Source organism: Pinus tabuliformis, chromosome 5_1 (genome assembly GCF_031772625.1).
Source record: "Pinus tabuliformis cultivar Carrire ecotype Pingquan chromosome 5_1, CPIR1, whole genome shotgun sequence".
In the NCBI taxonomy this organism is placed as follows: domain Eukaryota; kingdom Viridiplantae; phylum Streptophyta; class Pinopsida; order Pinales; family Pinaceae; genus Pinus; species Pinus tabuliformis.
In genome coordinates this window covers 942,053,394-942,125,482 of record NC_142305.1, presented here as the reverse complement: position 1 = coordinate 942,125,482, position 72,089 = coordinate 942,053,394, and the positions used below count along the sequence as shown (strand labels likewise).

General features: G+C 37.5%; 3 pseudogenes; all 3 read right to left on the bottom strand.

The window, feature by feature from the left end:
• Positions 1–22,481: 22,481 nt before the first annotated feature.
• Positions 22,482–24,398, bottom strand: LOC149167877 (monooxygenase 2-like; annotated as a pseudogene).
• Positions 24,399–24,423: 25 nt separating this feature from the next.
• Positions 24,424–26,233, bottom strand: LOC149167876 (monooxygenase 2-like; annotated as a pseudogene).
• A 156-nt stretch (positions 26,234–26,389) lies between these two features.
• LOC149167875 (monooxygenase 2-like) lies at positions 26,390–71,673 on the bottom strand (annotated as a pseudogene).
• Between the last annotated feature and the right edge of the window lie 416 nt (positions 71,674–72,089).

Genomic DNA, 72,089 nt, shown 5'->3' with positions numbered 1-72,089 from the left:
TTAGCTCAGTAGAGGCTGAATACATGGCTGCTAGTCAGGCTACATGTGAGGCCATTTGGATGCAGAAGATTCTAGTGGGATTGTTTGGTCAGATGATGGATCCTACAGTGATCTACTGTGATAACCAGATTTGTATCAAACTCTCTGAGAATCCAGTTTTTCATGACAGGTCCAAGCACATAGATATCTGGTATCACCATCTTTGAGACTGTGTGGTCAAGAGGATCATGTTGTTTTTGTATGTTTCAACTGAGGAACAGGATGTAGATATCTTGACTAAGGCATTGTTAAGATGCAAGTTCGAGTTCCACAGAGACAGGATTGGGGTTACTGATAATCCCTTTCTTGTTGAGAGGGAGTGTTGAAAATAGCAACAAGAAATGCTAAAAATAGCACTAGTATAAATAGCATTTCATCCAGTGTTGATCTTAGCAACAATAGATGGAAAAATGGAAGTGCTAAAAATATCATTCTATAAATAGAATTTCGGGATACCTTCCTATTTTATTAAGTCCCTAAAATAAAATAGTGAAGTAAAATTCGAATTTGATCTTAGCAGCAATATGTAAATTAATTAATTAATTCATCTTGAGTGAATTAGTTAAGGAAAATCAAACTTGAAGTCTATGTGGGGACATGCAACAGTTTCTCCATTAATTGAGAAATTTATCCATCAGTTAAAGAGATAAGGATGAGTTGTAATTAGTTGACTTAGTTAACTGAGTCAAGTCTAGTTAGATTAATTCAAACAGTTTGTTGAATTAATGTAAGTTCAGTTAGTTAATGTTTGCATGCATGTAACTACTGCACTTCAAATAACTGAATATTCTCGCATAAATAACTCATGCATGTCAGTTCAGACAGAGACCCAATTGAGATCAGATGGAGGGGCAGTGTACTATCAGTTGCTAGAATATTCCATTGTGAATATTCCTTGCACGCAGAAGGAATTATTTCCTTGAGGATTGCGCAGTTACTTCTTTAGGTTTAATGAGTGTGATGAGGCCAATTCACACATGTGACATCATTGGACCCCAAGAAAAATTGCGCAAGGAAATAGGAAGCTTGAAGGGCTTAAGGAGGACATATACTATGTCTATTCAGTCTATGAGTTGTATTATTTGATTGCAGAGAGAGCAGAATAGCTTGAGAGCTGATTCTTTTTGTAACTTGAACAAGATTTCCACTTGTATGATAATACAGAGTTGGGGTTTTAGGCTGAGGCTTTCCCCATGATATTTCTTCTGTGTTATGTGTGATTGATTTCTTATTCTCAGTTATATGTGTTCTCTTGATCTTGCTCAATTTGATTAAGCTTCCGCAAAGTGTTGTAGAAGTAGATATTGTATTATGTTTTAGTATATTGCATAATCTGTTGATCTACAGTGGGAAATTCTACACAAAGAAGGAGTTTCATGTGCTGAAGAAACAAATCAAGAAGAACATGAAGCTGCACAGATAGACGAATGAGTTGCAACAGGAATAGGAACAACAGTGGGCACAACATGCACCCACGGATGAAACTGCCCCTATACAAGTTAAGGATCCATCCCAGCAGCTGACACAGAGCAGACATGGTGAGCAGTTTTGTTGATTTCATGCAAGGGATTTAGCAGCATGCATGTCGTTGAGTGCAACATGCAATCCAACCCATTCAACACACTCACCAAGGCTAAGATAAGAAGCAAGCCCAATTGGGGCTGAACATGTACTTCGGCAAGTTGATGCGCATGACCACCAGCACACAACTGAAGATCGGCATAGGCATTATGCATGAGTGTGTTTTCAGTTCAACCGTACCTAAGAAGACCATGCACATGTTAGCAGACGATTTGGATGAAGGGGCCGAACCAATACACAGGTTGCAACGGAGGCAAGAGTTCGCTTCAGCAAGATGTCACCACAAGGTGCATGCACACCATCATGGACGACCAAGCTTGGCATCAGCTCACCACCTTCACCATCATAAGCATGTCAAAGAGTTGGTCTCATCACAGCGGACCGGGTGTCAGTGATGTATATTTTTTGTCTTAGAATGGAAGTTTGAGTTCTTTGCAAGATTAATGGAACTTTGGCCATCATTTTACAACCTACCATTCTTGTGTTCCTTTCCTGATTCCTCCATACTTGTCTATAACCAAATCATCTCTTTACTAGCCTCTGTAGCATCATTATACTCTGCTTCCATTGTTGAAAGTGCAACAAACTTTTTGCAATTTTGAAATCCAACTTTTTGTTTTTCCACCTACAGTAAAACATAATATGTGGTTTTTTTCCTAGATTGTCCCTCTATGACTAGAGAGTATTTCCAACAAATCTACTCATTGATATATGATAGAAAAAGACTATCCACTTGTCTTCCCCTGATGATCTAGACATAAACACACATGAAAAAATGAAAAATATTTAGGGATAGATGCATACATTTTCATTAAAGGAAGATCCCAGCTTAGCATGGTTGATTTTATCTCTAAGTGTCCTTTTCCTAGCTTTTAACACCAATCTCCTGTAAACATATATCACAAAACATGCAAACTTTATCTTCATATGTCAATTTTAGTTATAGTAGTGATATATATTTACATAAAGAAGTAGAGACACATTCATTCATGTGGCAAAACATAAATGAAATAGGGTAAAACATTGGCCTTATATTAAAAAATAGTACTTACAACAAATGCAAGTCCTTTGAGCTCCTTGATAAGACGCTCCTCCTATAACCTACACACATAGTCAAGGTTAACTATAAGTAGGCCTATCATAAGGTGGAATCCTTTAGTCACTTTGGTAGCATGACACTATTTCATTCTCTCTATATATTTTTGCTACGTGGTGGAGGCTTATCTTATAGTTGATTTGAGAAGGTGGAGGGGATGAATATACAAAAAAATTACTTTTCTTATCATGGTCTTTTCAACTTTATCCTCCTTTTGATCACTATTGTGACCTTTTCAAACCTTATCCTCTCGCTCTAGAAAGCATAGCCACATCAACAATCTCTACTTAAGGGACATGAGCATTCAACACCTCTTGTTTGTTCATTGGGAGTGTTACAACACTCTTTTCCAATGTATTAGGAATGTTGGAGGATTGACTTGGGGTAATTTTAGGGTTTTCCATGAGGTAGATGTAGTATTTTCTATCTCATTTTTCAATGCTTCTCAAGTGGTCTCAAGGATTTTCAAATTCATCTATAATAGTGGCACTCCTATTACTATCTATACCAACTACCATATATGAATCAACATATCCCTATAGAATAGATTTTAAATCTTGAAGGAATAATGCTATAATAGTGGCACCTCTCAAATACTTGACAATCGACTTCATTATCTGACAATATTGACTCGTGTTCACAGCATCTGTAATGAACCTCTTCTAACTTTTTTGTTTAGTAAAAGGAAATCAATTAACTAATTTTCTTTCTCATATACTCATAAATCTCTTTCTCATATACTCATTTACTTCAAAGAGATATTAACTTTGATAAGTTGTGTACATATTTTCTTTCTATAATAGATAGTATAAGCCTTTGTGATATTGAATTGTCCCTTGTTCATAATATGTTTTCTCTGCAATTCCTGTATTGTTATTTTGTTTATAAAACTTCCACTATTATTTTTGTTTGAATTCCTAGACTCTTATTCGTTGATAATCTCGTTTTAAGGTATTAATGTCCTATACCAAAACATTTTCCTTCTTTCAAAAATTTGAATATTAAATTCCATCCTGATATAATTATCTTACTATTCTGGTTGAATATAATCTACCAACTCTAAACCCATTTATCACTCACCTAATCTACCCTTTATTGTATTTCATAAATTATTAGGTCTATTAAACAAAAGTATGATTTTCACTTGCTAACATACTTGGGTTATATATAATACTACTCTCTTTTACTTTTACCAAGTTTATACTAATATAACCATCATTATTAGTATGAGCATATGTCATATGTCAACCACATTGAACATGCCATGTCATATACATATGTTTTGTTTATAATGTATTTTATTCAGCTATATCAATATTTACCATTCAAAATCACCATTTCAATGTCGTATTTTTATTCCATGGTTTCTATGCATCGAAATTGATATAATTTATAGATTTTATACGAGTCCTCTATAGACCCTTCCACGTGCATACATGTAATTCTTTTGAACTTCCAAAATTTTGTGTTTTGACCTACCAATCCAACGGTTGCGATGTTATCTTCTCGCATCAACAATGATGAGTTGGGCTAGGGTTTTTACTCAAATTAATGACTAAGATTGATCGAAAGAAACATGGATTTAACTTCATAAAGGTTTTTGTCCTAAGTCTACGAGTCGAAGTTTCCTTTGTTTGACCTTCGAGGAGTTTCCTAGGAGGTAATTAAGTCTTATGTCGGGGCTGTCACTTCTTTTAAATGCTTCTTACCTACAAAATTTCAGGGTTTGAGTTTCTCAAGCTAACATTTTCTCTGTGTTCTATTTGCAAGTATAATAGAGAGGCTTCCTTGTAACTAACTCTAATGAAGTTTTTCTGGTCGAATCCTTAAAATATTTTAAGCTTTTATCAACATATCAAAGGAAATTTTGCAACAGGTTGTTCGACCAGTTCGTAGTCGATTCCTAGTCATGAATTTTGCAACTTTGCAAGAGGTTGTTCGACCGGTTCGTAGTCGATTCCTAGTCATGAATTTTGCTTGAGTTCCTTCTCTTTTTGGATTTTGGACATGGGTTAGAAATGATGGAAAAATGGGCAACTTCAAAGCTCTAGCTATCTCGTAATTAAGAAAATATTGGGGTTATATTTTCTTGTGAAAATTTGTACAAAATAACCAGTTTCCTAGAGTTTTATAAGCATCAATTTCTTCTCTATAATTTCTGAGAATTACAATTATGCTCCTTACTTTAAAAATGTTTTTTTTTTTTTCTTTTCTTTTCTTTTCTTTTTAATTTGAAGCATTGGTTCATATTAAAATTTTCTTTTACTTCTAAGGTATGTATATTTTCATGGCTAGTTTTGTATTAGAAACCCTAACCCTAAATAGATTACCAACAAGATATAGAAGGGTTTTAACAGTGAAATTCCTATTTGGACCACTTTAATCAAATGTATACCATTACAACTAATTTTAATTACAATTTCATTGTTTGTTAAAAAGTATATCAGTTTGATTTGCTTTATGTAGGGTTTTTACTTCTTTTACCTTTTATTTATAGTAACAGAGGGTAAACTCCCTCTATATACATTGCTTCTCTTTTGTATGTTTGTAGCAATATTGAAGACATGTTGTTTACAATGTTTTCTGAAGCATCTATCTTCGTATATATAGATAGGCACACGTATACATTCTCTTTTTCTATTGAGTTTAACCATTTTCTTACATTTATGTTAACATATTTTCTTTTTGTCTAGTTGGTTTGGGGAATTTGCAGAGTCTAAATATTTTCAAAGGTAATTATGAAAAAACTCTTCCCCATTCTTTTCCTTTATATCATAGAATTTTTATATTACATACTAATTTTACTTCTTTCTGTATCTAAACTCCAATTTTTTTTATTCTGAAGTATTTATTGATTAATTTCCTTAATGTCTTCAAGAAATGTATTTCTTCCTAAACGAAAATAACTTATCAGAGGCTCTAAGCCTCTCTTGTAAGAAGATTTTTTTTCTTCCTTGTTGGAACGCTCAAGTTCTATATGTTTCGATTACTCATAAATTTATTTGAGATCATGTGTGCTTTTCATGATACTATCAACATAATGACTTAGATAATGACTTTAAGTCATTAGATTATTGTAATTTTCATATATATATATATATATAAGCACCAAGTCTTCCTTTGATTATGCACATAGCATCCTTTATATTAAATTGACATGTTTTCAATTTGATATATGTCTACAACTATTTAATATTATTCTAAATATTTTAAAAGAAAAAATATATATAGAATTTCTCTGTACACTAACTTTTGTCCAGAGTTTGAGTAATTTCTTTTTGAAAGAAAATTTATGGTCCAATCTGTCTTTTTTCTTGTACAATTATCTATATATTTTTCTTTCTAATATATATATATATATATATATATATATATATATATATATATATATATATATAACCTCTTCTAATCTAAGTAAATACCTAAATTTACTCTTATATATGTATATATTTATATACCTAATAATCACTGCAAAGACTTTCAAATATCCAAAGTTTAGAAATAAATACAACTAGAAATTAACAAAAAAAATTTCTTTTTTTTTTTTTTTTCTTCTTCTTCTTCTTCCTTTTTTTTTCACGCTAAAATCATACACAATTGAAAAGTTCAAAATACCGATTTGAAATACATGTCTAGAAAATTAATAATTAAGTACTTGGTTCCTTCCAGCGTTGATATTTCCTCTTAAAGATATCCCCCTGAGCACACGTTTGCAATTTATTTTGTCTTTTCCTTTTTTTGTCTTCTTCTTTTCTTGCTTCTCTTCAATCTCTCTTTAATAACGTGAGAGCCAAAAGCAAGAAGAGAAAAAGGTAATTATCCAATACTCATCTACCACTCATTTGGTGTTTGGTAACTACCTCACCTCTCCAACATGTGGGAGGTAGTTAATAGCTCATCAATGAGCTTTTGTTTCCTAGTCCCAAAGACAACATCTTGTCTTTTAGGGAAAGAATAAATTGGCCAATTCCATAAATTCACAATAAATATAATCATCTAGATTATATGCCCAGGACTTATTACTAGGTAATTAATATTCACCATCAATTTGCAGCCTCATCTCTTTCAACGAAATGTACTCCATTAATTTCTGGACTTATTTATTCATTATAAACATCTTAAATACATATTTATAATCATTCATTATTAGTAATAAAGTATTGGTAGTTAACTTATTCATATGTCTTTCAAACTTTAAACATTCAAAAAGGAAAACACATATATGCAATATTTACAGAAAAACCTCAAGTCAAGGGACATCATACCATCACATATCTCATGTTTCCAACTATCATGAGTAAATAACCATGGACATGTAGTTTATTTCATCTTGTGTCATGGGACACATCTCATAAGTCAAATTGAAATGGATGGCCAAAGGTGTACTAATTATTTTTTTATCCTACGTTTTAATTATTTCCAACACCTTCTCTATGTACTCACCCTCACACAATGTTAATTTACAACTTTTCGTGTTTCTTTTTATTATCGTAACAAGAATTTTCTTTGCAACAACCAAATCCTTCGTTGCAAATGAACTAGCTAATTTTATTTCAACACATTGTTTAATTTTGTAGCTATGGTCGGTCTTCATAAGTAACAATTTAGCCGTAGTAATATATGTAATGATAAACATAAGGCATCTTCTTCATGTCCTTTCAAAAGGCAAATTTTTTTTTTTAAATTTGAATTTTTGGCTCTAAACAAGTGAAGTCGACCCTCCTCTTAGTCAAGTCTACCCCAGTCAAAGAGGCACCCATTCGGCCAACCAAACTTCTATATATAAATGCAATTCGTCCTCCACTTTTGGTCATCCAATCCAATCACTTATGAGGAATAATTCAAATTATTTGATGCACTATTTTGATGAAGAGAAAGAATAATATCTAATGAAGAGAAGGAAGAATTTGTCATGAAGAGAAGGAAGAATTTCTAGTGAAGAGAAGGATGAATTTCTGATGAAGAGAAGGACAAATTTCTAATGAAGAGAAGGATAAATTTATGATGAAGAGAAGGGTGAATTTCTGAGGCAAAAAAAGGCCAAATTTCTGAGCATATCAGGGCAGTAGGACCAAGATTCTTGGATGTAGAAGCAGACCAGATTTTGGCCCTAGTAGATCAATGCAAATCAAACTTCTTAGGAAGTTGTTTGGCTTGACTAGGAGGTAGTTTGACTAGGTGTGACTAGGGCTAGGTTTCTAGTTAGTTTGACTTCATATTTGACTTGAAAAATTAGATGTATCTCTATTGAACCGAATTATTTCTTTAAGGAAAAGGTTGTTGGGTTTTTCCCCCATGTGGGTTTTCACAGGGTAAATTATTGTGTTCTTGTTTGGTAGTCTCTTTATGACCCTACTATCAAGTTTGTTCTAGTGTTGAATATATTTTGTGTAATTTCTTAATGATTAATGTGAATAAAAAGAGAAGTTAAAGTAAAATCATTAGAAGTAATTATCATCTAGAAGACCTATGGAAAATCAACATGGTTTCACAGCTTTTGGGTGAGAGAGTAGCCTTGACAAGTAAACCTGTTTTGAAGGAAAATAAATCATTTCATCTATATGTTAAAGGAGTATGCCAAGAATTCTTTGTTGGTGAAAAAATATTATAGAGACCCAAGGTTCTACCGCAGTGTGCCAACAAAAGAGTTCGTCATAGTCTAACATAACATTGACATATTTGATCCTCTACAAGGGAAGAAAGTCTCACCAAAGGCATGCCAAGACTTTAGAAAGTGTTGGGTTTTTCAAATAAAAGTGAATAGAATTAATATCTATAGATTCCATCATTCATCCATTAAAAAAAACAAAAAAAAAACAAAAAAACAAACAAAAGACAGAAAAACAAAAAACAAAAAAAACAAAAAAAAACAAAAAACAAAAAACAAAAAACAAAAAACAAAACAAAACAAAAAACAAAACAAAACAAAACAAAAAAAACAAAAAACAAAAAAACAAAAAACAAAAACAAAAAACAAAAACAAAAAACAAAAAACAAAAAACAAAAAACAAAAAACAAAAAACAAAAAACAAAAAACAAAAACAAAAACAAAAACAAAACAAAAAAAACAAACCTTCATACATTGCGCAACATTCAAAGAACAAAGTAATTTGAAAAAAAAAACACCTTCATACATGGTGCAACATTCAAAGAACAAAGTAATTTTTTTAAAATGGAGACACTCACATGCACAACACAAGAATTCCCTGTAACATATCTCTTTATTATATTGTTTGAGAGTGAAAGATCATATTACAATCTCTAGCATATGTTTATCAAGAAGCTACATGCTATTAAATTGGATCTTAACATATCAATACAATCAAACGCAATAGAATGGGAATTGCAGAGTGACACTAAATTTTGGCAGCATGGTGGCCCTTTTCTATTGTTTTCTTTGTTGCGCAGCTCTCCTTGCATATGCATATAAATTTTGGTCCATTGATCTTGTCCAGTTTAACTCGTGTTTACTTGATAGGGTTAAGTCTAAGCACTTTGACGAGATCCATCCTCTTCACGCTCGCTTGGTCCACATTCACTTTATTCTTTCAAATGTAATGGCTCGATCCTTTCTTTTGCAAACTTCGTGAATTCTAAAATAATCACTCAATCCTCTGCTTGACATTTCCTTCTTTTCTTTGTTGTCTTTCTCTTTTTCGCTCCCACTACCTATTTTTCGTAACTATATTCTAGCCAAAAATGTTAAAAAAATGAAGGTACCAACAAAACCCGACCACAACCTATTGACTCGCCCTCGAGTCAATATTTCTCTTGCTCACTTGGTCTTTCTTTTGCCTGATCATTTGTTTCTACTCCTTCATTTACCTTCCCAGATGTTTTGCCTTCAAATGAAGGACCCAACGCAAGAAAAAACTGCAAAACATTCCAGCAAAAGCAATCGTAAATATCCAAATAATCTTTGTAGGTCCTTATTAAGGTGGAACTGCGATTAACAAAATGTTGGGTCATATCAGTGTATGGTTTCTCGAAACGGGTTGTGAGCAATGCATTCCATTGAGTATCAACATTTAAATCAAACTGGTATAGTTGTAGGTACTTCTCTTAGAAAGTAGGCTTGAGATCTCGAATAGTCTGTTTTGCCTAATGTGATCTGTCCTCCAATGTAGTAATATGAGCGTCTTTTTGGGAAATTTAATTCAAATATCATTTTCTACTTCGTAGGATCAATAATGTAAATAACATCATCCATCAGTTGCTTGAATTCTTCTCACAACTTGTAGATTAGTTGATTTCATTTTGTAAGAAGGTCTGGCAATCTCGCACCTATCTAAAAATAATTTGAGAATATTATCTTTATTTTTGAAGCTTGGAGCGCCGAGAGTGAACCTTGCTTGATAACCCAATCAATTTTTTGGGTGAATGCTACTATGAGATCTATAAATTTCTCCCACAACTTAGAAATGGTGCGCTTAAGAGATTTGTGCTCAATTGCGAGAGTGTTCCAAGCACTCTCAAGAAATTATAAGAATTGGAGTGGCTCATATTTTAAGATATCTTCAAGAAACATGAAGCTTGTTTCTGAAAATGATGGCAACTTTTGAATAAGTTTGGCCTGAATGTATACCACCTCTCTCTCATTTTTATCCTTTTGCTACCGAAGTTGGTCTCTCTGATAGCTCGCAAGCTACTGTTGCAATGAGTCTTGAGCTTACATAAGGAGGGTGATTTCATGCTATTGTTGTTCATGAGTTTGAAGGAGTTCATACTATTTTTTATTTTCCATGGTCATCTTATGTTCCAAATATAGTGAAGAATCTTTAAGGAACTGAAATAAATGAATGAAAGAGCAATGTTATAAGTCTTCTACAGAAAGAGTATCAGTTGATGGAATCTTGGTCTAGAAGGGTTGGTCGCTTGCAATCAACCTATCTAAATGGCCTCGCTCGAGTGGTTTTGGAGTCTCCTTCTTCCCTTTTTGTATGGACTATTGGTATATTTTTGGCTCTTTGGTATAGGCTAACACTAGTTTTGGAAGAAAAATATTGGTAGTGGGAAGAGAAGTGGTGGTACCTAATTGAGGTTCAACAATGGGATCATCAACAGAATGCATGGAGGGTGCATTAGATTTATTATATGTAGGGTCGGTCTCTTGTGGAGAAGACACTATATGAGGTTGGCTTGTAGAGGGGATGTGGGTGGTAGTACTTTGTCCACGATTAATATAGGTGCAGTGGTCATAGGTGGTTCATCATCATCAACTTGAATGAGCTTTGAGAGGTCGTTACTAGCCATGTTTGCTAAAACAAGAAGTGAAGGAAGAGTGGTTGTTGGTTGTGTTGTAGTAGGAATGGCAACAATTACCTCAGGAAGAACATGGAGCCAAAAGGGGTTTGTATGTAAAGGGACTAGATAATGGATTGGAGTACTTGTGTGATCCAGGTGGATGTTGGTGGCCACCCACCTATCCCATTTGGACCCCCACAACTGTCTCTTTCATTTTTTTCAGTTTCCTTAATTATAGCACAGTTTACTATTTTTAGCAGTTTTTCGGGTCCTAAACTTCTGGAGCCGTTTTGAGGTCCTAAACTTCTGGAGCCGTTTTGAGGCCCTAAACGATGTTTTTTTGGGAAATCCACTACCAGCGATTTTTTTGATAAAAATCGTCTTTTCCGTCGTAGTCCTCGGAGAGATCTTTCCAACGGGCTATCATGCGCGTCAAAGTTGGCTGTCCAACTCACCCCAAAACGGGGCCCACAATTTGGTGTTTCATCTTCTAGGGTTAGGTTTTGGAATGTGAAGGGTTTTCCATTGTTTCTCAATAATAAATAGGCCTTCGAGCCTCATTGTAAAGACATTTCAGAGGCATGTAGCCGACACATCTCTTCTCAGAGATAAGCTACCATCGCCCTAGCTGGGTTATTTCTATTTGTAAGCATATTTCAGTATTCTCCATTAATGAAATGAAGTATTATTTTTGTTGCATCTCTGTTTTTATGGTTATCGCATCTCTGTATTTATGGTTATCTCTGTAATTTATTGCGTTCCTGCTTAAATCCGGATCAGTGGTATCAGAGCGGTCTGCTTTTTCTCTGTTTTTCTTTGCATGTCCCCAACAAGGTCGGGATATAAGGAGTTAGGGCTTGAATTGGTCGAACCTTTGCAAGACCAGCCTCGCAAATCTCGACGACCTCCCATGGCGGATGAGAAGAAAGATGAGGGGGCAGGAGATCCTATCAGAATCTTGCTCGAAGAAGCCCTCGAGCAACAAAGCAACGCGATGATGGATAGCTTTGCGCAGATCCTTCAGCGGCTACCCAGAGGCGACGCATCGGCTTCCAACAGCTACTCTGGAAACACCACACCGTTTAAGGTACAAGTTAATTTTGAAATCCCCATCTTCGAGGGTCAAATAGACGCAGATGTCGTAGATAAATGGTTAAATCTGCTAGATGGGTATTTTTCTGTTCACGAATTTTCAAGTCGGGAAAAGATTGTTTTCGCTCTTCTCAAAGCAACCCCCCACGTCAAGGACTGGTGGGAAACATACTGCGAGCAGAAGGATGAAAGTACAGGCTCACTGTTTTCAGCCGCCCCCACTTGGAATGACTTCCGGGATGCCATCAAGGAGCAGTACTACCCTATCAAAAGCTATGAGGACAAATACATCAAATGGACCACACTGCGGCAGGGACGAGACCAAGATGTACCAGAGTTCACAAATATTTTTCATACCCTTCGCACACAGTTGGGTATCAAAGATTCTGAGCTGCATCTGGTACTCAAATACCGCGGCTGCCTACACAGATACATCCAGGAAGAGATGGAGTTCTTGAACATCTCCTCACTCGGCACAACATACCGATACGCTGTCAAAATCGAGCAAAAGTTCAAACAGAAGAAGCGAGATTTTGGATCTGCGAATCCGAAGCCCAAAGGACAAAGCCAAGGCGGGGTGACCCAAGACAACCCCTCTAAGCTGCAAGAAAAGAACAACACCACGAAGCCGAAGAAGGACACAGGAAAGTGGTGTGAGTTCCACAAGAGTCCCACTCATAACACAAGTGAGTGTCGGACCAAGCAGTCGCTGGTGGCCAAGTTGAAGGCTTCCGAATCAGATGCATGTTCCGACTCTGAGCCAGAACCCGACAAGGGGGACGGCAAAGGGAAGCAAATCATTGATGCGGATCCTAGTGCCACTGTTGCCACTGCCAAGATCCAGAAGAATGAGCCCGAAGAGCCAGAGGAGGGGGAACGTCTTTTCCACTCACAGATGTGGGTGAAGGGTTCGCCGCTGCAATTCATTGTCGACAATGGCAGCCAAAAGAACCTCGTTTCAGCAGAGGTCGTGAAGCGGTTGGGCCTACCAACTACGCCACACCCACAACCGTACAGTATCGGGTGGCTTCACGAAGGACGAGATCTCAAAGTTCGCCAGCAGTGCCGCCTTCCCTACAGCATCAAGCCCTTCACAGATGAGGTATTGTGTGATGTTACACCTCTGGATGTTTGTGATGTACTATTAGGCCAGCCATACTTGTGGAGGCGACATGCTGTGTATGAGTCAAGGCCTCGTGTTGTCATCATTTCTTTGGATAATTCATTATACAGGATACCGGAGGTAGCCCCACCTACCGCCACCTCTTTGATCACTGCTAAGAAAAGCAGCAAGCTCATCTCGCAGACTAGGAAATTTATTTTCTGTTTGGTTCGCTCCCAAAGTAAGGGGAAGATCGTTGCTACATCCATGACCCCGGCAAAGGGTTCCTCCACGCAGCAGCAACAACATAGGGATACAGTCATGACAGAACACAGGAACAACTTCTCCTTACCCAGAGGGGTACCACACAAGTTTCAAGTGGGCGAAAAAGTTTGGTTACATCTGCAGAGAGAACGCCTTACCAGAACCCATCAGAAACTCAGACCGCTTCGACATGGTCCTTACACCAGTAACAAGGCTGTGGGCAACAATGCTTTGAAGCACAACATTCCTCCATTCCTTCGCTTGCACCGATTTTTCAATGTGGACCATCGCCGACCATGCTTCCCACCATTTCTGGACACATCAAAGATTGCAGAACAACTCACTAGAGACCCAGCTCAGCAGAAGCTTCCTCATCTCAGGGAGGAACTCAACACAATGGGGACCATTGCTTCCTAAGGGGGGAGGAATGATCCAGGTGGATGTTGGTGGCCACCCACCTATCCCATTTGGACCCCCACAACTGTCTCTTTCATTTTTTTCAGTTTCCTTAATTATAGCACAGTTTACTATTTTTAGCAGTTTTTAGGGTCCTAAACTTCCGGAGCCGTTTTGAGGCCCTAAACGACGTTTTTTGGGAAATCGACCGCCAGCGATTTTTCTTATAAAAATCGTTTTTTTCGTCGTAGTCCTCGGAGAGATCTTTCCAACGGGCTATCATGCGCGTCAAACGGAGATAATACGACCAATTCGCGACCCCGGGAAGTTGGTTGTCCAACTCACCCCAAAACGGGGCCCACAATTTGGCGTTTCATCTTCTAGGGTTAGGTTTTGGAATGTGAAGGGTTTTCCATTGTTTCTCAATAATAAATAGGCCTTCGAGCCTCATTGTAAAGACAGTTCGAAACAGTTCAGAGGCATGTAGCCGACACATCTCTTCTCAGAGATAAGTTGCCATCGCCCTAGTTGGGTTATTTCTATTTGTAAGCATATTTCAGTATTCTCCATTAATGAAATGAAGTATTATTTCTGCTGCATCTTTGTTTTTATGGTTATCGCATCTCTGTATTTATGGTTATCTCTGTAATCTATTGTTTTCCTGCTTAAATCCGGATCATTGTGGAAGGTGCAGTTATGATAGGGGTGTAAGTCAAACTAGGAGCCGAAATGATGCGAGAACGTAGTTTCTTAATAAGAGGTTAATGATATTTAGGATAAAACAATAGGAGATGGTGGTAAATGTTGGTGTTTGCAGGATGAGGATGACCCAACTATTGGTGGATTTCATTGTATAATACTAGTAAGGGCATAGTAAACTCCATTTGGTTGTTGGATTCGTTGAAATCTAGACCAAATCATAACCTCCTTATGGAAACTCCCTTGAAATAGGTAAAATGGAAGCGAATGGGTATGTAACTTATCTTTATCCACATCTTTAGGGTGCACATAGGAGTGGTTGTGGTCAATGTCGAACCAAATATGGTATGCAAGTCTGTCAAGCAAAAATTTAGAAACTCGCATAATTTGAGTGATTTTAATCAATTGATTGTACAACACACTAAAAATACTCTCATTAAAGGAAACACTTGCAGAGTTAGAGCGAGTTTTCTAGGGCTCAAAGGTTAGGGCTAAGGCCTTACATTCTGGAGGGGTATAGAGAATATGACCCATAGGAGGTTTCCACTTAAGCATGACAATGGAAACAATTAAATAACCATAAATAAAGTACCCCCCTTTCTGATAGGCTTCCTCACAAGAATGAAAGGACTTGTCCAGTAGATACTTACTCCAATTCAATTGAGTATGTTGAACACATCTATCAACCACAAAATAGTGTCTAGAGTTCATTCACCCTTCGTATAGTGTTGATTAATATTCCCAATGATCATATGGCATGAAAGTTGATCTGGGCATTATTGATTGGTTTGATAGCAGGCCCTCGTCCTTTACAAGTGGTGCCATATTTATGATATAAGTTTGTTGGGCTCATGTTTTTTTGTGCTTGTCCCCTCCGTGAAATGTTGTAGAGACATCTTATCCTTCCATAGATAATCTTGTCATGTTGTGGATGTCATGTACATGGATTGGGTATTCCTTGTTGAGCCATAGGGACCCACTGTGAATTCGGCTAATATGGAATTTCTTGCATCGAGCAACTTCACTGATAGTGTCGAACATAGGAAATTCCCATAACATAGGTAATATGGACTCATACAACTTCTCAAATGTTGGTTTCACCTAAGGGGCAATGTTACCAAACACAGTGCACCTAAAATCCATATAGGCTTTAGGTTTCAACGTAGGGAACATATCACCATCAGTAAAATCATTATGCACAAGGATGACCCTCTCATACTTGCCATATAGACTGCCTAAAGGCTAACCACATGGATTAGACAACTCAAACTAGATTGCAGTTTTGACAGAACGACCCATGGCTAGACATTTATGATAATAGACTTGACATATAGGGGGATAATGGTGGAAATGGGGAATGGAAGAAACAGACTTAGACGCCAGTGTTGAAGCTTGAGCAAGACTCAAAAATAGATAACTAAAAATGACGAGCTACCCAATTATTTATAGAATCGTATATCAAAGCCTAATAATAATTACCCATCTGAACACTGAATGAAGTGGGTGAAGACAAAAAACAAGATTGATTTTGATGTGAGAAATAAATTCAGCAAAAACACATATCCCAAGGCAAGATGTTGTTAATCAGAAAAGTGACGGGATAGACTAAAAAGGAAAATAAGACAGTAAGTAAAACCAAAAAGCGATAATCACCTCGACGATTTTGACCTTTGACACAGGGATGTCCTGACATTGGGACTAAACAATCAAAATAAAATCACCACTAATTACGTGACACATCAACTCTATCTCCCCGACCACAATCAATTGCAGTGTAACACAAGAAAGAAAAAGAAACACGATTGACACAATGAAAGTAAGCTGCTAGAAATAAAAACCAACTGACTCTAACCTAAACTTTACTTTACACTTTTGGATAGAGAGAAGTGAATAGTAAAAGAATTAGGGACCATAGTAGGGCTTCAGGAGAGCGCAATTCACCCATCCAGGTTGAATCATACCATCAAGTTGCACAAGTTGAACAACTCTAAATTCTTTTATTTCCACAAGTTGAACAATTTTCACGGTCTTGTCCTTCTACTTCAGAGCAACAAACAACATTCTCAATGTTATATTTACCAAAACCATATCATGAATTTATGATAGTTGGTTACAAATTATACATGCTCATGAAACCAATGATATATTTGTAAGTAATCCACTCTTTAGAATTCAAATTTGTAATTCATACATTCATAACACAAAAGCATAAGATATGCTAGTTGAATTGATAATTATATGTTAGATTCGTTACAATGTTCACTTCATGGAGCAACTACTTGCCCATCACGGTGTACATACTCACTACCCTGCACTGGCAGGATTCCAAACCTCATCAACCTCCAAACTACTACTTTTCAAGGGCTTTCAAGTACCCCTCGGGCCCTTGAGGAATTCACTTTACTATCTAACACTTAAGAGATTCAATGAAATCATGTCTTTCTTGTTATACTTTCCCTTCCAGACTGAGGCATCCCCTTCATTGATTAATAGTCCCTCCGATGATTCACCTTGCCAAGGCCTTCATACGAAAGAAACATACAATGTTATAAGGCATGATCCTACCTAAGTTTGTTGTCTTGTACAACTACATCATCAACAACACAACAACCATGATTAACTTCTCATATGATCTATTGCATAGATACTACAACATATTGTTAGAAATCAACATGCAATCATCACCTACATTGTCAAAAATCACATACATACATGCATATATAACACATAATCCTACACCACATATAATAATTCATCAGCAAGATAAGGTTTAGAAAATTTTCCTTCTCATGTCCTGCATATCACATGACTCAGTCAACATAGTTATCCTATCCTATGATATGTTTCATCCTTCATGCATGTCATATCAGTTACCTATATCTTACATTGCTATTGTCATTACTGCAATACCTACAGCCGAACAATGATTATCCACCCTGCTTAGTATTAGAATCTTAATACAATTATTTCATTAGGGCACTTTATATTATCCATTACTTGTTCCAGATAATTAGTGTACCCTACTCAAAGGGCCCTTTCTTTGAGTGATTATAATTTGGTTAAAACTCATCATGCCCCTATTGTAATCTTGTAGCTTGCCGAGAAATTTTTCTTCAAAGTTCCTACCCATATTTAAATGATGGTTTTACCAATATCTTCTGCAACCAACAGTTTTCTACTAACTGCTCATTATTTTCCATAATCACATATATTTCCTATGATATTTTATTCACAAATCTCATCTAATTTTAAATTCTAGGTTTTCTAAAATATTCTCCTCATTAATAGCTTTCTTTAGACTATTCACTTGCACAATTCCAATATGTGGGATGAAAGGTATTCCCTCTAGAATTTCTACAGCTTGTTAGACCATTTTCACCCTTACAAATTTTCTTTGAATTTTCATATAGATCCTAACCTCAAATCAAAATTTGGGTGGATGGTTTTATTCTACTCAAAATATCTTTCTTTGAGCCAAGAGGCTCATTCTATAGCCCAATATGATGTGTAACCATGTCCATTCATCATCAAAGTTGAAATTTTGCTCATGTCGGGAAAAACAAAATTTTTTAAAAATCTAGAAATTAAAAAAATAATAATAACTAAAAACATTTAAAGAATGTTTGCTCATAAAAAAATTTGCAAATGAAGAAATTGGATCCCTCACGGCTCATGTTAGATTCGTATTTAAGATGGATCTATACCGATTTAACTAGTTATGGGTCAAATTCCATCTTTTGGGGGCAAAGATATGCCCCTGCGAAGTTTTACTTCTCTTTATCCTAGCTCTCAACTATTCTGAGCCCTATTTCATTTGAAATTTGGTACCCATGCACCCTCAAATTCCTCATGTGAATCTGTTTATGTCACTCATGACAACATAAACCACATAACTAATTGTTCTGAACCCTATTTCATTTGAAATTTGGTGCCCATGCACCCTCAAATTTCTCATATAAATCTGTTTATGTCACTCATGACAACATAAGCCACATAGCTAATCATGGCCCTCCACCCCATTGATCACCTCAACATCTACGGATACATGTGTTGGTTTGGATCCGGGGAGTGTGATAGAACCCAAGGAGTCTAATGAGGGTTGAGGTGGCTAAGTCTATGTAGGCAACATATATATATATATATATATATATATATATATATATATATAATACCCCTCTAAAGTCCACCATTATCCACAACACAAGATTCATATTTCATAACAATAGATTTCTAGAATCTAAATATATATGAGTGTGGGCACTCCGCAAGTCCTCTTTGCCCCCATGTACTCCATGACATAGATATATAAACACATGGAACCCAACCAGCATGGCCCGCAATTCCATGTATATATATGTGAAAATATATGGTGGGCCCACCACACCATATTACCAGTTACAATGGTTTATATTACCATGTTTAAATTAAAATTAAATAAAACTGACATCACTAAACACATGTTGGGTCGATCGATTGTTGGAGATCAGACGGCCAAGATTTTGTTGGATCTCAAAATTGCACGGGGTTAATGAAGAGTTCACCTCGATGAATCGGATGGTCCAATTCATGTCCATCTAATGGCTATCATCACCATCAGATCTCAACATGCACGCCCTTTAACGGGCCTCCAACAATCTGATGGGATCTCGGGGTTCCATTTCATTGTCAAGGTTTCACCTCCAACCTCGATACCAGAAAAACTATTAAGCCAAAATCTGAGAGCACTGTTCAATGGATACCACCTGTGAACTGGCGGTCGTTACCAATAACTTCGTGGAACTGCAACTCCAACCAATTTTTTCCGACCACCCAACATGTTCAAATCGGAGCGTAGCTTGAGTAAGGTTTTCTCAACCAAAGATCAAGGATGAAATAATGGTAGCAACATTATTTTTGTTTTATAGACTATTTTTAAGCTCGTAGATCTTAAAATATCATCTCATTTCATTTGTTACATAACTAGCATTTGCACCAGATGCTGCAAAAGAAATGTCGTAGGGCATAAATTCGAGAAGCATTGTGACATATAAAGAATTATTGAAGATGAAAATTAGTAGGTGGAGGGTAAAGACCTATTACCCAATGCCCATTGCATTAAATAGGTCTTGTTTTTTTTTTAAACTTCCTGTTATATATGCTCCACTTATCAGCCCAAATGCTCTCCATCTCCTCTCCTCCACATATTTCTTCAGTTCTGCTTCAATTCTTTTGTCTTCTTCTAGACCATTCGTGATTGTCATTGCTTCTCCCAAGCACCTTCCTAGCACCACTGCATCCTCAAGTGTAGAACATCCACCTTGTCCTAAGTCTGGAGTCATAGGATGCATTTCATCCCCTGCAACACAGACATTTCTCTTACAAATTTTTCCGAATAACATTGCCCATGGCCACCTCAAGCTGAGTGTGTTAATGTTAAAGTGTATATTTGAGTTTTCTTTAATATATCCAGAATCTCCTTTGGATAGTCTCGAAGTCTTTCCAATGCATTTTCCAATATACTCTTTGGATCACGTCCAATATCTGAATCTGCAACACATCCAGTTAGGCATGCCTTATATTCTTGTTATTTTCTGTCAAATAGTTCACAGAGCTTGTGACTACTATATGAGGATTATAATATCAAGATAAAAAATTCAAACGCAACGCAGTTGTTCAAAATTATCTGAAAGGAATAAAATAGAAGGTTTCAATAATTTTTGAAGAATCTATTTTTAAGATTGATGATTTCCTGCACCTACACATGATCCACAGAACAATTATAACAAAGGGTGCTATAATATTATACCACAAGGAAGTGAACTCTAGGTTGTGAACTAGTAAACATCCTTCTCATTGCATGGAACAAAACCTACCCTCAAATGTTCTCCCCAAAATAGCTGCGCCTTTGGCCCAAACTTATGTCCTTCAGGGTACGTTGCCAATCCCCTAATAGTAGATCTCCCAGAAAGACTAGGGGCTAGAAGACCCAGCCATTCAGCGACTACGGAATTCCCTCCATAACAACCTATCAATACCTATGAGTAGAAACAAATTCCAAATGGTTGAGAGAAACATGATAACATAGAATATAGATTTAATGATCAAACTTGCATTCAACAGACCCCTATCGTTTTTTCTCAAATACAAAAGGACATCTAGTACTCGTGTATGAGAGAAAAGAATCTGTAGACTGTTGAATGGAAACAACTTTAGCATTGAATCAGATCGTTCCTAGAGCCAATTCTTTTGCAAGGGTATCCAGAAGCACACTCCTTTGCACCCATCAAACTTCATGATTTCCGCTGATAGACAGGAAAAGTACTTAGTATTACAAAGCATGTGAAAAAAAGATGACCAAAATAGTTAATGGGATAGAAAGTACATCATGTCATAGTGGCAATGAGGGAGTGCTGAAGCCATATCCTAGATGCAGAAATGACCAGGAACAGAAATAAAGAATACAAACACGTATACCCTAGACAAAGAAGTAGCAGGTGAAGCATTAAAGCTGAAACAGAGAAGCAGAAGCATTAATCTGAAAGAACCAACCAGACTAAAAAGTGACTTGCACCACAAATTTTAAGATCAAGCTTACCTTGATTCATGAAACAGTTGTTATGGAATATCTATCTAGCAGAATTCGACATCTCTAAAGATTGTAGAAGGTTCTGAATTGTAATGGGTCAGATCTAAGCATAGGGTCAAAATGGGAAAATCAAGAAAACATCCAATGTAAGTGAGATTTTTTTTCAAAATAGAAGTTTAAGGTACCCTATAGATGCGAAATAAAAAGCTACCTGATATCAATCTGGATAGCCATATTTTTTCTCCTCTATTTTATTATGTTGTTTTTGGATACCAGGTTTCATAAGTGCTGTGATTGCAAAGAATGTTAAGAATGTTGTGCCCAATAAGAATTGGCTTATATGATTTTGAATTTTTATTGGTTAAACTTAGGGTTCACACCTTTTAGGAGTCCATATTCTAGCATGGCATGGACTATCTGCCATGGAAGACCCCTCTAGTGAGCCCTACGATCATTGTAATCTTGAAAATATTCAAATGAATATGGACATTTTTCTAACTGTCCACTGGGTGCACCTATATCAACCCCCTGTAAACGGTAAAACTAAAAACCTATTACTCTAAACGCAATGATGCATGCCTTGAGATAAGTTGTGTGTTGGCCATTGTGGTCTTATTGTTTTGGCGATCAAATCCTGAATGCATGAGGGCAGAAACAATAATACAGTGAGCTTTTACAATTTCTACATCTATGTTTGCTATGGTCTTGCATGCTTTCTGAGACATTTATCAGCCAAGAGTTATGATGGCGTACTTACCATTTTCCAAAGCCAGTGTACGAGAGTTGTTTGGTAAATGTTGAAGGGAAGGAAGTCACCTGTGCCCTATAAATTGGCATACAAGAAGCTAAATTATAGTGGGAAGAGCAGCTGGAGGTAAAGTATAGAGGATCAAAAAACGACAGGGGTATGGAAGCAAATTTAGCATTGAATCTGATCGTTCCTGGAGCCAATTCTTTTGCAAGGGTATCCATAAGCACACTCCTTTGCACGCATTGAACATCATGATTTCCGCTGATAGACAGGAAAAGTACTTAGTATTACAAAGCATGTGAAAAAAAGATGACCAAAATATTTAATGGGATATAAAGTAGATCATGTCATAGTGGCAATGAGGGAGTGTTGAAGCCATCTCCTAGATGCAGAAATGACAAGGAACAGAAATAAACAATACAAACAGGTATACCCTAGACAAAGAAGCAACAGGTGAAGCATTAAAGCTGAAACAGAGAAGCAAAAGCATTAATCTGAAAGAACCAACCAGACTAAAAAGTGAGGGATTTGAGACGAGAAGCATTGGATAAAAAAATGGGCAAATCAAGAAAACATCCAATGTAAGTGAGATTTTTTTTTAAAATAGAAGTTTAAGGTACCCTCTAGATGCGAAATAAAAAGCTACCTGATATCAATCTGGATAGCCATATTTTTTCTCCTCTGTTTTATTATGTTGTTTTTGGATACCAGGTTTCATAGGTGTTGTGATTGCAAAGAATGTTAAGAATGTTGTGCCCAATAAGAATTGGATTAAGAATCTTGTCATAAAGCCCCCAGGTCCTTGTTGCACTATTCCTGTTATATATGCTCCACTTATCAGCCCAAATGCTCTCCATCTCCTCTCCTCCACATATTTCTTCAATTCTTTTGTCTTCTTCTAGACCATTGGTGATTGTCATTGCTTCTCCCAAGCACCTTCCTAGCACCACTGCATCCTCAAGTGTAGAACATCCACCTTGTCCTAAGTCTGGAGTCATAGGATGCATTGCATCCCCTGCAACACAGACATTTCCCTTACATAGTTTTTCGAATAACACTGCCCATGGCCACCTCAAGCTGAGTGCGTTAATGTTGAAGTGTCTATTTGAGTTTTCTTTACTATATCCAAAATCTCCTCTGGATAGTCTTGAAGTCTTTCCAATGCATTTTCCAGTATACTCTTTGGATCGCGTCTAATATATGAATCTGTAACACATCCAGTTAGGCATGCCTTATATTCTTGTTATTTTCTGTCAAATAGTTCACAGAGCTTGTGAATACTATACGAGGATTATAATATCAAGATAAAAAATTCAAACGCAACACAGTTGTTCAAAATTATCTGAAAGGAATATAATAGAAGGTTTCAATAATTTTTGAAGAATCTATTTTTAAGATTGATGATTTCTTGCACCTACACATGATCCACAGAACAATTATAACAAAGGGTGCTATAATATTATACCACAAGGAAGTGAACTCTGGGTTGTGAACCAGTAAACATCCTTCTCATTGCATGGAACAAAACCTGCCCTCAAATGTTCTCCCCAAAATAGCTACGCCTTTGGCCCAAACTTATGTCCTTCAGGGTATGTTGCCAATCCCCTAATAGCAGATCTCCCAGAAAGACTAGGGGCTGGAAGACCCAGCCATTCAGTGACTACGGAATTCCCTCCATCACAACCTATCAGTACCTGTGAGTAGAAACAAATTCCAAATGGTTGAGAGAAACATGATAACATAGAAGATAGATTTAATGATCAAACTTGCATTCAACAGACCCCTGTCATTTTTTCTCAAATACAAAAGCACATATAGTACTCGTGTATGAGAGAAACCACCACAGAAATTCCTGTCTGATAGAAACTAGCGCATATGGGCTATTAATATTACCTATGTTTAGCAAGAGGGGATTCAATTCATTACTAAATTTATGCCCAGGTTTTACTACTTCAAATGGGAGTCAAAAGTTTGGATTTAAGATGCTACATTAGCTTTGATAAGCGTTCCATCTCCCAGTTTTACTATAGTTAAAGAAGAATCTATAGACTGTTGAATGGAAACAACTTTAGCATTGAATCTGATCGTTCCTGGAGCCAATTCTTTTGCAGGGGTATCCAAAAGCACACTCCTTTGCACACATCGAACTTCATGATTTCCGCTGATAGATAGGAAAAGTACTTAGTATTACAAAGCATGTGAAAAAAAGATGACCAAAATAGTTAATGGGATAGAGAGTACATCATGTCATAGTGGCAATGAGGGAGTGCTGAAGCCATATCCTAGATGCAGAAATGACCAAGAACAAAAATAATCAATACAAATAGGTATACCCTAAACAAAGAAGCAGCGGGTGAAGCATTAAAGCTGAAACAGAGAAGCAGGAGCATTAATCTGAAAGAACCAACCAGACTAAAAAGTGAGGGATTTGAGACGAGAAGAATTGGATAACAAAATGGGCAAATCAAGAAAACATCCAATGTAAGTGAGATTTTTTTTTAAAATAGAATTTTAAGGTACCCTCTAGATGCGAAATAAAAAGCTACCTGATATCAATCTGGATAGCCATATTTTTTCTCATCTGTTTTATTATGCTATTTTTGGATACCAGGTTTCATAGGTGCTGTGATTGCAAAGAATGTTAAGAATGTTGTGCCCAATAAGAATTGGTGTAAGAATCTTGTCATAAAGCTCCCAGATCCTTGTTGCACTATTCTTGTTATATATGCTCCACTTATCAGCCCAAATGCTCTCCATCTCCTCTCCTCCACATATTTCTTTAGTGCTGCTTCAATTCTTTTGTCTTCTTCTAGATCATTTGTGATTGTCATTGCTTCTCCCAAGCACCTTCCTAGCACCACTACATCCTCAAGTGTAGAACATCCACCTTGTCCTAAGTCTGGAGTCATAGGATGCATTGCATCCCCTGCAACACAGACATTTCCCTTACATAGTTTTATGAATAACACTGCCCATGGCCACCTCAAGCTGAGTGCGTTAATGTTAAAGTGCCTATTTGAGTTTTCTTTACTATATCCAGAATCTCCTCTGTCTTTCCAATGCATTTTCCAATATACTCTTTGGATCACGTCAAATATCTGAATCTGCAACACATCCAGTTAGGCATGCCTTATATTCTTGTTATTTTCTGTCAAATAGTTCACAGAGCTTGTGACTACTATATGAGGATTATAATATCAAGATAAAAAATTCAAATGCAATGCAGTTGTTCAAAATTATCTGAAAGGAATATAATAGAAGGTTTCAATAATTTTTGAAGAAACTATTTTTAAGATTGATGATTTCCTGCACCTACACATGATCCACAAAACAATTATAACAAAGGGTGCTATAATATTATACCACAAGGAAGTGAACTTTGGGTTGTGAACCAGTAAACATCCTTCTCATTGCATGGAACAAAACCTGCCCTCAAATGTTCTCCCCAAAATAGCTCTGCCTTTGGCCCAAACTTATGTCCTTCAGGGTACGTTGCCAATCCCCTAATAGCAGATCTCCCAGAAAGACTAGGGGCTGGAAGACCCAACCATTCAGCGACTATGGAATTCCCTCCATCACAACCTAACAGTACTTGTGAGTAGAAACAAATGCTAAATGGTTGAGAGAAACATGATAACATAGAAGATAGATTTAATGATCAAAGTTGCATTCAACAGACCCCTGTCGTTTTTTCTCAAATACAAAAGGACATCTAGTACTTGTGTATGAGAGAAACCACCACAGAAATTCATGTCTGATAGAAACCAGCGCATATGGGTTATTAATATTACCTTTGTTTAGCAAGAGGGGATTCAATTCATTACTAAATTTACGCCCAAGTTTTACTACTTCAAATGGGAGTCAAAAGTTTGGATTTAAGATGCTACCTTAGCTTTGATAAGCGTTCCATCTCCCAGTTTTACTATAGTTAAAGAAGAATCTGTAGACTGTTGAATGGAAATGACTTTAGCATTAAATCTAATCGTTCCTGGAGCCAATTCTTTTGCAAGGGTATCCAGAAGCACACTTCTTTGCGTGCATCGAACTTCATGATTTCCACTGATAGACAGGAAAAGTACTTAGTATTACAAAGCATGTGAAAAAAACATGACTAAAATAGTTAATGGGATAGAAAGTACATCATGTCATAGTGGCAATAAGGGAGCGTTGCAGCCATCTCCTAGATGCAGAAATGACCAAGAACAGAAATAAAGAATACAAACAGGTATACCCTAGACAAAGAAGCAGCAGGTGAAGAATTAAAGCTGAAACAGAGAAGCATAAGCATTAATCTGAAAGAACCAACCAGAATAAAAAGTCACCTGCACCGCAAGTTTTAAGATCAAGATTACCTTGATTCATGAAATAGTTGTTATGGAATATCAATCTAGCAAAATTCGGCATGTCTAAAGATTGTAGAAGGTTTTGAATTGTAATGGGCCAGATCTAAGAATAGGATCAAAATGGGCAAATCAAGAAGACATCCAATGTAAGTGAGATTTGTTTTAAAAATAGAAGTTTAAGGTACCCTCTAGATGCGAAATAAAAAGCTACTTGATATCAATCTGGATAGCCATATTTTTTCTCCTCTGTTTTATTATGTTGTTTTTGGATACCAAGTTTCATAGGTGCTATGATTGCAAAGAATGTTAAGAATGTTGCGCCCAATAAGAATTGGTGTAAGAATATTGTCATAAAGTCCCCAAATCCTTGTTGCACTATTCCTGTTATATATGCTCCACTTATCAGCCCAAATGCTCTCCATCTCCTCTCCTACACATATTTCTTCAGTGCTGCTTCAATTCTTTTGTCTTCTTCTAGACCATTTGTGATTGTCGTTGCTTCTCCCAAGCACCTTCCTAGCACCACTGCATCCTCAAGTGTAGAACATCCACATTGTCCTAAGTCTGGAGTCATATGATGCATTGCTTCCCTGCAACACAGACATTTCCCTTACATAGTTTTCCGAATAATACTGCCCATGGCCACCTCAAGCTGAGTGCGTTAATGTTAAAGTGTCTATTTGAGTTTTCTTTACTACATCCAGAATCTCCTCTGGATAGTCTCGAATTCTTTCCAATGCATTTTCCAATATACTCTTTGGACCGCGTCCAATATCTTAATATGCAACACATCTAGTTAGGAATGCCTTATATTCTTGTTATTTTCTATCAAATAGTTCACAGAGCTTGTGACTACTATATGAGGATTATAATATCAAGATAAGAAATTCAAACACAACGCAGTTGTTCAAAATTATCTGAAAGGAATATAATAGAAGGTTTCAATAATTTTTGAAGAATCTATTTTTAAGATTGATGATTTCCTGCACCTACACATGATCCACAGAACAATTATAACAAAGGGTTCTATAATATTGTACCACAAGGAAGTGAACTTTGGGTTGTGAACCAGTAATCATCCTTCTCATTGCATGGAACAAAACCTACCCTCAAATTTTCTCCCCAAAATAGTTGCGCCTTTGGCCCAAACTTATGTCCTTCAGGGTACGTTGCCAATCCCCTAATAGCAGATCTCCCAGAAAGACTAGGGGCTGGAAGACCCAGCCATTCAGCCACTACGTAATTCCCTCCATCACAACCTATCAGTACCTGTGAGTAGAAACAAATTCCAAATGGTTGAGAGAAACATGATAACATAGAAGGTAGAGTTAATGATCAAACTTGCATTCAATAGACCCCTGTCATTTTTTCTCAAATACAAAAGCACATCTAGTACTCGTGTATGAGAGAAACCACCATAGAAATTCTTGTTTGATAGAAACCAGCGCATATGGGTTATTAATATTACCTTTGTTTAGCAAGAGGGGATTCAATTCATTAGTAAATTTACGCCCAAGTTTTACTGCTTCAAATGGGAGTCAGAAGTTTGGATTTAAGATGCTACCTTAGCTTTGATAAGCGTTCCATCTCCCAGTTTTGCTATAGTTAAAGAAGAATCTGTAGATTGTTGAATGGAAACGACTTTAGCATTGAATCTGATCGTTCCTGGAGCCAATTATTTTGCAAGGGTATCCAGAAGCACACTCCTTTGCACGCATCGAACTTCGTGATTTCCACTGATAGACAGGAAAAGTACTTAGTATTACAAAGCATGTGAAAAAAAGATGACCAAAATAGTTAATGGGATAGAAAGTACATCATGTAATAGTGGCAATGATGGAGTGCTGAAGCCATCTCCTAGATGCAGAAATGTGCTGGAACAGAAATAAAGAATACAAACAGGTATACCCTAGACAAAGAAGCAGCAGGTGAAGCATTAAAGCTGAAACAAAGAAGCAGAAGCATTAATCTGAAAGAACCAACCAGACTAAAAAGTGACGGATTTGAGATGAGAAGCATTGGATAACAAAATGGGCAAATCAAGAAATCAACCGTGCTGATCAACTACTGAAAATAGTTTTTGCTTCCTCTTCCTTCAGTTTTCCCTTTTCGACAACCTGATTGAAGAGCTCATTGCCTGAGTTCTCATATGGGTCTTTACCTATGCGAATCGAATACCTACCTACCTGTAACAAATTCGTCTTTACCAATACCTACCTACCTGCAACGAATTCATAACTATTTTTATGTGATCGAACGGTTCAGTGTTTCTCAATCGTCTAACATATGATCTAAGGGTATCTAACTGTGACAAGTAGACAAGAAGGGGAGTTCATTTTAGAGAGAAACGCCTTACGGTTTAATTAGTGCAATTCTAAAGAGTCTGTTACATCCCATCATTTTGTCAAAAAAAACTAACAGTCACTTCAAGTTTTTCCCTCACCCTTCAAAACTATTGAAGCTTGAAAATCCCATTTCAAGTAGATGCCCTTTAAATTTAAATTTGGATATACCCATCCATTTCTTCAAAACTATTGAAGCTTGAAAATCCCATTTCAGGTAGATGCCCTTTAAATTTAAATTTGGATATACCCTTCCATTTGGAATAAAATCCATCAACGTAGCATATCGAATGGACTCTCGATAGGTTGAATTTAAAAATATCTAATAGCCGCTCTAGTGTAGAGCCATTTCAAAAAGCAACAAACTATTTAAATTCATTCACGTACTTTGAACTCCTATGAGTTTTCCCTATTTTGTTTAAAAGTCTATTTCAAAGTCAATCACGACACCTTTGGCTACCTTTACTCAAAATCGGAAGCTGCATTCCACCGGAATTCAAGAATCACCCCAATTACTACTCCAAAAAATATTATAAACGAGTAATTAAGCAATTGAATACACATAGTTATCAGGTGTTCTAGCCACCTTTGAAATCTATTGGACCATCAAAAGATAACCCAAAGACTATTGTAACAACGACATTGCTTTAACATAGCCCACCTAAAATGTTAAGAACTAGAGAAAGATAAACCCAATTGAAGTACACTTTTGAATTTTTTTGAGTTAAAGGTATAATTGGTTGGGTACTTTGTATGCTTTGTTGATTTTAGAAAAGTGTTTGACTCGGTTCCTAGGGATAAGCTTTGGCACAGAATGGATGAACTTGGGGTTCCTAAACATTTGAGAGCAGTTGTGCATAGGTTGTATGAAGAGATGCAAGTCAAAATTAGAACTTCAGCAGGCATTTCTAAAAGTTTCAGAAGCGATATCGGGGTCAAGCAAGGTTGCCCATTGTCTCCTACCCTTTTTGGTTTATATATCGACAAGCTTGAGGAGTGGTTAAATTCGCAAGGGGGGTGATGGTATCTATTTGGGAAATTTTGTTATAAGGCTTCTTTTGTATGCAATTGACCTTATTCTTCTTGCTAAATCAGCTCTTGGTTTGCAAGAGCACTTACTATCCCTTAAGCATTTTTGTAGAAGTGTGGCTATGCAAGTCAATATCATCAAAACGAAAGTAGTGGTTTTCTCTAAGAAAAGAAAACATAACCAACATAAGTTCTACTTTGAAGGCAACATTCTGGAAGAAGTTGCGGGTTACAAATATCTCAAAATTGACTTCAACAAAAATCTAAGCTGGAATGGTTGTAGAAAGAAAAAAACTTTGGGGGGTTGGAAAGCATTTTATGCTTTTCAAAATAGGTGTAGAGAGGCAGAGTTATGGGACTGGAAAACAACTCAAACTCTTTTTGGGCTTCTAGTGATTCTGGTGATTCTCTATGGTTGTGAACTATGGACCAGTAGTACATCCAAAATGCTTGGAGACAAATTGAGAAAATTCAAAAGCGTTTGATTAAAAACAAATTCAAGATTAAAAGTGCACTTCCTTATGCTATATTGTTAAGTGAAACAGGGATTGCTCCTATTGAAGCAATTTCTATGGTGCAAGTCATAAGGTATTTAAAAAAAATTGAGCAAATGGAAGAGGGTAGATAGCCTAAGGTTGTCTTTAATGACAGATTGTGCAAGAGAAAAAATACTTGGATGCAGCAAAATAACAAATGGTTTAGTAAATGGAGTATTTGCTTGAACGCGTGTCCCATAAACAACGAAGAGATAAAAGCTTTTGTTATGGGAAATTTCCACAAGCGTACTTGGGATAAGGAGCTAGGAAGAAAGAAAAAGTACTATATTGAAGTGTTTAATCCCACTCATAGTCATCAACCAAAAGCATACATAGAGGCCAATATCTCTTGGAGAGCCAAAATTATTATTGCTCAGTTAAGGACTAATTCTCATCAACTCCATTGTGAAACAAGGCACTGGAAAAGGCCAAAAGAAATGTGGGAGGAAAGAGTATGCATTTTTTGTTCTTCCGGAAAAGTGGAAACAGAAAAACATTTCATTTTAGAATGTGAGGCCTTCAAAGACAACATGGAAAATTATGCAGATATGCTGGTAGCTAGCTCTTGGGATAATCTATTTAGCAAGGGGTTTGTCGAGAAGCTGGGAGCATTTATTTTGAAGCTTCACAGAAAAAGGGCCGAATACATCAAGCAGATGAAGAAGCAATCTGTCCCATATGCTATCTTTAGCCTCATGGACATTAAACTAATTTCTTTCTTTCTTTCTTTCTTTTGTCAAAAAAATTGATAAACAATCTCCAAATTTTATATCTATGTTTTAACTCTAGCCTATGCAGGCCCAAAACCATCAAATTTCTGATTGAAGTGCACTTCTCAATTTTTTTTGAGTTAAAGGTATAATTGGTTGGGTACTTTGTATTTCCTCTTAGTTATTTTGTCAAAAAAATTGATAGACAATCTCCAAATTTTATATCTATGTTTTAACTCTAGCCTATGCAGGCCCAAAACCATCAAATTTCTGACATGTTATTCCTTGTAGACCTCCCAGATACCCTTCTATGGCATAGGCTTTCCAATTTAGGGAGGTTTTTTTATTCCCACCATCATGACTTTCGTCAAACAAATGGTGGGAAACCTATAACCTGCAAAACAAAATTGTGTCTAGTTCCAAATTTGGTCCATTTCAGACCCAGTGCTATAAACTTGGGTTTGATACCACTTTGTTGACCGCCAGTTGGGAAATGCTATGTACCCAAACCCATGATTCACCAAATAATTTGTTGAAATTCTCATTGAAGCATACAATCTTTGACTTCCTTAAATATCCTACCCTATCTCACTACCAAATATGCACAAACCCAACAACAATTCTACTACTTATGTATTAACCTAGCTCGAAACCCATTAAAATGTGCATCAATAATTGACCATCATTATAATGCAAGCTATGTGCAACAATGATAATTACATACACAAAGAACCCCAAAAAGGGTTTGCATGCAAAATCATATAACTTAATTATGACAACACAAAAATCCATTTAACCACACATTAGCTAGAAATTATACTCATTACAGACAAAATATGCATAACATTATATATATACCCTAGCTAGGGTTCACCGCAAAAGAAGTCATATAAACAGCACAACACATAAGTACAACAAATCCCCATTTTAGGGTTTTATTAGTGGAACATATAATTACATAAAAATATGCACATAAAATATATCATTGCCCAGGGAATACTTATCTGCACAAAATGTCTGACTGGTTGTGGGCTCTCCACATTCCTCCCAGCTATAGACCTTCTGGTTCATAATCTCAACTATAGGTCACCCCCCAAGATGGGGTAGAAAATCCATAGGAAACATTTGTAAATTGAACAAATAAACCCTAACCAAGGCACCAACCTCAGCAACTACAATCTCCATCCACATGCTCATGTTCCCCTTACCGACACCCAAGTGGCATAGCTTGAATCCCGTAGTGGTACCCAACTTATAGGGTGACTTATGGTTAACCATAATGGTCTCATCCTACATCTCACTGGTGTCCAAGTGCCATCAGCTAAAACCAAATATTCCCAAAGTCGATTCCTAAGTCAAAACTAGGACTCACCGACTGACACCTTGTCGAGTTCACACTAGAACTCCATGGCCACCAAGCGGCAATCAGAGCCACCAAGCTCCTGGAGCCACCAAAGCTCACTAAAAACCATAACATCATTCTCTAAACCAGATGCTTCCATTCGGTGTGGTAACTAAATAACCACACCTTAGCCAATTCTAGAGTCCAACATGTTGTACTCTTCAACAATCCCCATTTTAATATATTATAAATTTCCTATGAAATTTATTATATTAAAAATAGGGACCCTTTAGTTTTAAAAATCCTTTGATTTTATTTCTTAAAAAACAAAAAATTAAAAAATAGAAAATCGACATAAAAAACTGTTAATAAAATCCCATAACCAAAGTTTAATACTTAGGCTTTTTAATTAAAACCCAAGTATTAAACCTTGATTATCAAAAACCAAATTTTAAATAGCCCCCGAGACCAAGATCACACTTAGGCTTTAAAAACCTTAAGTATTAAAACATGGGTTATTTAAATTAAAAAACAAAATAATCAGAGTTTTTTAAATTCCCAAAGGTTAAAATCTTTATAACTCTATGATACCCCCGCATCAAAAATCAACATAATAAACAACACCATGATAAAACACATGGCCTTAGCAAAATGCGATTGCGATTTGATAAGGTCAAACTCAACAGGGTCGTGAACTTCACTTGAATAAAAATATTGCATCCGTGGAGATCACAAAAGACCATAGCCCAAGTCCCATGACCTATACCTAATGTGATTATGATATAGCCCAGACCCGACGGAGTCATACACTCCATTTAATAAGATCCCCGCGTCCGGACAATCATAAAAAACCACAGGTTGACACCTCTCCGCCTCTCTATGATTGTGATTGCGATATTTAAACCAGACCTGATCACTGATTAAATCCATTGAATCAAAATATCACATCTGGGACATCGCAAGATCCAAAGGCTTAAGTCCATACCCCACTTCGCACCACGGATTGCAATATGCAATATAAGCCGGACCTGACGGGATTATACATGCTAGTCCATAAATTCCCCGCGTCCGCGGCTATTGCAGTTACCAAAGGGTCATGCCTCCTGCCTCATGCCGATTGTGATTGCGATCAGCCAGACCCGACGAGATTATACACTCCAGTTCATAAATCCCCCGCGTCCGCGGCTATCGCAAATTCTAAAAAACATGACCGCTCCACTCCAAGTCCGATCTCCCGATACGAAACACAATTTTTATAAAAATAAATATTAAATGAAAAAGCGTTTAAACAAAGGAAGCCCCAGCTAGACCCATTCCTCTTCCACGTCACCCATGACATCATCCATCGTGTCATCCGTTATGTCAGCAGTGACATCAAATCCATGTCATTCGTCCACATCACCTTTTCACATGGATCTTCCACATCACCATCACATCATCCCACAAATTGCAAATCGCAAATATTTAGGGACTATTGGTACCCAACCTCTCTATTGTTGCAATTGCGATATTGCAATTGCAAGACTCAAGGGCCATATACCATATTCCTCCTCTACCCATTCCATTCTGATTGCAATTTGGTCTTGATTGATATGATTCAAATTTTCATCTATTTTGATAGGGATTCTCCCTGCTCAAAATATGACGATAATTCATCGGCTCCCGTTTTAATTGTGATTGCGATTCGATCCCTTTCACTTTGATTATGATTTGATTCTGATAGGGATGCTTCTGATTCTAATACGATTGTGATTTGATTTCAAATGCCCCCATTGGATTTTAATTATAACTCCTCGATTGTATGTGATTATGATAAAATGAGTTTTGTTTCCAATTAATAAGCAATTGCGATTTAATTAACGAACCCACATGTTTCCAGTCGATCTTGTCTTTTTCTAAAAACACAGTTTCAATTTATGATTGCTTATCCATGGTTTATCGTTTTCCAGGTATAAACGAAGAATTCAACAACGAAGAAAATGAATAGGAGAAAGTTGCACAGAGAAAGAAGCAGATCAGTTCCACAGAATCTACAAATGCAAGGATCCTTTGATCGAAATACAAGGCCAATAAGCCAGAATGGCATTTCAAAAGATTATCTTTGAAAACTATTTTTTATTTTTTCAAGATTTGAGGGATTCCATTAATTTCCTCAGCATTGTGCGTAGACCTGTTATTTAAAAAAAAAATGTATTTCTATTTAAACCCATTTAATGGATCGAATAAAGGGTCTGGAATCTGAGAAAGAAAGCCTTGGGGGCTTGCATTTTTGTATCTCCAAGTCTGTCCTAATAGACTGGGCCGGGTCCAGAATTCGAAAAAGAAAGCCTTTGAGGTTTGCATTATTGTACCTCTTAGTCTTTTTAATATAATGATAGGATCTGAATTCTTTTTCTTTTACTTAAAGAAGCTTCATCTAGTTGCATTTCTGTACTTTTGGAGAGCTTTGAGATGAAGAAAAAGGATCGAGACTGTGAATTTTACAAAATGAGCATGATACATCGAGTATTTTTATCAATGTTTTAATGTTTTGTTTTGTATAATTTGCAGTCATTCCATATTTCAATTTGTTTGTTATATGTGTATTTTTAATATAGTTCAGCATCATATCATTTATGAATATGCCAGCACTGTAATTTTTAATACATGTATCAGCAAATTGTTAATTTATTTTGATCATGATATGAGTTGTAACAATTCTTTTAATTAACTATTTAATTAAAAGAATTAATCTTTAATGTTTTCATTTCTTTTAGTATATGATTAATTTTTATTACCATGTACTAAAGACAACCATTTTAGATCGCATTCAAATAACAAGTAAACCTGGGAAATAAATAGATTTTATATGCATATACCTTAGGAATTGGATATACTTCAATCAAACACTTATGTAACTACTTACTAAGTGTCTGATTGTTAGTATTTAGATCAATAAGGAATCAGATCTCAAGATCTATCTCCTTGATCTAATTCCTTCATTTTTACTTCAATTCCTTAATGTTTTCTTTTAATAAATCAGCTCTTGATTGGGAGAAAGATTATTCTTTCCTTCAATCAAGATAGGATAGATTAATTGCATACTAGTTAAATCATGCATGTGTTATCTTAGAAGTCCTCTCTTCGAGGCAAAGCTTTAGATTGGTTTGGTTGTTCCAAAAAACAACTTAAGGGTCATTCTTCTTGCTTGATCAACTAGAAAAATTGATTTGATGTCCCTAGCTATTGGTAATTCAAGACATATTGTAAAACCGATAGCGATTGGGAAAAGGTAACTGGACCTAGTTAAACTAGTCGGAGCCACTATTCCAAACAGAAAAGGAACTTCTTTGAGGTCCTAACCAGGTGTTTTTCGCCCATGTTGGTGCATCAAATTTCGAGGCATCAACACAACCCAACATGACTCACTAGCTCACTAATCATCAAGACTGAATTTTTCAATAACTCACCCCTTCCCAATATCAAACTATACTTATTTATATGCATGGCTTAACTTCACCATGTGGCACCCTCCTAAGCCATGTGGGCCTTGCGTGCACTTTTTATCAAAACACTCAATTGTTGCCTTTTGTCTCTAGAGTTGTGCCTCCTATACTCTTGTCAAAGAGTGAGCTCTATAGTCAACCTATTTTATTAATAAATATGTTAAAATTATTTAATTACAAATTTAGGCTCTCCGACATCACAACTTTTGTATATATATATATATATATATATATATATATATATATATATATATATATATATATATATATATATATATATAGGCACGCTAGACCCAAAAAATATTTAACATCCTCACATGGGCATGCAGGGCACATAATATAATCTAGCGCACCAACCTAATATCATTGTACATATAATAGAATCAACTTAGATGGGAAGGGGTATTACACCATATCTCCCGTAGAACTCCGTAAATTTAGATCCAATGAATATGGATCCATTTTTTGTAACAAAATTTTTTGGAATGCCATATTTTACAAGGATATTTTATTTTATTTTAAGTATAAGATGCTCCTTTTTTGCTTGTTTCAATGTTATTGTTTTGGGCCATTTAGTGTAATAATTTGTTCTGGTTATTGTGTGTGTGTGTGTGTGTGTGTGTGTGTGTGTGTGTGTGTGTGTGTGCCCAACATTCACTTAGGATATATGGGACTAATAACATCTAAACCCAATTGAGAAAAAGGAGCATCTACTACAATTGCATTTAGGAGCATGGAAACTTTATTTTCCCTTCTATAAAAATTTAGCATGATAGAAATTTTGTTCTAAAGGCATGTGTATCTCTAAAAAGTGTAGGCTAATAAAATCTAGTTCTGTGAATTATGTGTTATGTTATAGGTAGAGAGAAGTTTTAACACACCCATTTCACTACCCAAAGGCCATACTAAGGGTGGAAGGGTGTATTACTATCATAGACCCAACTTCCATAGTCCTGTCATGGAAATAGGGTCATAAAATTCCTCAATTTTCAACTATCTTAAAACTAGAAAGGAACGATACCATATCATTCATCTTGTCAAGACCTTTTTGACGATATAATTTTTTCCCTGATCTGACTTGTGAATCAAAATATATTTTTATTAAAATTTAGGTCCATTAAACTCGTCACATCAACAGTGGCCCCTACATGTCACCCACGTGGCATCTTGCATGACGCCTATGTGGATACTCTACTACTATGGATGGATCCACGTGGAACAAGTGTCCTTGTGTACTATTGACAGTCAGCCCATTTCAGCAAAAAATAAGTTGTGATATTGGCCAAAGACACATCCTCGACTTGGTTGACCAACTAATGGGTGCAACTAAGCTATTGGCCCGACCAACCCAACCTCGACTAGCAGATCCCACTCAACTAGTTAATGATGGATCCAATTTACTTCTAGTCTTGACCTATCCGGCCTAGCCGACTAACCTAACCCCTGACCTACTAGGTCTCAGAGGCGATTATTGACTTGTTTGAAAGGCTTTTTTACTTAGAAATCTTTTCCACATTTCTTCTTGGTTTTATGCAGGCCCGAATCATTCCAAATCTTCTGCCTGAGAAAAAATGAACTACGTAATTTCGCAATAATTTCTAGTGCATTGATGCCATGAAATCCATTAAGCATTGCACTGCGACAACCAACAAAAATCGTTGAAGAATGCACATAAAGTTTAACGATGAAACTTGGAAACTAATATGTAAGGAAGATATGCTCAATGAATGTGCATTTGAGTGAATTTTCTCATAATTACAAGGAACTTACTAAATTCTCACCCACAGCATAAGGATGCATTTATTTCAATCGACCAACTCACGTGCTCAGAGAAATTAATGGGACAAGCATATAGTAATACATGTTGATGACCATAATCATTAAACTTCACCATGCAACACCAAGATATTACAATCTCTTCAGGACTTTCACATATCACTAAGATGCAAATACTTAAACATATACAAGTATTCTCAACCATTCCTCATATATTTATACATGGAGTTCAACATCCCACATCCACACAGGAAATCACATTCCTAATCACTAGTATGAACATTTAACCAGTGAAAATAATATGTACATATCATTTAAGCATAAGAAGCTCAAGTAAATGCTTACTTATGTAGCAAAAAAAACTAGAAACTAAGAGTGGGACTTCAACTCTCCTCCCAACCATAGAAAGGGTGTAGTTAGTTCTTTCTTGCATTAATCACCAATGAGTCAGATTTCAGAGTTGAAATAAGGTGTCTCAAGGCTACACCACCTTCACCCACCAATTATTCCAGTAGTTTATACTACATGCAACATCATTACAAGGATTCTAACATCGCCAGAACTCACTTTCAAGAGAAGAAATTCCACTTTAACGTGGGAAGATACATCAGTTGGTCGATAAACTACCATGAGATTGCAAGTATCACCTTTTAAAAACACTTCCTTAGTGAGACAAGCACCATTTCTTCAACCCTAAGGAAAAATTTGGTGTTTCATCATCCCTCACAAATACATGAGTGTCTATGTCTCCTAGCTAGTAGCTTCATCAATCCACAATCTTCCTACTAGTTTCCTTAGCCTTAGGCAACCCACTGCTCTGTGAGATTTATCTAGCAAGCCCTCCTAGGTTCCTCAGGTGGCTACCAATATATTGTTCTCCTTTTAATAATATTTTCACAACTAATCCTCTCAATCCCACAATGCTCTATTTCCTACTGCTCAACTTCACACGAGTTAATGAATCCTCTTCTTTTTCACATACCTCCCTTGGCCTCCATTTCTTGTTTCTGTTCCAACCAACTGAAAATATTTTCTTCTCGTCATTTCCACATACATAATTGTCTCATCCTGTCATGGTCTATGTGAAACCCCCTTTATTGAATAACACATCCCAAGGCTCCCATTTATTTTTTTCCTTTTCTTTGCTTGTATTTTTTCCAGACAAAAACATGGACATGCCCTTGTTTTCAACTGAATTAATAACACAAACAACTCCATTAAACACAAAAATTAGTTTCCCTAAATAGCATTTAAAATAACTAAGTTTCTCAAGAAATCTCCTTTCCCAAGATATGAAATCCATACCCCTTTCTCTCGGCCAATTAATTGTGGCTAAATAATTACAAGGAATATTTACATTGTTTAAAAGAGGAAATTTGCAAAATGGGTATGGCACAGACCCAACCCCTGTAGAGGAACACCGTCATCGGTGTTCTATATCTAAAGACATTTACAACAGTTATTTAACCCAACACAAACAACAATGAACTTTCTATACACAACTTTGTACAGTCGTATATATACATTTTCTTAACTAACAAACAAAATTTAATATGTCGCTCGCATTTGATCAACCATCTACCATGCGGCTTCCTCAGGCCCAAATTTCTTCCACTGCATCTTAACTTGCTTGATAAATCAATTCTAGAGTGCAATCTACCTCTAATTTATGATGCATAGAGGTTTTGGATGGAACTCTCCTTTTAGTTCCATCTGTATCACCAACCAATCAATCACATGATTAACATCATGTATATACTTTTTAAGAAAAGAAACATGAAAAAATCATGAACTTTTACAGTATGAGGTAAACACAAGCTATATGCCACCAACACCACTCTCTCAAAACTCTGAAATGGACCACAAAACTGTGTTTCCAACTTGGATCAAGACCCAATTTTCATGCAACTCCTCTTAGGTTTAACTCGTAGATAGACATATTCTCCCACATCGAATTATTTGTAAACTCGATGCTAGTATGCATAGTTTTTCTTTCTATCTTGAGCCACTTTTAAATTCTTCTTGATGATTACCATTTCTTGTTCCATATCTTTTAACATGTTAGGTCTAACATGAAACATATTCACTAGATCACTCTAGTTGATAGGAGTATTACATTTTCTCCCATAGAGAGCCTCAAATGGATTCATCTTCAATGATTCTTGGTACCCATTATTGTAGGAAAACTCCACCTGTGGAAGGTATTGTTCCCACTTCCTTGGATAGTAAATTACATCCATTCTCAACATATCTTCAAGGACTATATTTTTCCTCTCTATTTTCCCATCATTCTATGGATGATATGGTGTTCTAAAGTCCAAATCTATTCCTAGACCAGTAAATAATTTTTTCCAAAATTTAGAAGTGAATTTTGCATCTCTATTGAAGATAATTCTCTTGGTACTCCATGCAATATTACCACCTCCTTCATGAAAAATTTTCCATGTCACTAGCCATATAAGTCGATTTAATAGCTACAAAGTGAGAAATCTTGTTGAACTTGTCTACCACAACCATGATGGCATCATGTTACTTGGTTGTTTGCGACAATCATGTGATAAAATTCATTGAGATCACTTCCCACTTCCATTCTGAAATAGTGATAGGTTGTAATAAACCAGTTGGGTGCTTGCACTTGACCTTTACTTGTTTGCAGTCAATACATTTTGAAATGAAATCAACACCTCCTTTTTCAAATTGAGACAATAATAAAATTCTTAATGGTTGTTAATATATTTTGGTAGCTTGGGTGGCATGAATATGTCTTTACATGAAATTCTTTCAATATGAGCCTTTTCAAGCCATTCTCACTCGGCACATAAATTGTTCTCTTAAATTTGATCAATCCCTCCTTTGTGAGATGAAATCTTTTGTCTTTCTCACATTTAGGCTCGTGTTGTAACTTTTCCTTTAACTGTTGGTACTTTTCATATTGTTATCTAGCACTTTTAATTATTTCCCTAAGATCAATTCCTTAGGAACTAATGGCTATTATATGAGCCAATTGAACTCGTCTACTAAGTGCTTCAACAACTCGGTTCTCCTTCCCTTCGATGTATTTGATTTCGAAATCTAACTCATTGATTAAGGCTAACCATCGAGCCTTCTTGGCATTCAATTTCGGTTGGCCAAACAAGCATTTCAGACCTCTCTGGTCTGAAATTAATACAAATATTCTTCCCAAGATATAATTTTTCTACATTTTTAAGGCATGAACAATGGAAACAAGCTCCAAATCATGAGTCACATGGCTATGTTCATGCTCATTTAATTTTCAAGATTTAAAGCAAAAAAACCTGCCCTTCTTTCATTAAAACACCACCCAACCCTTCTTTAAATGTATCTATGCACACCACGAATTTTGTTTCCAGATCAACAATTCGAAGAACTAGTGTGTGGGTGAGTAAATACTTCAACTGCTCAAAGCTAGCAACACGCTCAGTTATCCAAAGAAATTTCTTTCCCTTTCTCTGCAATGCTATGATTGGGTGACCAATCTGGAGAAATTTCTAATAAATCTCCTATAGAAACTTACCAAACCCATGAATGATCTAACCTTAGCTACATTATTTGGTGTTGGCCATTCCATAATGGCTTTAATCTTTTCTAGATCAACAACTACTCCCTCCTTTGAGACAATGTGTCCCAAATAATGGATTTGTGACTAGAACTCACATTTGTTGGTCTTTTCATATATCTTATGCTCTCTCAGCAATTGTAACACCGCAACCAAGTGCTTCTCATGCTCCTTCTTGGTTTATGAGTATACCAATATATCATCAACAAATACTAACACAAATTTATCCAAGGATGAAATACATTGTTCATTAGGCACATAAAGGTAGCAAGTGCATTAGTCAGTCCAAATGGTACTATTGCAAATTCATAAAGGCCATACCTCATTTGGAACATTGTATTATGTGTTTCTTCATTCTTGATACACACATGATGATAATCAGATCTCAAATTGATTTTTGAGAACATTGTTGCTCCCGACAATTGATCAAATAAGTCATCAATTCATGGTAATGGGTATTTGTTCTTTATGGTAGCTTTATTCAGATTCTTGTAATCTATACACAGTCTGAGTGTTCCATATTTCTTTTTCACAAACAAGACTAGTGCACCCCATGGTGACATACTTGGTCTGATGTATCCCTTGTCCAACATTTCTTTCAGTAGTAGCTTTAGTTCCATGAGCTATGGGGTACTAATCCAGTACAAAACTTTAGACGTTGTTCCAGTTCCTGGAAACAATTCTATGGAGAAATTTGCTTCCCTCTGTGGAGGTAATTTAGGTATATTTTCCGAAAATACATCAACGTATTGTTTTAGAACTAGTTGTTCTAGCCAATTACTGCTATTACCATTCTAAAACTATTGGTTATTTGCACAACATATAATTTACATCATTTTCAGCAACTTAGTTTGGTTTGCATCATTGTGATTTTTCTTACTGATACCGATTTTATCTTTCCTTGTAGCACCCTTCATTCTCCATTCTCATAACAATATTTCCATAACAATCCACTTTAGTATGATGCACAGACAACCAGTCCATCCCTAACAGTGCATTATATGCACCCAATAACAACAATTTAAAACCAGTTGTTGTAGCCACATCCTTTAGCATAAAAGGATGTGCCATCATAATATACTCCACTCTTCTTTTAGTCTCGGTGGCTAGCTGAAGTATCCGTAATTCTTGGTGTGCTTCTTTTCTCAAATTACATTTTTCCACCATTGTCAGACTAATATAACTATAATTTGAACCGAGGTAAATTAAAATCAAAATGCTTTGATCACAAATCCTACCTTCCACTTCGTTAATTGTTTCATAATAGCCATCTTGGATATTATCCATGGATGCATATTCTTGGCATGTTATCAGCCATGTCCCTAACTGTTTCTACCCCTTGTGCATTGTACAGTTTCGGGCTAACATTTTTTCACTATGGAAATATTTCCACAGGTGCCTCTCCCCACATTTCCATCATTTATAGGGTTCTCCCCCAAGGCCCTTGGCCTCTTCTCCTACAGTCTAGGTAATTCAACCTTAATTGTTGGCAGTGTTGAATCTATGTTGATTTTTGTTGGACACCTAATCCTAAAGGGTTAGCGTGGAAGTTGAATGGACAAAGCAGTCCAAGAGACCTTGGGATCTGAATCCCAAGAGTCACATATGTGTACTATAAATGTACTATATCTATTGTTAATAAAGATGCAATCACTGATTTATCTTTCCATCTGTTTCGCTGTCCATGTAAGTTTAACATGGTATCAGAGCCATGATGAGTGGCCTGTTTTCCCTGGCATCTCTGTGTGGCCTGTTTTCCCTGGCATCTTTGTGCATGTCTGTCTTACATTTCATGAATATGTTGTCAGCAAAATTGTAGCTGCAATCTCTGCCCAGTTCTGTAGCAGTGCTAAGAAACGTTACCTGCACAATTACATTGTCTTGCAGAAAAGCACCTGTCATTTTGTGCACACTGTTATGCGACCATTTACCTTCTATAAAAAAAAAAAAGGGCAGGTTCTTTATGGTGAATAGAGCGTTTCTCTGGCGAATTTGTAGATTTAACAGTCTACAAATTACCCTAGTCTCTTGGACTTTTTGAGCGTTGGTTGAATGTTTTAGTCGGAGGAAGGCTATACCATGTCAGCTGCATTCTTTTCAAAATTTGTCTGTCCTTTCCCTATTTAAAGAAATATTCTAACGCTGCTCTATTCTGCTGCACCTCCTGCACTCTGCCCATATACTCTGTCGATTCGCTGCCCCTCTCTGCGCTGCCTCTGACCTGACTGGGCATCCGTTTTCTCTGAGAGACTGCGCATTTTTTGCCTGAATGCGCTGCTCCATCTGCATTCTCTGACATTCATCTCACAGTCATACGTTTGAACGCAATTGGTGGGTGTGACTTTGTTGTTCCAATATGAAATAATGCAGCCACCTCTTGAAATTGCTGGCTCCATGGAGGTTTGCCTGTTGCCATTTCAATAACAGTACAACCAACACTCCATATATCCGCAGACAAGCCATGTCGAGTTTGACGAATGACTTCAGGTGCCATCCAATATGAATTCAAAATCAATTCTCTTCTCTGCTATTCAAATTGCATGCAGTTCGCATCCCCATTCCAAGTCACAGTCACTTCCACTGTCCAATTCAGAGAAAGTTCTTTCAGTATAATCAGATTCGAGCTCTAAATCGCTTAAACCTGAGCACCTTTCTGCAGTTTCATTTATCTCCAACATAACATCTGAAGTGTCATGGCGGGTACGTTTCCTTCTAGGAAGAGATTGCAGACTCCGAGTTAAGATTATAAAGCCAAGATATGTCCACAGCCGGAATCGACCTGGCGTTGAAGGATTGTTTCGAAGAATACTCCAGCCGACTTCTGTTGTGTACAGGCCATGTTTTTGGCATCAAAGATTCACTTCTTTCTGCTTTCTCTGCCGCGCTTGAAAGAGAATAGTTACTGCGTTTTGATGACTGTAATAAATCCAAGGCCTCAAAATATTTCTGAGCAGCCATATATCTGGCATAAATAGATTTGTACATTTGTTGAGCTTCATAATAATTTCCAGCTTGTATAGAATCTTCTTTTCATTGTTAAATTCTTGGAGTGTATTGTTGGTAAGCCGTGTAGATTTGTTGAAGTTCTTGGCACCAGTCCAATAGGAGATCGAATTGCAGAACCACTCTTCCAAATCAGAAAACCTTGTTTACATACGCTAACAGCAGTTCATTTGGAAAAGGAACGAATTGATGTTGTACCTGTAGCAGTCTTTATAAAGTGGCCGAATTGATTTCAAGACCTTCCCAAGATGAGCGCTGTTGCATGGTGTATGTTCCATTGCCAAATTCAAGTTTGAATTACTGTGAAAATGTTTGATGTTACGGCCTGTAGGAGAGGGGGACAGTTTCTGATTCTCCTAAGTGACTGAGCGAGGAATATGTTTGTTTCTTCTTCAACGAGAACGACAGCGAAGGGATTATTTAATATATAGAAAATCGTTGGTTCGAAAAGATCACGTCATGGAGAGTCGAAATGTGAAGAGAAGGCCGACCAACATTTGTTAAAAGTTTGTATTTGCCTCTGCGTGGTATTGCCGCTTCTGTTCACCGAAAAACACAAGTTAATAAGGTCTGTGTTTAGTTTGTAACAAACTGCTAGAGCTGTGCATTAGTTTTGCTGTCACGAAAAGAACTCTTGCAGCTATTGAAGCGTCAAGGCAGGCTGGAAAGAGCTTATGGAGGGTTTCTTCCACTGTTTTTGGACACATTGCTTCTGGTGATATATATTGAATGCGCTGGGTTACCTCGCGTTCCGAGGTGACGAATCAAGTTAAAAAAAAAGGGAACAGTGATGAAAGTCCGAATGTTTAAAAATCGGATTTTCTGATACATAATGTATGGATAGGAAGGTTTTTGACTATATTTGGTATTCTCCTTGTGGCCACCAGTAATCTCAAAACCAGTTTTTTTTTGCCGTGTGCTGGAATGAATGTGTTACAGAATATGGCCCCCCCATAGCATTGTCACCGACACCAATATCCCAGTGGAACTGGTAGCGTTATTAAAGTGGGCCAATTGTACAATAGTCGCCTTCATAGAGAACGGCACCAGCAAAAGAATGACATATAGGTTGGAGATATATAGTAATTTCCTCAAAAGACAGTTAAACTAGGAAAGTGGTTTTCAGGATTTCACAGAACAGAGAGTGTATTTAATGTTTCGCTGGCCCATGGGGCTATATTCAAATGCAAGCATTCCAATTGTAAAAATCTGCTGGATAATTGTACAAGTTCTTTTTGAAGGATGAAAACCTTGAATGTTATGTTGACTGTTGAAGACCATATGCCTCTCTTTAAAATCCGTGAATTCCATGACATATGTTAACGGTGTGCTGGAGGATGGTATATTGGCTCATATATAAGAAGACTGTGCGTTGCATGACTCTGCATACGTATATTTGTTTTGTAAGTTGGTTTTTGTGTTGGTAAATAGCGTTGAATGCCATATTAAATTCCTTGCCATATTATGTTGAATTTTGGATAAGTGCATTGAGTTTTTGGAACTGGAATCAAAACTTTGGGTCATCTTTCAGCAGAAACACATAAATATCAACCTAGAGCTGATAGAGCAGAAAAGCAGTGCTACCAATTTCTGCCAGTGGTTGATGTGGATCTCTAGCCTCTTGCTCAGATATTATTTTTCTGCATTGAGTAGTAATCAGTTTGTTAAGGTGTAAATCAGACATTGAAGAAGAAAATGGCCAGAACCAGTGAAGTATTACAGCTCCTTAAAACTTTGATATTATCTACTGTTGATGACACATTACAAATCAGCAAAGAATCTCTCTCAGAAATTCAGACATGTTTACAAAATGCACAAGAAAAGATAGAGTTTTTGCAGCTTGAATCACAACTGCAGCAGGAAGAATTACAGCAGTGGAGTCATCATTCTGAACCTGTTTCTGTTCAGAACAATGAAGCAGACTCCCATAAACAGCAAGTCAATATTGTTCAAGTTCATTCAGATTCAGTACCCGATAAAGCAGCAAAGTTACATGCAGATGCAGAGGTTCAGTCTGCACTTCCCAAGCCCATCATCAGACCTTGGGAACAGCTTGTCCACAACAAGCACAGAACTGGTCTTGGATATGACAAGGACTTGTCCTTTCATATTCCAGACTATGCCAAGCCCATTCAGTTTCAAAGTGCTGGATTTATTTATGACAGTTCACCTGCTCTTCATGACAGTTCAGCTTCAGCTGTTCCAGACTCTGCCCCTCTTCTACAGCAACAACAACAACAACAAAAACAACAAATCGTGAAATGCCAACACTGTGATCGAGTTGGCCATGTGAAAGATCACTGTTTTGATCTTCATCCATGTGAGCACTGTCATAAAACCAGCCATTCTTCACACAGATGCTTCAAAAACAAACGTCCTGCAAGAACAAAGATTCATCTTGGATGGATCGCTTCTTGGCAATGGGCATCAACAGCCAAGAAGATATTCCAAACACATGTCAGAACTTGTTCCAGAGTATTGAACAGTCTTGCAGCCGAGTTTTCTCCATCATCTCACCTTGTATCTGACAGGGGGGGAAATGATGGTCATCTACAAGCTTCAAAGCCACATCAAGCGAGCCTGAGCCACAACCTGCCACACCAGTTTCAGAGTTGTAGCCAGAGACAAAGATGCCCGTGAACACAGATTGAGAACACTTCCTCTAGCAGAAGACTCCAGCTTCTTGCCAGCTTTGGAAGAGTTCCAGGAATTGCATTAAGCATTCCAGAGTTGTTGGTTATCCTTAAACCATCACAGGTTGAGACTTCCCTTTTCAGGTTGAAGTTTTACCTTTTATGCGGGGTGAGACCTCCCTTTTATGGTTGAAGGTTTCCCTCTTTAAAACAATAGGATCACTTCCTCTAGCAGAAAACTTCAGTTTCTTGCCAGTTATGGAAGAGTTCCGGGAACTGCACTAAGCGTTCCAGTGTTGGTGGTCATCCTTAAACCACCGCCCTTTTTTACCAACATTTCATAGAGCACATTCAGCCTAGTGCTGCCATGCATTTTTTGCACATTTTGTATTACAGCTCTCTTCTTGGACTCATACATAACCCTTCGGATTAAGGGGGGGAATGTTGGACACCTAATCCTAAAGGGTTAGCGTGGAAGTTGAATGGACAAAGCAGTCCAAGAGACCTTGGGATCTGAATCCCAAGAGTCACATATGTGTACTATAAATGTACTATATCTATTGTTAATAAAAATGCAATCACTGATTTATCTTTCCATCTGTTTCGCTGTCCATGTAAGTTTAACAATTTTCTTGGTTGATAAGGACCGAGCTTATTCCTTTGACTACTCTTTTCCCTTTTCCTTTAAAATTGTTGTTTCTCTTTGATTTCCAATTTTCTATATACACAGGTCTGTGCCTAGACTACTCATAACAGTGCTTCAATTTCCTAATTGCGTCTTCAAGAGTTTGTGGCTCATCAAACTCAATCCATTCCTTAAACACTTGTGTAATCCCACTGATATAACTTTGAAATTCTTCCTTTTCATCCTTGAGATAGGGAACATATCTCAACAAATCTAAAAATTTAATGGTATAGTCTTCATCTGAAATTTTCCCCATATTGAGTTCATAGAAATCCTTAGCTTTTCGATCAAAATACCTTTCAAATAGATAATTTCATTTTAAATCATTATCAAACTCCTTCCAGGACAACTCCTCCTCCTTTATGTTCTTCACATTTGTTAAATCTTCCCACCATATATCGACCTTGCCTTTCAAACTAAAGGTAGTCACCTTTTCCTTCATGTTATCAGTGTAGCTTTGGATTATGAAGAACTTCTTCATCCAAAGAAACCATGCCTCAGCATCTTCTACTCTCTTTACCTCACCATCAAATATAGGAGGTTTGGCCTTCTTGAATTCTTATGGTACATATTAATTTTCCCTCCTTTTTCCATGATGATGATGATGATAATATCTTTTGTGAGAAACACATGATCGTTGCTCATGATTATTGGTTCTTCTCTTTAGAGTACTCAATGAATTACCTCACTTTACAATGCCTTCACTTGACAGTCTATGCATTTTCCTGGATCTACTTCCATCTACTCCATTACTTCTTTCTTATTGCTTTCTTTTTTCTGATGGACGTTTCCTAATCTTGTGGCTAACTTCCAACTAATGTTTCCTTTACCTCTACAAATCTATGAGACTCTGTAGTATAACTACATTCACTTCAGCTTGCTTCGATTGTGCTTTGACCAACCTTTCTTGTGCCCTGACAAGTTTCTCATTGTCATCTTTGCAACTCCTTATCTCAACCCTTAAACTTCTCAAGATTTCCCTTAAGTCAAGAGAGTTTGCTTCTGCTATCTTCCCAATTGATCCTTCCTCAGGTCCATACTAAGAATTGTCAATGTTGTGTTGCACCATCCTATTGTTCATCCCTTTTTATTCCTTAGTGTCTTTTTATCTCAAGTATTGCCATACACACACATAATTGTTAGATTAAACAAAATATAGATGCACTATGTAAATCATCACCTTATCTTGTTACTATGAGCCTGTTGGTGCAAAGCTAGTTGAAATATTACACCTCAAGTAACCACATTTATAGTAATGAAATATGATACAAACTTAAACAGAAACGAAACAACTTACAAATATAATCATAAACATAGAGATACGACAAAAAAACACTTCATTTCATTAATGGAAAAATATTGAACTATGCTTACAAATAGAATGGAAATAAGATAGCTCGGGCAATGTTAGCTTATCTATGAGGAGAGATGTGGCAGTTACATGCCTTTGAACTATGTTACAATGAGGCTCAAAGGCCCATTTATATTGAGAAACAATGAAAAACCCTAAACATCCAAAAACCTAACCCTAGGAGATGAAGTGCCAAAACTGTGGGCCCTGTATGGGTAAATTGGTACATCAACTTCCCGAGTTTGTAACTTTGGCATACGATCTTCGTTTGACTATCATAATACCTTGTTTCTGAGATCTCGAAGAGACGATTAAAAGCAAATGGGCGAGCCAATTCGGTATGTTCTTAGTCTCTCCGTTTTCCCTAAAAACTTTGTTTAGGGCCTCAAAATGGCTCCAGAAGTTCAAGACCCGAAAAACTACCAAAAATAGTAAATTGTGCTACAACTAAGGAAACCAAAAAATTGAAAGAGACAGTGTTGGGGGTCCAAATGGAATAGGCAAGTGGCCACCAATATCCACCTGGATCATTCCTCGCCACTTAGGAATCAATGGTCCCAATTGCGTTGAGTGCCTCCATGAGATGTGAAAACTTCTGCTGAACTTGGTCCCTAGTGAGTCACTTTTTTTGGTGAAGGAGTTGGTCAACTTTGACAACCCGATATAGTTGGATCTTCTGTTGGCGAGTGCTCTTGATCTGTGTGTCCATCATCCAATCAGTGGTGGCCTGTTCCATGCAGTCTAGGTTTTGCTATGTTGGTGTGAGTTGTTCTACAATGTTAGCTGTGTCCAACAATGGTTGGAAGTATTGCAGAAGGCGATCTACATTGAACATTAGGTGCAGACCAAGGAACGGTGGGATGCTGAGCTCAAAGGAATTGTCACCGACGGCCTTGGTGATGGTGTATGGCCCATATCGAAGTGGGTGAAGCTTGCAGTGGGGCCTAGCAAGGCACTCTTTCTGCAAATGAAACCAAACTTTGTCGCCCACCTGGAACTTGTGCAGCACTCAATGTTGATCATGGCACTGCTTGTACTTAGCATTGGATCTGTCAAATATATCATGGACCTATTGGTGGATGTGTTGAATGCGTACAATGACGTTGTTAGCCCTTTCAGCTTCGGACTGCACATGATCCGAATCTACCTGAGTGGTTGTAAATGGTATGGCCACATCAATGGGGCATAATGGCTGAAATCCCAACCCTACCTGAAAGGGGCTATGGCTTGGTGAGTTGTGGAGAGCTCTGTTGTAGTTTTGTTGGACATAAGGGAGACTTTCATCCCATGTGTGTGGATGCTTTGAGTTGTACATGCACAGAATATGTACAATCATTTTGTTGACAACCTTTGTTTGGCCATCAGTTTGGGGATGGAAAACCGTGGACTTAGTGAGTTTTGTATCCAGCATCGACCAAAGACTTGACCAAAATGCACTCAGGAATCTGTTGTCCCGATCTGAGATAATGGACTGTGGGATCCCAAAGTGTACCCACACTCGCTCAAAGAAGAGCTTAGCAGTGACCTCTGCTGAGATACTCTTCTTGCAGGCCACCATGATGGCCATATTAGAGAATTTGTCGACGACCACGAAAATGCAATCATTGTCATGCTTTGTAGAAGGAAGGCCTGACATATAATCCATGGAGACAGATTCTCAAGGCCAACTAGGATTAGGTATAAGAGTATATGGGCCTTTCTTCTTGATGGTTGGTTTGGCAATAGCGCAGGCAGTGTGGGATCTAATGTACTTCCCAACATCCTGACAAAGTTTCGGCCAATAAAAATACTTCTGCAATACTGCCACTGTTTTCTCTACTCCGAAATGTCCAGCGACCCGATTGTAGTGCACCTCCCAAATCATCTTGGCACACTCAAAGGAACACATATGTGTCCCAAGTGGCATAACTGTGCATCCCGAACATGAAATTTTGGAACTTTCTTCCCTTCTAGGAGTGTGTGGTATATGTTGTCGAATTCTAGGTAGCTCTTGTAAACATGCAGCCACGCTGATGTCTCATGCCCATAGGAGTCGAGCACAGTGATCAGCACCATGATCAGTGGTCTACTGAGACAATCAATGACATTATTGGTGTTTCCCTTCTTATACTTAATGTTCAAATGGAACTATTGCATATAGGTGGACCACTTTTGATGGCAATCATTCTGCAACTTCCCTTCTGTCTGTATGAACTGTAGAGGTTGATGGTCTGTGTGGATGATCATTTCCTTCCCCAGAATGTAATGCTTCCATTTGATGACAGGCTTGAACAACGGAATACATTTCTTTGTCGTAAGTGGGGTACTTTCGAATTGTGTCTAAAATTGCCTCACTATGGTAAGCCATTGGATGCCCATGTTGAGTAAGAATTTCCCCAATAGCATAGTCGGAGGCATCTATCTCAATCTCAAATGGTTGTTGCATGTCTAGTAATGTGAGCACTGGTGCAAAACAGAGGCAATTCTTCAACTTGAAGAACGCTCGTTATTGGGTTTCTAACCAAAAGAACTTTGCTTTCGCTCTGCCCTTGGTGACTTGACCTAAAGGCCAAGCGATATGAGAGAACCCCAACTTGAACCTGCGGTAGAAACTGGCAACACCCAAAAAGTTGTGGAGCTCTGTTAGAGTGGTTGGGGCTAGTCAATCTTAAATGACTTGTATCTTGGATGGGTCCACATGTACATCAATGATGTACCCCAGATATTGAACATGGGTTAGGCCAAAGGTGCATTTCTCCAAGTTAGCACACAGCATGTGTTGTTGAAGGGTTTGAAGGACCTACCGAATATGGTGGAGGTGTTCTTCCCAACTTTCGTTGAAGATCAAGATGTCATCTAGATGCACCACCACGAATGCATTGGTGAAGTGCCACAAGATGCCATCCTATTGCGGCCTCAAAATTTTGATGCTAAAACATGGAGGATAACCACCCAGTCTGGACCTTAAGATAGCTTCTTTTCCGTCTAAAGTGGTGTCTCCGACTGAGGATAATGGGACCAATTTCCCAGTGTGGGTTTTAAGATGAGAGTGGGTGGTCTATGAGTGCTTTGCAATAGAGTAATGATAATCTAAGTGACCTATTCTACCATGCAATTTCTCTAACTAACTTATTCTAATATAAACCTGGGTGTTCTTGTGTGATAAGCAATCTACAAAGATATCTATTTAGCATGTGATAATAAAGATTGAACACAACTAAACAGAGATGATAATGTAAAAGATAATTCCTTTGACTAAATAGTTAGTCAAAGGAATTTATAAAATATATCGCATATATGATGAGTTATATATGAAAATCACAACTTCAGCTAGGCATCATACAAAAGTACAATTAACGCTTAACAGAAATAATAAATCTCACATATAATTCATGAAAGTAAAGTTTTGCCACTAATTAAATGTAAACAGAATCAATCATACACAATAATAGTACCATATGTGTGAAGTCTTGCTCATTTGACAAATGACATAGACCAACTTCTTTCTTCAAATCAAATTGTCTCCCAAGAATACAAAAGTGCATCAACAAAGGAAGGTAGTCTGATATCTAAAAGAAACGATCATGTTCTATCATTTCACCAAAGCATTCACAAACTTAAAATAGTGCATTCTTTGCAAATTTTTTTGATAAAATTCTGGACCCTTCTCTAAATGCATGAGAAGGGTATAAATATTACTCTAACTAAATGTGAAAAAATAGATTATACAAAATTTGAGGAGGTTTCAAACAACCTTCCTCCTAACTAGGTAACTAACTCCAAAAATAAACAGAGGCTAAATAAACAAAACTAAGAGGATGACTTGTTGTCTACCAGCTTGTCCTTTAAATCACAAATATCGGTCATCGGTTGGATTTGAGGAGGTGGCCCGAAATGAGTCTTGAGTTGTCCTGTGAAGATCGCATCGGTGAGCGGTGGCAACATCCTTTGAGTCGTGTGAAGGGAACAGTTGAGAGTCATAATCTGGCTATGTGGCTTAACCAGATACTACCAATATGACTCCCAATTGGTCGTGGTCAGTTTCGCAATTGCCTCTATCTGACTCCCCGCCTTTTCTTTCCAGTGTTTATATAGAGTGGTTAAATTGGGCATTTCTTTCATATTGCCTTCCTTGATGAGATTGGTGGCGAACAGGATGTGGTTCACTGCTTTGACTATGTTCTTTGATACTCCAATTTCCCTTGCGACTGCGATTCTGGCATCCCAATCTGTAAAGAGAATGTCTTTATGAGTTTCTTTAATCTTGGGTAGATTGGCCTTCTTTCCATCTTCTATTTCCTACCACTCAATGAACTCAGAGATTTTAGTGTTTAAATCATTAACTTTCGTTCTCTGGTTGATTGCCTTGTCTGTCAGCTGGTCGCTAGTAGTTAGATAGGGAGTAATATGTGACATCTTTTGGCAGAAATATTCTTGTTGTCTCACCAGAATGGAATTTAATTCCAAGGCCTCTTTGATGAACTCCTCAATAGTGGGAACGTCCTTGTATCTGTTGGGTCCCTATAATACTAGTGATTACCCCATTACTATTGTAGTTGTACCCCTTATTAATATTGTTGTGCCCCTATTATCCTCATATTGTTATTACTATGCCCCATGGAATCCCTCTATTGTTATTTTTGTGGCTTTATATTATTATTGTTAGGTCGGCGGGGTTATATTGTGACTCCTTATACTCCTATATATAGAAAGGAGGTTTTGTCATTTGAATCATCGAAGAATGGTTCATTTATGTAATGTAAAGGAGGTTGTCCCCTCGAAGAGGCTGAATTCTAAGGCGTTGATCTATCTTTTCTATCTTTTTCTTGAGCTCGTTTCATAACATTTGGTATCAGAGCTTTGGATTCTAGGATTTCGCTGCTCCAAACAGGTCATCGTGGAATTTTTGCTAGAACCTTTTTTCTATGACGTTTCAGAAGCGTAAAGAAAAACCCATTTGAGAAGACATCGCACTGAATCTCGGATCTGAATTTCAGAGCTTTTTGTGCTATATTTGCGGAGATATGATCTGAGGAAGTTGGTATTTTTGCAGACTCCCGAATTACATTCCAAACAGGTGACCCAGGTAAAATCGTCATAACTTTCTCTCTAAGCATCGGATTGAAATTTCGTCAGAAGATATAGAAAGAGGACAGAATGTAGTTTCTTGTATATCTTTTTCAGAGCCAAAGGTCGAAACAGGGACACGTGGCACATCGTTCAAGTTCACTCTACTGAACTAGTCTATAATCAAGTCACTGTGGGAGATTTGACATAACTCTTCCTTGGAGAATCCAATTGGGATGAGACTAGTGGCATTGTAAAGAGGACACAGAGGGATACTATAGGTCGTAATTTCATAATTGGATGATCATAAATTACAAAGATACATCAGAGGCAATATCGAGCTCCTACAAAGTGAAAAAAGGTGTGTAGATTTTTTTAAATTTTTGCTTAAGCTTGGTTTGAAAAATTATTTTGAAGGAATTCAAAGGGAATAGTAGAGCATTGTTATCAGTAACTGATTCCCAGAGGAAAGAAAATGAAAACACCTAGTAAGCAACCTGAAAGCAGTAGCATGACTCATGAAGAAGAGGAAGAAATGCTACATGATATACCAAAATTACAAGACCCAGTGCAACAAATGTCAGTCTTACAAAAGCTAACAGAAGCTAAGATAAATGGCATGGAACCTAAGATAAAGGGTATGGAAGCTAATATGAATGGCATGGAAGCTAAGATGGACGATTGGAAGATAGATTTGAAGACAGACATGGAAGAATTGAAGATAAATATGAATAAGTTGCTACAAGAAATGGTCCCTAATGGTGAAAGGGTAGTAAAGGAAACTCATGTTGAGAACAAAAGAAATGTTAATCATGATTCCATATACCCAAATGTTGGATCGAAGACCCACCATATTCCAAAAATCGATATGAGGAAGTTTGATGGCAAGGATCCCGCAACATGGATATTACAGATGGAGCAATTTTTTTATCTCAATAATGTGCAAAACACACAAAAGGTACGTATTGCAACTTTATATTTGGAACCAAATCAGTTTGTATGGTATCAATGGCTCTTCTCTCGTAAACAAATCATCACTTGGGCAATTTTTACGGAAGAATTGACAGCACATTATGAGGATACAAAAAGCACCACTTTTTTTAGCCAATTGATAAGTCTCAAACAAAAGGGTTCAATAATGGAGCACATTGAGGAGTTCCAAAAATTGAACATAAGGGTAAAAAATATTCCAGAGGAGCATAGGATTGATGTGTTCATAGGAACTTTAAAGGATAATATCCAACATGATGTTCACCTTTGGGAACCTGATTCATTAGAGAAGGCATTCAGGTTAGCAAGAAAAATGGAAAGCAAAATTATGGCAACCAGGAAGCATACCACTCACAACTATAAAGATGGAAGTGTTGTTGCCCCTAGTCTTCCACAACCTATAAGGTTGACACCACAACAATTGGAAGAAAAAAGAGCAAAAAGGGTTTTGTTACAGTTGTGATAGCAAATACACTAAAGGTCATAAGTGTGCTGAGAAGAAATTATTCTACATAGATTGTGAAGAGGAAGAAGAAAAGGAGCAAGAAAGGTCAAAAGAAGAGGATATACTCCAGGAACAAAGCCTAGATAAAGAAGAAATGAATCTAACCATATCTTGTAATGCATTGGCGGGAATTACCACTCCTCAAACCATCAAGATAGAAGGACAAATCAAGAAGAAAAAGGTAATAGTGTTGATTGATTCAGGAAGTACCCACAATTTTATTCATTGTAAGGTAGCAAAAGAATTGAATTGCTTCTTATATCCAGCACCAAAGTGTCAAGTGATGGTTGCAAATGGAGGAACAATAAATTGCTCTGGAAAGTGCCATAATATCAAGCTATCCATGGGAGAATATGTATTGACTAGCCCAATGCTTTCCATTCCAATGGGAGGTGCTGATGTTGTACTAGGAGTCCAATGGCTACAATCCTTGGGTACAATAGCTTTTAATTTTCAAGAACTTTTCATGAAATTTTCTGTGGAAGGAAAGGAAGTTGAATTAAGGGGTATAACCGGGAAAGATAATCAGCTCTAACGGTATGACAAAGCTTCTAAAAAAGGAACAAAGAGGTGTAATTGCACAAATATGTTCACTAGATGTTTCCACATTGGAATCATCTATTTCTCAAGATCTCCAAAAAGCCTTGGACAATCATTCCAAGGTATTTGAGACTCCCAAAGGTCTCCCACCTATTCGTGATCATGATCATGCTATTCATCTGATTCCAGGAAGTGTTCCTCCAAACATCAGGCCGTACAGATATCCCTATGCCCAAAAGAGTGAAATTGAACGTATGGTTGCAGAAATGCTAGAGGCTGGTATAATTCAACCGAGTCAAAGTTCTTTCTCTGCTCCAGTAGTATTGGTGCACAAGAAGGATGGATCATGGCGCATGTGTCCGGATTATAGGGAGCTCAACAAGCTCACTATTAAAGATAAGTTTCCCATTCCTGTCATTGATGAATTACTGGATGAATTGCATGGATCAATTTACTTCACCAAGTTGGATCTTCGTTCAGGATATCATCAAATCAGAATGAAGACTGAAGACATTCCGAAAACAACATTTAGAACTCATGAGGGTCATTATGAATTTTTGGTCATGCCTTTTGGCCTTACCAATGCACCTTCAACATTTCAAGGTTTGATGAATTCAATTTTCAAACCATTCCTTAGAAAATTTGTGTTAGTATTTTTTGATGATATACTAATCTACAGCAAGTCTTGGAAGGATCATGTTGAACATGTTGACAGGGTGCTACAACTATTGGAGGAGAAACAATTATATGCAAAAAGATCCAAATGTTTCTTTGGAGTACAAGAGGTGGAATATATGGGTCATATTGTATCTCATGAAGGAGTTAAGGTAGACCCTAGCAAAATTAAAGCCATTAAGGAATGGAAAATTCCCACATCCATAAAGCATCTGCGAGGATTTCTCGGGTTGACAGGGTATTATCGCAAGTTTGTTAAGAATTATGGGAGAATAGCAGCACCTCTAACAACATTATTGAAGAAAGATGCATTTTCATGGACTCCAGAAGCAACAAAGGCCTTCGAACATCTTAAAGAGGCAATGTGCCAAGCACCGGTCTTAGCTACACCGGACTTCACAAAAACCTTTATTGTGGAATGTGATGCTTCAGGAAATGGAATTGGTGTTGTTTTAATGCAAGATGAAAGACCCATTGCTTTTGAAAGTCGTCCAATCAAGGGAAAGTTTTTACACAAAGCTATTTATGAGAAGGAAATGTTGGCAATACTCCATGCACTTAAGAAATGGCGACCCTAACTAATGGGAAGACACTTCAAGGTAAAAACGGATCATGATAGCCTTAAATACTTTTTAGAACAAAGATTATCCTCTGAAGAGCAACAAAAGTGGGTCACAAAGATGTTGGGTGACTTTGAAATCATCTACAAAAAAGGGAAGCAAAATGTGGTGGCAGATGCACTCTCAAGAAAGGATGAGGATGTGGAAACATTGTTGTGCACCATTTCTATTATCCAACCAGATTGGATAAACGAAGCAAGGGAGGAATGGAAGAATGACGAAGAAGTGTGGGCACTTATTCGAAAGTTACAACAAGATTCTAGTATGTCTGATACATTTAGCTGGCAAAATGATTCGTTATGGTACAAAGATCGCTTATACCTCTGTAAGAATTTCCAACTAAAACAAAAGATTCTTATGGAATTGCACACTTCTCCCTTAGGAGGGCACTCAGGATTTTTAAAAACTTACCACAGGGTTAAGAAGGAATTTTTTGGGATGGCCTTAAATCAAATATTCAAAAGTTTGTGGCAGAATGTTTGGTTTTCCAACAAAATAAAGTTGAAACAATTAAGACACTGGGTCTATTACAACCTTTATCCATTCCAAGCCAACGTTGGGAGGAGGTTTCAATGGATTTTATCACAGTTTTACCCAAGTCTGAGGGAAAGAGTTTCATCATGGTGGTAGTTGACAGACTTACCAAGTATGCACACTTTTGTGCATTATCACATCCATTTAAAGCCAGTACAGTTTCTACTGCATTTATTGAAACAATTCAAAAGCTACATGGAAACCCAAAGATTATTGTAAGTGACAGAGATCCCATTTTCACTGGAAATTCTTGGAAAAAATTATTTTCTTGTCTTGGTACTCAGTTAGCTCATAGCTCATCTTATCATCCTCAATCTGATGGGAAAACTGAGATAGTAAACAAATGTTTGGAAGGATATCTTCGTTGCTTTGTATATGATAAACAGACACAATGGGTCAAATGATTGCCTCTGGCTGAATGGTGGTATAACACTTCCTTCCATACAGCAACAAAAATTACCCCATTTATGGCACTTTAAGGGTATCAGCCACCATCCATCACATCATATTTAAGAGAAAATTCTAAGGTTCAAGCAGTGGAACATCACATCGAACATCAACAACAAGTCCTCCAACTCTTAAAGGATAACCTCGTGTTGGCACAGAATAGAATGAAACAATAGGCAGATCAACATCGTAGAGAAAGAAGTTTTGATGTAGGTGATTGGGTATTCCTACGGCTACAACCATATAAGCAAATGTCCCTCAGTCAAGCTAAGAAGGATAATAAATTATCACCAAAGTATTATGTTCCATACAAGGTGTTGCAAAAGATTGGTACTATGGCATACAAATTGGAGCTTCATACAGCTTCTCGATTGCACCCAGTTTTCCATGTTTCATGTTTAAAGAAGGTTATAGGCGACAAGCTCCCAGTTCAAAAGATATTGCCAGAACTTGACGAGGAAGGAAAAATTATATTGGAACCGGAAGCAGTCACAGAAACAAGAACTCGACGGCTACGAAATCGATCAATTTCGGAGTATCTTATCAAGTGGAAGAACTTATCCGCTGAAGATTCCACATGGGAGGATGAGAATTTTATACAGAAGCATCCAGAACTTCTCAAGTGTTGAGGACAACGCTTTTTTGAAGGAGAGGGGCACATTGGGTCCCTATAATACTAGTGATTACCCCATTACTATTGTAGTTGTACCCCTTATTAATATTGTTGTGCCCCTATTATCCCCATATTGTTATTACTATGCCCCATGGAATCCCTCTATTGTTATTTTTTTGGCTTTATATTATTATTGTTAGGTCGGCTGGGTTATATTGTGACTCCTTATACTCCTATATATAGAAAGGAGGTTTTGTCATTTGAATCATCGAAGAATTGTTCATTTGTGTAATGTAAAGGAGGTTGCCCCCTCGAAGAGGCTGAATTCTAAGGCGTTGATCTATCTTTTCTATCTTTTCTTGAGCTGGTTTCATAAAAGTATCTTTCCATGGATTGTTGCATTTCTCATATTCGCATGTTTTTGGCCGATATATCGACCTCATAGCTTATTTTCAGGACCTCCATGTCTTGTTGCAATTGCTTAAGTTGCTCCGCCACATACTTGTTTGTGTTTTCTTTCTCTGCCTTGAGCTCTTGTTTGAGCTGCGCAATTCTCTCCTCTTTCTCCCTTAGCAGAGTAGACACCTCAGTAGCCTTGTCCATAGTGGTCAATGTGTATGCTCCCATGAACTATGATATTCTATTCAAGTTCTCGGTCGCATTGAAAGGAATGTCCTTCTAGACAATGTCCATGGGCTCGTTTCTAGGTGGGAATTCAGGTGCATCTATCCTTCTCCTTTTACTCTACCTTCTAAATACAGCCTTGTGGAGAGGGCTATAATCAAATGGAGGTATTTTAGTCACTTTGAGAACAATCTCTGATGTGGGCAGAGCAGGGATAATTTAAGTATGTTGGGACGTTGTTGCTTGTTCCTCCATAGGTGTATATTGCTTGTCGGAAGACTTGGGATCTATATATTTTTTAACATGCGGAGGAGTTTTGAATTCCTCTGTTTCTTGGGAATTTGAGGCTTTGGGAGTGCCTTGCAATTTCTAATTAAACTGATCCCACTCCTGCTCCAAACTACCGCCTTTGGTCTCTGAACCGATTTTTGTAGCTGGGGTGCTCATCACTTGCTTCTCAGCTGACTTCCTACTGGACTCAGCTATGTTGTTGGCATCTTGGGGCTTCCCTGTGTCTGGTGTCTTCTCAGTGTTTACCTGAGAGTCTATTTGAGAGCTAGGGCCTCCACTATCAACAGTGACGCTTGGAGTAGACTTATCCTCAGGTTTTAATAGATGCATTGGGATCACCCAGAGCCTCTCATCTCTGAATTCCTGAAATCTTTGAAAATCTTCAGGTTTTAGATTCACTTTTGCCCATTTGAATGCTTGTTTGAAGGATACGACTGACTGTAGAAAATCCTCAAAATGATTATCGTCATGATTGTATGGCTTGAGTTTAACTCCAGTAGTGACATTGTATGCCACTTTGTTTGGATCAAATTGCCTCTTAGGCAATGTATGAAGCTTGAGGACTTCCATATGTGTTAATTCCTTAGTGGCATGAACAAAATTGGCTAAAGAAAAAGAACCGCATTTGACAGGGAAAATGGGCCATAATGACTTCTTATCGTCTTTGAGAACTTTAGTCAGGCCTTTTCCCGCAGTCTTGTAGGCAATCTCTCTTGCTAATAACTTATCAGAAACATATAAAGGAAGGATGTGTGGATCAGCTGTGCTACCAAAAACCCTAATATAGGTGAACCACTCTTCAATAAAATACTTTCCAACAGTAAGCAGGTATGTTCCAGCTTCTTGGGAAAACCTAGGGGCTTTCTTATTCAAAATCATTTGATGTAGGGGCAACACAACAACATGGAATGTCTTATAGAAGTGAGGAATGTAATGTGACTCCCATATTTGTTTATGGCTGAGATGGATTGGGTAATGATCTTGTAAGGTCCATTTCGAACCCATGGTTGGAAATGTTATGCAAAAACAGATAGCATCCATAATGTAGGCACTAAAATAGAAGGGAGGGAGGTTATCTAAAAAGGAGGCTTTCTTCTGTCGATATTCGGTAATGGTGGTGGCTAGGTTTTCAGATAGGATGGAATGCCAATTCATGATATGGGAATTAACACAGGCATCAATCAGAGGAATCCATTCTATTGAAAACTTAGTATTATTGGGTAGCCCATACAATCTACATAACATGGTTGTTGCATAGTTGTAGGGGTTTGCCAAGGAGGCTATAGCATACATACCCGATTTTTCATACTTGAATTTGTTGTCCAACACCCTCCAACCCTAAATTAGCTTGAAGGGGTTTGGATTCTTCTTTGCGAAGTTAGCCACAAATGTACTGTCGTAGATATCCTGGGGATCAGGTATGTGGTACATCTTCTTCAAATCCTCTTCTCTGAATGACCCAATGAGCTCCATCTTTGAATTCTTGAACTTCCTATCTTCAATGATAAGGTTTTCAATCACCCACCTGATCATATATGTATAGGGGAGGATTTTAGCCCTTGCTCCTATCCTATGAAGGAATGAACAGGAAGCATCTCTACATTGAAGTTCTGAAGGCCTTTTTGAGTCATTTGTTTCTCTCGTAACAGTGATTTTAGGACGCTTGTCCTCCAGCCTATTGTAAATTACTTCCCAAGCCATTGTGCCTCTGGCAGCATCACAAATTGTATCAGCAAAGATAGGAGCCATCTCTGTAAACTCAGCTTCAACAATGGTCTGTTTGCTCTGTTTCTGCATCACCTTTCTTAGGGACATGTCTTTTGTCGCTTTCCTAAGATAGACAAGATATATCAGCACAAACGATATCTAGTAATTAAGATTGAAAGCTTTTGTGAAATGACTTTGGATTGTGAGAAAGGTTTTAATGAGATACTTGATTATAACTACCCATAACCAGGAAAATGATTATCCTTCCTCGAGCAGCTATATATTTAATAACTTGTCAACTCGTTTGTTTTAGCATTTAAAATGTAATTATTCCACACGTTTTAATTAATCGCTCATCGTGATCTTAAAAGGGACACAGTATAGTGTTACCAGATGTATTAAGTGAAATGTGATTGCGGAGATTGCAATATCTCATTTTGTAAATCATTTTTGGTTGTTCTAATGGCTTGGTCAAGTTTCTCGCAAACTATGCGAAGTGCAAAATGCGATTGCGAAATGACAAGGTGATTTTATCGCAACATGAGACCTAATTTCATATAGAACTTTTGTAAAGGTTATTTAACATGGTCATGTGGAAAAGTGTGATTTGTGATCTGCGATATGGATTTCATCCTTAGTTAATTTTGCAAGGTTTTTCTAGAAATTTTCTTAGAGTTAGGGTTTTATTATTCTAAGCCTAAAAAATTAAAAGGGTCCCCATTTACAATTCTAAGACTGGCTATTATTTGTTATAAATGGGGGGTTGTTTCGTAGTACAACACATCCATTAGTCTCATGAATGTTGTAGGGGCGTTCGTCAATTTGAACGGCATGACCAACCATTCGAAAAGGCCCTCCTTGGATTTGAAGGCAGTCTTCCACACATCGGAGGGTTCGATAGGCACCTAGTGATAACCTGACTTCAAGTCAATCTTGCTGAAATATTTGGCCCCCTTGAGCTGATCTAGAAGGTCATCAATCTGTGGGATTGGGTACCTATTCCGGACAGTGATCTTGTTCAACGCCTGATAGTCAATACAGAGCCTCCAGGTCCCATCCTTCTTTTGTACCAATACAATCAGGCTCCCACAGGGTGATGAGCTTGGCTTGATGTTCCCTTTCTACAGTAGTTCCTAAATTTGCCTCTTAATCTCATCATTCTCCATAACAAAGCGTCGATAGATCGGTCCATTGGGCAACGGCGCGCCCGGGGTCATATCGATGGAGTGCTTGACTTGACAGTGCATAGGTACCCTTGTGGGTGAGGCAAAAATGTCCTTGTACTCCTCCACGACCGGTCCACCTATTGTTGTTGTGCAGAGGAGCCCTACTTGGAAGCCGTGGCCACAACCTTCTTCTTGCCTTGGGGGTGAATCATAAGGAAAACAAATTTCTTGGTTTGGGAAATGATATTACTGCATTGCTTTGCAGTGATCAAAGAGATGGTGGTAGGCAAGGCTACCTATGGTATCATGTACAACTTATTAGCCAAGGTAATAATCACAGAGCGAGGTCTAGACTCATATACAGCATGTCGCTTCCACAAGTATCGTTGTCCTAACAATACACCAGAAACTTCAAGAGCAGCAACGTCACACAATACCTCATCCGTGAAGGGCTTGATGCTATAGGGAGGACGGCATTGTTGGCTGACATGAAGATCTCGTCCTTAGTGAAGCCACCAAATGGTGTATAGTTGTGGATGTGTTGTAGTCTTTAGGCCTAGCCACTTCACGACTTCTGCTGAAATGAGGTTCTTTTGGCTCCCGCTGTCGACATTAAACTGTAGCAGAGAACCCTTCACCCACATCTATGAGTGGAAGAGGTGTTCCCCCTCCTCTGAATCTTCAAGCTCAATTTTCTGGATCTTTGTTGAGGCCATGGTGGCACTGGGCTCCGCATCAATGATCTTCTTCCCTTTGTCAATCCCCTTATTGGGTTCTGATTCAAAGTCAAAACCTGCATCTGATTCGGAATCCTTCAGCTCGGCCACTAGTGACTGCTTAGTCCGACACTCACTTGTATTTTGAGTGGAGCTCTTATGGAACTCACACCATTTTCCCATGTCCTTCTTCGTCTTTGTGTTGTTGATGTTTGCTTGTGGCTTCGGCGGGTTGTCCTGGGTAGCCCCGCCTTGGCTTGGTCCCTTGTTCTGTAGTTTGGGGGCGCCTTTTCCTTGATTTGGATTCTCATCTCCAAAGTCCCGCTTCTTTTTTTTAAACTTCTGCTCAATCTTTACAACATACCGATACGTTGTGCCAAGCGAGGAAATCTCCAAGAACTCCATCTCGTCCGGGATGTACTTGTGTAGACAGCCGCAGTACTTGAGAACCAAATTTCGCTTAGTATCCTTGATACCCAGCTTCATGCGAAGGGTATGGAAAGTATTTGTGAACTCTGGCACATCTTGGTCCCTTCCCTGCCATAGCGTGGTCCACTTTATGTATTTATCTTCATAGCTCCTGACAGGGTAATATTGTTCCTTGATGGCGTCTCGAAAAGAATTCCAAGTGGGTGCAGCTAAAAACAGTGAGGGTTCACTCTCATCCTTTTGTTCATAGTAGGTTTCCCACCAGTCCTTGACGTGTGGGGCGGCTTTGAGAAGTGCAAACGTAATCTTTTCCCAATTGGAAAAGTCATGAACTGAAAAATATCCTTCCAATAGATTTAACCATTTATCTACAACATTTGCATCTATCAGGCCTTCGAATATGGGAATATCGAAGTTAACTTGTACCTTAAAAGGAGTGGCACCTCCAGAGTGGTTGTTGGATGAAGATGCATCGCCTATGGGTAGTCGTCGAAGGATCTGGGCAAAGTTATCCATCATCGCGTCCCTCTATCGCTCAAGAGCTTCTTCGAGCAACATTTTGAAAAGATCTCCTGCCCCTTCATCTTTCTTTTCTTCTGCTATGAGAGGTCGTCAGGTTTTGCGAGGCTGATCCTACAATAGTTCAACCAGATTGAGCCCTAATTCCTTATACCCTGACCTCGTTGGGGGCATGCAAAGAAAAAAGGAGAAAGAGCAGACCACTCTGATACCACTGATCTGAACTTAAACAAGAACGCAACAACTTACAGATATAATCATAAACACAGAGATGCAGCAGAAAAACACTTCATTTCATTAATGGAAAAATATTGAACTACACTTACAAGTATAATGGAAATAAGATAGCTCGGGCGGTGTTAGCTTACCTCTGAGGAAATATGTGGTGGCTACATGCCTCTAAATTGTGTTACAATGAGGGTCAAAGGCCCATTTATTATTAAGAAACAATGGAAAACCCTAAACATCCAAAAACCTAACCCTAGGAGATGTAGCACCAAAATTGTGGGCCCTGTATGGGTAAATTCGTACATCAACTTCCCGTGGTCATAACTTTGGCATACGATCTCCGTTTGGCTATCATAATACCTTGTTTCGAAGATCTCAAAGAGAATGCTAGAAACAAATAAAAGAGCTAGTTTGGGGCATTTTTGTTCTCTCCGTTTTCCCTAAAAACATTGTTTAGGGCCTCAAAATGGCTCTGGAAGTTCAAGACCCGGAAAACTGCCAAAAATAGTAAACTATGCTACAATTAAGGAAACCGAAAAACTGAAAGAGACAGTGTTGGGGGTCCAAGTGGAATAGGCAGGTGGCCACCAATATCCACCTGGATCAAAATCATATCAAATCAATAGTTACAAGCTACAAGCATACATCACAACAAATACATCAAGCAACACAAGCATCCTTCATAACAGGTTGAAACCTCGTGTTTTGTCAATTCTATAGTAGAACTCCACTTCTATTCCCAAATGTCCAATGTTTGAACCTTTGCTTCGATACCACTCTGTAACACACCCCTTTCACTATCCATAGCCCATACTAAGGGTAGAAGGGTGTACTACTATCATAGATCTCACCTCCATAGTCCTGTCATGGAAATGGGATCATAAAATTCCTCATTTTTCAACTACCTTAAAACTAAAAAAAAATGATACCATAGCGTTCATCTTGTCAAGACCTTTTTGGTGATATAATTTTCCCCAATCTGACTTATGGATCAAAATATATGGCCATTTAAAGTTAGTTCCATTAAACTTGCCACATCAATAGTGGCCCCTACATGTGACCCACATGGCATATTGCATGAAACCTATGTGGTGTCTCTACCATTGTGAATGGATCCACATGGAATAGGTGCGCTTGTGTACAATCGGTAGCCAGCCTATTCATTGAAAACATAATGGGTGACATTAGCGAGAGCCCTAACCCCTAAACTACCATCTCGACGTGCTCCCAGGCCCAACCAACTCTACCCCCACTAGTGGATCCCACCTAACTAGTTGATGAGTCCACTTTAATTATGTTCCTAACTTGGCGGGACCCACAAGCAATTATCAACATGTTTGCAAATATTTTTACTTAGAAATAGTTTTCGAACTTCTTCCTGGTTTTACATAGAATTGAATAATTCTGACTCTTATGCCTAAGAAAACATGAACTTCATGATTTCAAAATAATTCCCAGCACATTGAGACCATGAAATTCATTAAGCATTGCACCACCACATCTTCCCTCCATGTGATCTTGGTGTTGTTGTGAAAGTAGTGCATGAATGTGATTAAGGGGTTTTTCATTGAGATTTTCATTCCAGAATTTGGAAATATTAATTGTTGGAGTAGAGATAGGATTTGCAAGATCTAACAAGTTCCATTGGCATATATTGTGCTACACCTCAAAGTCTACGAGGCTCGAGTTTAACAAGTAAGTGTTGTGAATTAAAAAAAAATATATATGATTTTAACAACCAACAATGATAAAGGTAAGGATGTTAAGGATGCATAAGTACTAAAGAGGTATCTAGTTTTGCAACAGTTTTAGGATGTATTTCTAGCAGAGATTTCAGAGTTTTTGCCTCATAGGGAAGTGGAATTTCTATTAATTTGGCACCAGGAGCAACACCAGCATCAAAGGAACCTTACAGAATGAGCACTCTAAATTCAGTGGAACTGAAGTTGCAGTTCAAGGAAATACTTGACAAGGGATACATAAGGCCAAGGCACCAGTGTTGTTTATGAAGAAGAAGGATGTTATTCTTAGGTTGTGCATTAATTACAAGTAGTTAAACAAGGTACCCATCAAGAACAGGTATCCATTATCAAGGATTGATGATTTGTTTGATCAATTGAAGGGAGAAGCAATGTTCTCAAATATTGATTTGAGAACAGGATATCATCACGTGCATCAAATAAGAGAACATTTAAAAGACCACATTCTGGACTATGTATGGGAATTATGAGTTTGTTGTAGTTCCTTTTGGTTTGACTAATACTCCAACTACTTTCATGTGTTTTATGAATAGTGTGTTGCATCCTGATCTGGACAAGCTTGTGATAGTATTTATTGATGACATATTGATTAATTCTAAGAATGAGAAAGAGAATGCATAACACCTGGAAGAAATAATGAGACTGTTGAGAGAGCATCAGTTGTATGAAAAGGCAATTGTTGAGCCTTAAAATTTCCAAAGAATGACTCAGCTGAGTAATTTCCAAGAATGTCGTTATTGAAAGCTACAATTTGGTTTTCTTGTTCAAACTCTGTTACTGTATGAGTCATGTGTTTTTCCCAATCTATTTTGATTTGATTTGGTTTCCCTTTATAGGGAAGCCACATGTGAGACCAATCAGTGGAAATGTAACCATGGAGCTTCTCATACCAATCCCTGCTTAGAATTAAACCATAGAACTCAGGGATGTCAGCAATCAATATATCAATTCTCTGAACTACTCTGGGATCAGCGGATTGTCTAATGGTAACTGAATTAATCTCTCCTAAAAGTTGTACTTTAGTCCAATCTAATTGAACAATATGAACTGCTAATTTCTGGGGCTCAATGTTTAATTTAGAGCAAACTAAGGCTAGCATTATATTCGATGAAGCCCCTGAATCTATCAGGCAGTGATGTAGATTTCTATTATAGATCTCATAAGTCAAGAGAAAAGGAGGAGTATGAGAATTAGACCTATCTCCCATCAGAACAACATTAGTAGCATCTACTTTATCTGATGGTGGTTTACCTGATCCTTTGGCCGCTTTAGATAATACACTGGTTGGAAGAAGAGAAGAAGGTATAGCATTTAATGCTTGAGTCTTCTTCATGTCCTTCACAATGTTGTAATCCATGGAGTCAGAGACTACTAATGTTTTCGATGATGAGGGTGGATTGGAGGATGATGGTTGATTTTGGGTAGGCACAGCTGGAGTTTTCTTCATGGGAGCTTTGTCTTTAGTGATAGGGTTTGAATTTTTCTTCTTTGAATTTGTTGAACAGGTTCTGCTACATTTTTACTTCTGGTATTTACTAGGAGAGCTTCCTGTTCACTTTCATTGTCAGAGTTGGGCAAGATAAAGTCCCACTTCCCATGACATTCAACTATTTCCTCTTCTTCTGTTTCCTCTGATGATAAAACTGTGTCTTCATCTTCATCATCATCTTGATCTGATTTTGCATTAGATATAGCATTAGGTGGTTTTGGTTCATTTGACTAATTTCTTCTAAGTTTCTAAATGGTTTTTTAGTAGAAGTTTCAGCCACTTGTTTTTTTATTTCCACCATTTCATTAGACATAGTTCTCAGAACCTTTTGTAAACCTTCCATGTCATATGGATCTTTAACTGCTTTCTTCTTTGAATCATCTTTGAAAGTAACCTTTTTTTATTTTCTTTCTTCAAGAGCATTTTTCTTTTCCAAAGCAATGATACGTTTTTCAATGGTGATCGCTTCCTTCATATTTTCTGCTAATGTGGGTTTGGCAACCCTATCAACGAAAATGGCTATGTTTCAAGGTAAAGCAGAGATATACCATTCACTTCGGACTTCTTCACTAGGCTTGGATGTTGTAGGAATTTTATTCAGTAGCTTATTGAATCGGGATTTGAAATCTTTGATGGGTTCCTTTGATTCAGATTTCAGATTGGAGAGGTCATTAATCAAAGTCATTGTAGACCTATCATCTCCAAACTTGGTTAAAAATTGTTCCTGAAAAGCATCCCAACTATTGATGGATACTGGTGGTAGTGAAAAATATCACAATCCAGCTGCCCCTTGTAGAGTATATGGAAAAATCCTAACAACAACATCTTCTTCTGTTACCCTATTCAGGTTTATGGACAACATAAAATTGATTATATGTTCTTCTACTAATATGCCAATGTCTGGATTAAACTTTGGTAACCATTTTTCAGGATGAGCTGGTAATTGACTCAAGGGTGCAGGCATAGCGATAGTGCCTAGATTTGTCCATGGCCTTGGTTGAGGTTGATTATGTGACATTGTTGAACTAACAGTAGAGGAGGGTGAAGAGGCGGTTGAAAGTGATTGGGTAGAAGATGTTGCAGTACCTATACCCTTATGGATTATGATCTTGAGTTGGGGAGTGGATGGATGACTTTGCAATGGTTTAGATGGAATGGATGATGATGAAGAAAGAGTCTCACTCTCAGACTCTAAAGGTGTCTTCCTAGCTCTTTTTCTACTTGGCAGAGGAAATTCAATTGGTGGGATACCAAGCTTTTCACTATGGGATCTTGTAAGAGGCTGCGATGGAATATATTGTGAAGTCACACTGCCTTGGGATAACTCAGACTGTTCTTGGGATATTGAAAACCCTTGGAGTTTATGAATTAAGGTCTGTACTTCAGGGGGTTCAAGAGAAGAATTGTTAGGTGTGTTTAAGTTTTCAGCAATGGGTGTTGTATTTTCCTTTTCAACTTCTCGCTTAAAGGTAGGAGATTTAGAATGCGAAGGAGAAGTTGAAGGAGATGGTGAGGGGCTTTTACTCTTAGAATGGCCTATGGATTTGGGTTTACTCGCCATTCATAGTTCGGCCCTCCTTCTAGCACCAAAAATGTTGATGCCTCTAAAATCCTAGCACCAACATTGGGGATAACCACCCAGTCCAGACCTTAGTACAGCTCCTTTTCCATTTGATGTGGTGGCTCCAACTGGATATTATGGGACCAGTTTCCCTTAATGAATAGTTTAATGGATGGTTGTTTTGTAATGTATAATGGAGAGGGTAAATATTTTATCCTATAACTCAAAATATACAAATATATTTATACAACCTGGGTATTCTGTAAACAATGTGATTTCTGATTATTTCTAATAGACAAATAATCATATAGATGACTTACTTATCAATAGAAAGATGCACTCATATAATGATTACTTCGTTTAAAAATTTAAACGAAGTAATAATAAAATCATATCACATTCATAACAATGTATATCACTGACATATATCTTCAAAGGATAACAATTCTAAATCTTCAGAAATGATATGATAAAGAATTATTTGAAAAAACATACATACATACATATATATCTATATATATATATATATATATATATATATATATATATATCAACAATAGCAACTTTTAAAAGAAATGCTTCATCACATAAGGAAATAAGACAAAAAACAGTGATAGGAATACCGCATGCATTTGAATCCTTCCGATGTAAATAACACTCCGATTCCACTTTCTTATTTGAGAAAACTTCCAGGAAATACAGAAGTGCAGGTCTTGAAAAAGCTTCTTTCACAAAAATGTAGAACCTTGATCCACTATTGATAAAAAAATATTTAGAAGTACAAAAGTGCAACTTCTCAAGTCAAATCTTATACAAATTGAGGACCCTTTCTTCAAAGACATGAAAGGGTTTAAATAATACAATAAAACTAAATGTCAATAAAAATCGCTATGAGCTGTTGAAACTGCTAGCATGAAAATATGGGATTTGATCTATAAAAATAACCATCGATAGCCCTTTAACTAATTCACTATATCTACTTCTTCTCTTGCGCTTGTAGAGGACAAACTGAGAGCACTTGATGAATTTTCGGAGGGTGACTCAGCCTAGAATGTAGTTGAGTTGCGTACGTAACATTTGAAAGTTTGGGAACCATGAGATTGATAGCGTCAGCAAGGCATTTGGTGGCCATCTGTTGACTGTGCGGCTTTACTAGGAAAAACCAAAATGCATCCCAAGTCAAGTCTTGTACTTTGTTGATTTGTTCTTCTCTGTTGGCCAAATCGTGTCTCCATTGATCTTCTAGCGCTTTTGCTTTCAGGAGCTTTCCTAGAGAGCAATCGGAGATCAAGTTAGTTAGATATAGGTTGTCATTTACTAACTCGATCACACTGTTCATTGTTGCCATGGCTCTGGAGGTGGCTGTTTCGGCCTTAATTAACTGTGATTCCCACTCCGAAAACAAGATCTCTTTGCGTGATTCTTGGATTTTCGGTAGATTAGCAACCATACCTTCTGCTGAACTTTGCCAAGAAAGAAATTTTGTTACCTTATCATCTGTGTTTTCAAATTCTAGCCTGGTGTCAACTGCATTCTCAATAAGTGATGCAGAGATAACGCACAATGGTTCAACCAATGTTATGGCAAAGGATGTTTAGCTACCGAGATAAGGCTTTGGTTACTTCCAGGGATTCTTCTTGAATTCACTAACCTTCGGGTAACCCTTGAATTTATCAATCTGTAATTACAGTTGTGCAATTTTATCTTCTTTAGCCTTCTTTTCGTGCTGAATTGCCAGTTGAAGCTTGTTGAGTTCTTGAGACAACTTCTGTTGTTTCTGGAGACCCTACTGATCAATCTTTTGCTTCTCTAGATTCAACTGTTCTTTTAGTTTCTCATTTTGCCATCTTTGCTCTACTAGTTTTTGCTCAAGCTAACTGATCCTTTGTTTTTCTTTTACCGATTGCCCTTCCAGTTGAGTGATCCTAAGATACTTTTCCCTGATTAGTTGGTTGACTTCGGAGGTTTTGTCCATTGTTGCGGTCGTATAAGCACCTGCATACTAAGATAACTTGGTTAAATCCTCAGAAGGATTGACTTCTGAGTCTTTCCATACCACATTCACCAATTCAACATGAGGAGTTGAGAGAGGTCCTTGATCAATTTTCCTCCCTTTCCTTTGTCGTTTGACCACAACCCTATGCTTTGGACTGTAAAATACATCCAGGGGTGGTATTTCCTCTACCTTCAATACAATTTCTTCAGAAGGATTTTCTGGATTTATTTCAATGTCCTGCTGAGTGTTCACTATGTCGACTACCTCTTCAATTGTAGTAGTCATAACAATAGGCTCATGTGTTGCGTTCAATTCTGGTGTTACGATGTTTTGGGATTCATTCTGGTTCTTGATCATTTGATCGAACTGCTCCCATTCCTTGAGTAAGCTAGAATCAATATTTACATCTATATCAAGGAGCTCGCTGGTGTTTTCGTTTGTCTGCTTCTTTTCGAGACTTTGCTCCTTTTCGGGACTCTTCTCTTTTTCAGAAGTCTTCTCCTTTTCAAGGGTTTTCTCCTTTTCAGGAGTCTTCTCAGTAGTTTGTTCTTCACTGTGGGCTTCTTGCTGCACCATAGGGGTAGTGGCCAATAAATCTAGAGGCAATGTTTGTAACCTTTGTGCCCTAAGCTGCATAAATTTATCTCTTCCCACTGCTCCTAATTTGATCTTTGCTAGATGTTTTACACATGAGAATACTTTAGCCGAAGTGAAAAAGTCATCATATTCATTTATCTCATGTTCAAATTTGGCAAGCTTCACCTGACTGGTGAAGTTGTAAGCCACTGCTCTTGGATCATACTATCTCTTTGGAATGACTGCTAACTTGAGAATTTTTATCTTCTTTGTTTCTTTCTTTGCATGTTTGAAATAATGTAGTGTGTAAATACCATAGCAGAGGGGAAATGGAGGCCACATTTGTTTCTTGGACTCTTTGAGGTTCCTTGAAATTCCTATTTCTGTTATCCGGTAAGCTATTTCTCTGGCCAACA